We start from the raw sequence: 72089 nt of genomic DNA on the forward strand, positions 1-72089 counted from the left end.
AAGCTTGAATGCCCCCTCCTCAGAGGAGACTTCCTGGACCATCCAGTGGAGGTAGGGGGTCCATACTATTATCTACCTCAATACCTTGTGTTTGCCTTTCCCGGGTCTTAGAGTAATTTGTCATTTGCTTTGTTCTTCATTTACTATCCTTTGTCTCTTCATGAAGAATTCATGAGAGCAGGAATCATGTCCATCTTACGCACCCAGCACCGTACCTGCCCTAGCACATAGTAACCTCTCAGTAAATACTTAGCACATGAACAAATAAACTCATAAGGATATGGATATCTTGGGACACTCCAAGTTTCAGGCAGGCACAGTTGGATCAGTGGTGGGGACCTTCTCCGAGGACCACATTAGGTGAAAAATAATCACATTTTAGATGCAAGAGCTATGTGTCAGCCTTATCTTTATTTCTCCTTTCTTCTTTCATTACTTCCCTGAGATTTTTTTTCAGAAGGTCACAAGTTCAGAGCCAGTGGCCTGCAAACTCCCAGACAATGCATACAAGCAAACTGTCTTTCTCCAGAATCGTTTGCAGCAGTCACGTTTTGTTCCAATACCTTAAAAGTTGTCAGGACAATGAAAAGACCACCACATTTACCCAGATGTCCGAAATACTAAAAGGTCAAATTCAGCTGCATTTTTATTATTGAGGAGATTTTTAGATGACTAAAGCATAGATCTTCTGTATATATGGTTTTAATTAGTATTATTTCCTTTCACATTCTGGAGTACTTTCTGTTTGCAACCTCACATCCAATGAGTAATCTTTATCATCCTCCACAGAAGCCAAGGTTTAGAAAATTGTATAATCCCTGTATTCTAACTCAGGCGATTGAAGCAGAGAGAGATTACTTTTGCCAAGAGAGTGGTTTTATGGCTGAATCGGTTTCAGATTCAGAGCGTATTCCAAGCTTTCAACACTCTACTAATGAACTGTGTACGATTTTCATTTCTGTTTGCTTACGTGAGTATTTACCAAACCACCGGCATCATATAAGATCAGTATCCAAGCTACAAAGGCTTTTCAAATTGCTAACACCAGACATAGTTTAGACTTTAAGTACCAGGAAGCAACTGGGAACAGCTGCTTTTGAATCAGACATAAATCTAAGCAATGCTCCAATATAGCAAAAGGGGGAAAAAGACCTTGTCTCATTAAATAGCTAACAGGAGAGTGTATCTGATAGTAAAACCTTGGCAGAACATAAAATACCTGTTTACTGCCAAATTCTAGTCACACAACATTAAGGTTACCTATTTAAGCACGGAGCACTGGCTTCTCATCATATATAATTCTATCAAGGAGTCTCCCTTGTGAATCTTAGTTGCCTTTAGAGTAAGCAGAAATACTATTGCCAAGATAACCAGGACTCAACCTCACGGGGATTTGTAGATAAAAATTAATCCCTCGAATTGTGCCCAGAAGCAAATCAGTGACTAATGGAGACTAGCAAGCAAAGGCATAACTAACCTCTTGGCGCCTGTCGCAGCCAAAGCTTCGGAATAATTTTCCAGGGTAGCTCCTTAGTAGAGCACATAGACAAAATCCCATCTGAGCATTAGAAACAGGAACTATACAGGCATGGTCTACTTATTTTTCCTTTATCCGTTGTCGTGGCCATCCTCCAATTATTGTACTGGAGTGTCTCGAGATTGTCATGGGGTGACCAGCACATGCCCAGGGGAAAGGGTAATTTTTTTTTTTTTTACTTCTACGCCACCTAAAGGTAATTTTAAGAAAAATTCTGGGGGAAAATATCCCCATGGGGATATTTTTAATCAAGAAGCACAACATTTCCCATATAAATGTTGCATAGGGACAGCCATGAAAATAACCCATTAAGTAAAATATTCCAAAATCGAATCTAATAAAGCTGGATAGAAAAATCCATTCTTCTACTTTGGAATAGAATGTATAATAAAACTAGGGAAATGTTCACATGGCATTGAAGTCTACAGGGCCAGTGTATTCCAGAGCATTCACAGAAAAGCAGAGAGTTAAGAAATGGGAAAATAAAAGGGTGATAGCGTTCTAACATGGCCACAATGAATAGATCTACCTTCAAATAAAAGAACAAGAAAATCAATTCAGTTAGGGAGATGTCAGGACGGAACAATTATTCATGGCTAATTACTTTTTAAAAGATGATGACAATGGGTTAGTTTTCCCTGATATTGATGAAGGAAAACCTTTGGGGAAATCATTAGCAAAGGTGAGCAACGATATGAATTATTCTCTGGGATGTTGGAAGGCAAAGAAGAGGGAAGAATACGTAAAATACCGGTATAGTCTAGCGAAGGTCATCAAGACAAAGGAGCTGATACTACAAATTACCATTTCCTAAAATCCAAACCTGTCATCAATATGTCTCGCAGTGAATTATTTCCTTGAACAGATGATTTGTTATGAAATGTTCAGTAACTCACCAGACAAATGACTTTAAATAATTTTTGTCAGCAGTACATTCTGAAAAGCAAGATTATATGTAGTTGTTCTACCTATAAATTACGAATCCTTTTAAAACAATTAGTGTAGTACCATTTTTGATGTGTGCTCTTAGGTTTGGCCATAGACAGGTTGGTGCTGTGCTGTGGTTCCTGCTCACAGAACAGAGTTTACCCGGAAAAAAGAAAACAAACAACCTTGGTGGTGTTCACAGGCAGTCTCTGAACATAGGTTAATTATAGATTACAGCCTAGAGATGTGATCAAAGACCATGCACATTTGTGAGAAATGAACAGACTGTGACATGGGTGGTCTATTCATTTTCATCATCAAAAATGCCTGTAAATAATAGGAGCAGATATCTATCAAAGAAGACCCTTCCTCTGGCTATGGTGAGGCAAGGGCTGCTTACCATATGCAAGAATTTTCAGCAACCCCTATATAAACTCCCTGTCCAAAATACACACACACATATATACGTGAATCTGTGTATGTACAAGTATGTATCTAGGCTCATGTGTAGGGCCATGTGCTCACCCTATGAAAAGAGGTCGCTCTGCCTGGGTGGCTCAGTCGGTTAAGCGTCTGACTCCGGCTCAGGTCATGATCTCACAATTTGAGGGTTCGAGCCCCGCATTGGGCTCTGTGCTGATAGCTCAGAGCCAGGAGCCTGCTTTGGATTCTCTCTCTCTCTCTCTCTCTCTCTCTCTCTCTCTGCCCCTCCCCAGCTTCTGCTCACTCACTCTCTCTCAAAAATAAATAAATAAACATTAAAAAATAAATTTAAAAAAGACAAGATGTCCCTCTAACAACCATTAACATTGGCTGGTACGTAGACACCCTTTGAACAGATAATATGTGTTTATTTGCTCTCGTGAAAAGCACGGTGAACAAGGTAAAGACCATTAGCTAGCTGTCTAGTGACCCAGTCTGTGATACTAAAACTTGAATCAATTCCTGAAGCAACAGGGTTAATTCCCACTTGGACGGGAATTTATTTATCCTGACTTGCTGAAGTCACAGCTGAGAATCCTAGCTTGAATAACTTAAGTGAGTTGATCGGGCATTTCAGCACTGTCTGCTATCTGGTCCGCCTCTCCTCCGTTCATTCCCACAACTCCAGGTTGACAGACCTGTTCGCTGTGGTTCCACTCAATCCCGACACTCTGCCACGTTCTGCTGATGCATTTTGAATTCTGCCAGTCCCCCCACCTGCAGCCTGTCCCCTCTCCCTTCTCTTCGAAGTATCTATCTCTTACAGACCTGTACATACTTCTACCATAGCTTATTTAGACCTCATTCATCAAGCACAACTCAGGACGTCTTCCTCGAAGGCAGCAGCCCACCGTGAGCTCACCGTCCTCTGACAGTTCACACTGTCAGACTTGACATTCTCTTACTACCTCATGTGATTATGTGTCTTTAATAATTACGCTAGCTGTGAACTGCTTAAAAGCAGGCCAATGCGTAACATATCTTTGTGTCCTTAAAAATGATAGCATCATATCTTCTTTATAGCAGGTGCTTAAACAATGTTTTGATTCATGAATGGATTGAGTTTAAATGGCCCTAAGTGTTTCTTCAGATTTTATGTGGGAGAAATTAGCCTATAAGCAGATTGCATCCATATAAGCAAACTAGATGAATTTCTGTCAACCATAACATGTATGCCAGAATTCTGTACCATGATGTCGCTAGATAATAGAATCAATCTTAGTTAAGTAAACAATGTGAAAAACAAAATAAGAAAACAATTTTCCTTACCTTAGTTAAAGTATTTCCTTATTAAGAGAATTATTTTCAGTTTTGAAATTTGATCGTCAAGAAAATGGTAACTACTAGTGAATTTTCCCTTTGTTGTTGGTATTTAAGAATTTTCATTCATTGCTTTCTAGGAATGCTGTTAAGAAAGAGAAGTTGAAGACAGAAGCAGAATAAGGTCTTTCAATGAAAGATAATTGCTATGAGACCACTCTTGCCTTCCTTTTAAAAACACATCTGGAAATTGGAAGAAAAAACTGAAGAAATGGGAGAAGGAGGTATCAGACTCAAACATTCCCGAACGTGGATATAGAATATGATGAAACAGCTAACTCCAATTGCAAAGTCTCAGCAAACATTTCTGGAAACATCTACTAGACTCTTTTCTCCTTGAATATATGACTGTTCTGCCAGAGTGCTGCTGCATGGAAGGATGTCTTAAGTCAACAAAAAGAAAGTCCTCCTTTACTATCCTAACAGAATCGAGGCATCAATGGGATTAAATTGTCACAGTCTGGAGAGATTCCAAAAACTGGCACTCTGTTGTCAACTCCATAAGACAATGCATCATGCCTACTTATTAATGTGTATTATAAGAGCTTCCAAGGGGCGCCTGGGTGGCTCAGTTGGTTGAGCGACCGACTTCAGCTCAGGTCATGATCTCACGGTTTGTGAGTTTAAGCCCCGTGTCGGGCTCTGTGCTGACAGCTCAGAGCCTGGAGCCTGCTTCCGATTCTGTGTCTCTCCCTCTCTCTACCCCTCCCATGCTCATGCTCTGTCTCTCTCTGTCTCTCAATAATAAATAAACATTAAAAAAAAAAAAAAAACTTTCAATACCTTTAGTGAAAATTCCATATAACCAGCTAAGGGCATTGATTTTTCAGACATTTGGGAGTGTTGAGGAGACCTTGGGCAGCCTCTCTCCTGATCAAAGGAGTGATTACCCCAATTATTCTTCCTACAGAATATTTTAAGTTTATGCATGCATTGTAGCAGGTGTGTTTAAACTCAACTCAACTATTTATATGGGCATCTCGAGGGCTCTTAAAAATACAGTGCAACTTGACCTAAAATTCCATGAAAATTCAGAAGAAAGGAAAATTACCTATCCTCTTTGGAGGGTGTTTTTAGAGAGTTTGAAAAAGGACACTGATGGATTCCTCCAGATGAAGATTTAAGAAGTAATAGTATCTGAGCCAGGTGGGAAAGAAAAGACAAGAAGATGCTGAAGTGTTCCCAGCATATTCTGCTGATGTTTTAAGTTCTACCTGGTAGTAATTGGAATGGGATTTCGTTATAAGAAGTTTTTACCCACTCACACCAACTGCATCCTTACAAGAGTGATGGAGACTAAGTGTACCATTACCCTCATCGTCTCCAAGGAAGTTATCAAAGCTGTCAAAGTAGAGGAGGAAAGAATACAGTGCCAACAAGCTCAACACTCCAAAATAATTGAGGCTTTAAAATAAATAACAAACTCATACAATTCCACTTAACTAATCATGAGGGGGAATAAAAGCCTTACTTCCTTTTCTATTTCAAATATTTTAACACTAAACAAACAAACAAACAAACAAAAAAACCCAAAAAAACACAGCCGATGGCCCTTGCAAAAATATAATTCATATTTCTCATTGCTTAAACAATATAGAGCCTCAATAAGATTGTCAAGTACAGCGCATTTTAGGTGTAAGTAAAGTTTAGCCACGAACACAAATAATTCATCTATGATAAGGTCTTTAAATACAATAATTATTTATGCCTTTTTCATGGTTCGATTTTAGCTTTCAAAGGTATGTGGCTAAACCATACACAGACGAGACACTTTATAGTAATCCATTATATGTGTGTTGTGGCAAAATCCCATCCCCGATCCTTATGTGAGATGTACATTTCCCTCTTGTCCAGGGCTGTCTGAAATTCATGGGCTCTCATTGCGATGTGTTCGTAATTTAAAGGCAAAGGGTAAAAACTGATTCTAGCTGGTGGATTTTTTTCTTGTCTTCTTAGTCCTCAGTCTCACTTAATCTGAGAGAGGCCATCTCCTGCTTTATAGTCCCTGTTCAATGAGGAATGAGAGAGCTCTTTAAGTCGGTGCCATTCAGGTCAAGAGGATGTGTGGGGAAGCACAGCTGATTCTAGCCTACATTCTCCAGATCCAGCATTTCCCAACATCCACCATGTTGCCCTCAGGGCTTCGTGGAATCGGCCACGCCTAAGCAATTCCAGATCTAGTCGCAGTCGAGCACTTGCCCCTGTCAGGAAGTTTGTACCTCCTGACTTGACTTTCTAAGTTAGATAAGAAAATCAAGCTTAACAAATGCTAGCAGAGCCATAAGTCCATGGAGAGGAACAAAATGGGGGTTATGTTTAAATAACTCTAAGTCACAGGTGGTTCTGAGTATTTATTACATACCCTGTAAAAATTGAGATACGAGTCAATAGACTCCCATTCTCTGCCCAGCCCCCATCTAATCCAGGCAAGCGGCAGCTCTGGTCTTCCAGGAGGCACAGGAAAGGTGAAGATACTCTTGCCTCTGAGAAGATAGAGGGCAACCCCATCTAGGGGGGAAGAAGAGAAAAGGCAGCACAGATCTCCACGTCCCTGGAACTCTCAGAGCCCAGAGCGCATTCCTTCTCCATTTCTAGAGTATTCTTCCTCTTCAAATATCCACAGTCTCAGATGCTACCCTCAGCCCATTCTCTTCTCACTCCGTTAACTGTCCTTGGAACAAGTCCAGACCCTTGGCTCTAACCACCAGGGAAGATTCAGGTGTTGGGAGGGCAGACACTTACACAATGAAAGAAAAGGATACAAAATTGCAAATATAAGATAATACATGAGAGTCACTGTTCATTACCAATGAATTGACAAACATGGAAATAAGAAGCAGATATAATCCCATAAATACAGAGAACAATCTGATGGTTGCCAAGGGGAGGGGCTGGGGGGATAGGTGAGGGGGAATGAGAGATACAGGCTTCCGGTGTTGTCATGAATAAGTCACGGGGATGGAAGGTTCAGCATAGGAATGCCGTCCGTGGTATTGCAATAGGGTTGTATGGTGACAGATGGCAGCTACACTCAGCAGTGAGTACGATGGCGTGATGTCCAGAGGTGTGGAATCACTGCGTTGCACACCTGAAACTAATTCGTAAAAAAAAATTCTTGAAAAGAAACTGAATGTTTATTAAGAAGATGAAAAAAAACCAGAGCATACTAATAGGCAGGTCACAGCCAGTCCCAGGTGCTCCGGTCAGGTGCCTTCCACTGTCATAGCACGTAGACCGGCTGCCATCGCTGCTCACACACGGCGACTCCGGCCCTAACCCCACTTCTGCCAATTTCCATTTTCACACAACTGCCCTTTGGAAAACTACCTCTTTCACAAATCAGGTCCCTGGTTAGTTGAGAGACTTCACTGATGCTTATGAGTCTTTTGTGCAATATTTCATTAAGCTTTTGCACATTCTGGTTGATAACTAAAAGAAGAAGTGAACCCAGTTATATCTGGTATTACAATTGAAAAAAATTATGAAAAGAGTAAAAACCCTTTAGACAAGTCTTCAGTTTCTTTTTTTCCAAGGGTATTGATTTGTTCCATTTTACATATATTTCTTAACCATAACCATATGTAAAAAATGAATTTTATTTTCATAGCCCCACCACTGCTCTTTAAAATGCACATAGATCTGCAAGATAGACAAAATAGAGGCTACAAATTACTCTCAGTAGTTAAAATTCAATTGCATTGATGAAATTATGGAAAAGGGTTCATTTTCTGGTGCTGTCTTTGAGCTTTTTGAAATCCTGGTTGCTGGCTTACTCACTAATTTGGTAATTTGCAATAGGTTTCCCAGTCATTAGTGCAAATTAGTGAGGTTTAGCTATAATGTGAATATTAATATCTTCATTTAGAAGCATTCCACGTGCCCTCGACTGGTTTCTAAGGACAAGTCGGGTTTTTTTTAAACCTTGGAGAAAGGCTATATGAAATACATGAATATGATGTTTATGAAAAGGCATTTGATAACCAATGCATTATTTTTCACCTTCCATGAATAAAATGTCAGCGACTTTGGTAATACTGTACTTTAAAAGCCCCAAGGACTGGCAGGCAGCCCCATGCACATACTATGCTATATTAAAGGAATATTGGTTCTTGGCTAGAAAGGATTTTCTAGCCCAGTCTGAGCAATAACCACTTGATCACACATCTCGCCTGCATCTAAGCTCCCATCAGCCGAATATGTGCCTCTCATTTGCTGGCTCCAAGCCCTCCACTCAGCATCCTGCACACTCACTGGGGCCGTGGGCCTTCAGATACGTGACCTCTGGGGCACACTGGAGAAATGTTGCCTTCTGTCCATGACCCTTTCAAGACCCTTTAATGTCTTCTGAAGTTGTCACTATGGCACTGCCTGGCTTCCATAATTCTCCCTGACAACCACTCCTCCTGACGCCAGCTTTGACCGTGTGGCTCTAACTCAAGTGCCTGCTGGAAACCACCACTGTCAGTGTCTTGTTTTTTCCCCAGTAGAAGCAGAATGGGGACTTCGCCTGTGGACCCACCAAAATTACCAACGTAGTAACTCAGAATAACCCTCTCTGCCCTGGCACCTGGTCCGCCAACTCACCTGACTCAGGCCACAGAGAATTCCAAAGCTTTCTCCCCCTCTCTTTCCTAAACATGGCATTATTTAAATTTAACACTTGTCATCAATCAGCTTGGAGGCAAGAATGATCACATGACACAGTATCCTCATGAAAAAGAAAGATACATTCATCAGCTGAGACCTCAAAACGAGACAGCAAGATGGATAGTGGCATGAGAAATCAGGGTTCCTTATTTTTCTGAGTTATATCACCTCCCACTTATTGTTGTAATATTCCTGAAACAATCTTGGGTTTTGGATTTGAGTCTGTGAGTCTGTGACCCACCTCGGAGTCTTAGTTCCCCTATTTGTAAAATGAAGAGAATAAGATCGCATCACAAGGCTGTCATAAGGACTAAAATATAAAATATGTAACATACCCAGCACAGAGCCTGGCGCATAGTCGGGCTCAAATGGATAATGATGTTATTATCATAATTGAAATCATTATTAAAATGACAGGTGTGTGAACATGTAGGTCCTCACTGGGGCCCTGGGGTTAATTACCAGTGATTAGTCATTGACATGGTTTAGACTCCAAATCCAAAAGGGATGCTGACCAGAAGTAGCATGGTCTATGAAGAGCCAGAGGGACAAGCCACCTCTGGGTTCTTTCAGAAAAGACAAAGACTCAGACATTTGGAGGATTATCCAATACTAAATCCAAAGGGTCAGGTGCAGGAAATTTTAGGGTCAAGATTTCCGAGTTGAGAGACAGATGGGCTTGGAACAAGAGCCGGTAGCAGCCATCCTGAACCTCAAGACACAAGTGGGTGTTTCCAGCTCACCCCTCTGAGCCAGGGGTGTTTGGGAATGTGAAGTGGGCCTCAAGGGTCCGAAACAGAACACGGAGCACAGGAGGTAAGGGCTTGGAATGCCTTTAGCCCATTTGAGCCATTTTTAAAACGCTGCTTCAATACTATTCTAATATTATGACCTTTGAGAAACACCTGTGTTCAAAGCCCGTCTACCTGAAAGACCACGTTTTCCGAACAGCAGTTCTATTTCCTGAAAACCAGGCACCTGTTACCCGAAGTGACAGTCCCTGCTGTGCGGAGGCAGCCATCAGATCCAACAGCTGTGTCTGCTTGAACTATGCGACAGAACGACCCTGTGGGGACAGTGGGACTCTGTAGAACGCCTCTCTCGATCATCTTGGTGGCCCTCTCCAGCCGCAGTCTGTCAGCAGCCGCTATTAGGCATTTGTCCTCAGCACAGTAGGCAGTCCCATGAACCGACACGTGGCTCTTTCCAAGGGGGAACAAGACCTTATCCCCTATGCGCTAATGAGTACGAGTGCCCCGTCATGGAGTTCAAGACCCTTCTCCCCCACCCAATCGCTTTCTACTGCACTTCACAGCTTCCCTACAGCCACCACCCTGGTGCGTTTGTAAATTCTTAATACTTTGGCATAACATGACTTCTTTTTAGACCCCTCATGCCTGCTCTTGGAATTCATCGAACCCTTTCCCTTCAAGTTAACACACGCTTTCTGCCGGTCAATGTGCCCCCACTTCAAAACTTCACTTCCAGTGTAGCGTTTAACAGCCTAGTGTGGGGAAGAAGGAAAAAAGAGAGCGAGAGAGAAAAGCAAAAGTGTGAGCCTCATGAAAAGGGAAAATCAGAACAGATTGCAATAAAGCTAAACTGTCTATTCATTTGAATCAAATGCTATAAATTTCTAAGCATAATGTTTGACAGTAAACTGTCATCAAAGCAGCAGACTCATTATAAAAATGCTAAGGGTATATAAATCTCATTGACTGCTTATCATTAACTGCGCGGGGTGCTGATAGGAAATGCCTGGTTATAATTTATACTTCACTAATAAGGTCCATTTTGGAGTATAGCTGTCAAATCTATTACTCACCTTTCCCCAGTTTTATAGTTGTTCTGGACAGCACTGAAATTGAATGTTAAAAGTGTGGTTTCAAGCATTATCTTTTGCTCTAATATCTCATCCCTGCATATTGAAGCGTGCCTCACCTCTAATCAGAACTCAACAGCTAGATTGTTTTTCGGAAAGCAAACCAAAGGGAGTGAGAGAGACAGAGAAACATGCTTTTAAAAAGGCAAGACGTAACAGAGTGTTGTTTGCCCACTTTCAAAATTTAAAAGGAAAAATGCAATTAAAATATTGGCAGTCCAATTATGCCATTATTCTACCATGCCATCAGCATTGATGATGTTCTTTTTTTTTTTTTCTTGGCTGTGATGAAGAAACTTGCCAATAAGTTATCACGACGCAGTAGGTGCAAGATTAGACATTTCTACTTAGGTTGTCACATTTATGTTTAGGCTGGTATTCAAGGAGCTCAAATCGGTTTCTCCAACTATCGAGCCGTGTCCTCATGATCACACAGATCAGGAAAAAAGCTGTTGGTCCCTACAGAAGCTATGTAAGACAGGGAATGTGTCCAAGGAAAATATTAATACAGATACCCAAACATGGCAACATATGGTTTAACCTCCAGCTCACTTTAAAACCCCATCCTTGATATGCTAAACACTAAAAAAAATCCCAGTAAACTTTGAAAGAAAATGTTCTCAAATTTTTGGCATATGATAAATGGAGTGATCTCCATTTCTCCATCTCTAATATACCAGCTCTTACTCACTGAGGCTTCCAGGGTATCGAGGAAAAGCAAGGAGTTTCTAGAATGTGCCAAGCTAATGTGCTCAGCAAGGATACAAACTGAAGGCCCCGACGAGAGCCACGCTTCACCAAAACGTCAAAACCAATGAAGTTCATAGTCATCAAATCACAGACCTCCTCAGTCTGAACTGAAGAGTCCAAGTGTGAGAGATCAAAGAGAAAGCCCACCGGGTGATGAACTGCTATCCCCAGCCAGTTGGTTTTGACTGTGAAATGCTTCCCCTTTTGTGGACATAGGCTCTGTGTACTATTTTTTTAAGTTTATTTATTTTGAGAGAGAGAGTGTGTGCACATAAGCAGGGGAGGGGCAGAGAGAGAGAGAGAGAGAGAGAGAGAGAGAGAGAGAGACCCAAGCAGGCTCCACACTGCCAGCACAGAGCCTGATGCGGGACTCTAACCCATAAACCGTGAGATCATGACCTAAGCCAAAGTCAAGAGCCAGACGCTTAACCGACTGAGCCACCCAGGTGTCCCACCCTCTGTGTGCTTTAAAGAGGCATTACATACGAGCTATCCCTTCCCAAAGGATTGGGTTTACGTGGGTCAAATAGCAAAGCTGTAGCGCCACCACGCGGCAGCACGTTCTCCAAGTCGGCCGTCCACACTCCTTCTCGTGTTTCTAGTAACTAATGCCAACGTTTGAAGGGCAAGCTGGAACAGTGTTACATCAAATTCTGCTACAGCAGGACTGGGTTCCCGGTCCCCACTCCCCCCCAGCTAGATCATTCAGTTCAAAATCACGATGCTAGAGTATGGATAAATGAGTCCTTACTGTCATCAACGCATGGTGTCCATACCCTACCACCATGTCCTTCTGAAATGTGCCATAACTCTCCAGAAGCTTCCCTTTAGGTGACAGCTCTTTAACCAGAAACCTAAGGATGTCTACCAAATGCCCATCCGTTATTCTATCTCACCGTTTGAGGGCCCTTCTCGTCCATTCCATGCAATCGCTCAGCACTTAGCTTGTCACTCCCCCGTCTGCTATAAATCCTCACCTACCCCATCCCTCTTAGTCTCCTCTTCGGCTTTTTAACGAGATGAAAATCGCTCTGGTGCATTGAGTCAACCTCGATGAAATCCCGCCTCAGACTCCACTAGATCTGTAACCGGGGAGGAAGGCCCTTAACCTCATCTGTGAGCCCATGTCCTCCTCCATGGTAAGATGAACAGGTAAACCTCCTCCAGCATATCCCTTTTCAGGTACGGGCGATAGTCCGTAACTGCCGAGCAGGAATCTCCGCTCTTTCCCACTCACATCTGCCGTGTTCTCCAGGGAACACCCAGCTCTCAGAGCGACTCAGGAGAGGCCGCTGGAGGTGCAGAATCGCTGCACCCACTGCCATCTGTCACAGCCTCTGTCTTGCCTTAAAACCAAACAACACCAAAAGCAAACAAAACAGCTCTTGTACAGGATGAGTTCTTGTGCCTGCACTCAAGGTCCTTTGCGATCAGGCTGACCCGGGCTACCTGCGCCCCGCCCAGCCCACAGCCTCCTAACCACCCCTGCCTCCAGGCAAACACACCTGCATCCTGGCAGTAAGCACTGAACAATCAGACCAATCAGACTCTCTCTTGCTGCAGACTCTGGTACATTCCTCCCTTCCGGCTGGTGCTTTTATTTCATTATCCGCTTCAACTACTAATCATCCGGCAAGTCTCAAGTCAAGTTCTAGCCCATCACTCCCCTGACACCCCAGGCAAAGCATGGTTCTCCTACACCCATGCTCTCGCTACAGTTTGAACACCCAGTTATATCAGTTGTCACTGGGAAGCGTTTACCTGCAAGTCTGTTAGACTCCTTCAGGAGCCGTGTCCCTCGATCTCACCCCCAGGATGCGCACAGAACCGTGTGGCTGCTTCATAGAGGTTAGAAGAACAAATGTTACCAATCCTGTCTACAAAACCTCTCCAAAAACCTCATAAAGCATCAACTCTTGGGGTGCCTGGGTGACTCAGTCAGTTGAACATCCGACTCTTGGTTTTGGTTCAAGTCATGATCTCACGGTTCCTGAGTTCAAGTCCTGCGCTCGCAGCATGGGACCTGCTTGGGATTCTCTCTCCCTCCCTCTCTCTCTGCCCCTCTCCTACTTGCATGCATGCTCTCTCTCTCAAAATAAATTAATAAACTTTAACAAAAAAGAATCAACTCTCGAGGCACCTGGGGGGCTCAGCTGGTTAAGCACCTGACTTCAGCTCAGGTCACGATCTCTCTGTCCGTGATTCCAGCCCTCCGTCGGGCTCTGTGCTAACAGCTCAGAGCCTGGAGCCTGCTCCAGATTCTGTGTCTCCCTCTCTCTCTCTCTCTGCCCCTCCCTGCTCTCTCTCTCTCTCTCTCAAAAATGAATAAACGTTAAAATTTTTTTAAAAAAAGAACCAACTCTTGTTCAATCTTATGGCTACATATATATGGCATTAATGTCACACTCTCTTCTGGCGCTGTCTGTAATGAGAGCTGAATAACAATTTGCTTAAATCCTCCTACGCCAAGTGTAACTTCACTTGGAAACTTACTGAAATTGACCGTACATGTGAGGCCCACCTAACCCTTGTAGAGTCATAGAGAATGGAACTCAGCAACCATCTAATTCACATTCACTGGAGTAACTAACTCCTCAAGGAGGGAATAGAGGCAAAAAGATGAAAACAACATTTCAGAGGCACTCAGAGTCACTGAGCTTCACACAGGGTAAAACTCCGCTGCTTAATGTCTGGCCACATTCCTTATTTTAGCCAGATAATTTCACAAAGGTGAGAAAGCACATACCATAAATCCATGTCATGGTTGGGGGAAAAAATTCAATGCATATATATCATGGACGGAGGAGTAATGGTATGATTTTGCAAATAGAAGCACATACATATATAAATAAACTATACAACTAAATGCTTATAGGTGGTCTAATCTAGCCAACAGCATAGTCAGAATTAATAAGCACTGTTAACGTGACAAGCAGTGCAAGTAGCATAAACAACCTTCCTCCTAATTTAACTTCACGTCCATATTATCATAAACCGGTAATGCAGTGCAACCACGAACGCTGAGATGACAATAGCCCCACAAAGTGTCCCGAATCTCCAGACATACTCAGCAAAGAAAAGCAATTTTTATTTTTTGCTGATAAATGGTTTAATCAAACCTAACAGATGAGGCAATACATTTTGAGAACACTTTGCTGTTCGGATCATGGGGTCAGTAATTTTCTTTGTTGCAAACACATCACAGGATAACTGAGTGTGTGTTGGGGGATGAGGAGGAATGACATAAATTGTCTGCAAAAGGTGGTATATTATGTTCTGTCCAGAAAATATTTTATATTTCAAACATGCTGCCAGGGGAGGGAGGCATCAGAATTGATAGTTTTCCTGTGATTTTGCAGAAAGGGAATAAAATAGCAATGCAAAAATCATACCTCTCAAAAAAAAAAACCCTCTAAAAAAAACACACACACAAAAAAAAATCAAATCATCAAAATAATGAAAGCGTAGATGTTAAATTTCAATGCAGCATTCAAAATGCAACTTATCCTGTATGGGGTCTGAGGCCATCTTGCGCAAATGTCACTAAAAATAATGACCAGACGGTCAGGTTACCATTGTGTAATTTGTACAGTTCCTTTCTGTAAAAGAAATGATCCCAGACTACATTTTAGGAAGACGCCGCTTTCGGTGGCCAGTGAGCCCTGTCTCATAGCCAAGAGCTTCCAACATTTGAAGCTATGCATCAGGCAACTTGCGGATTCGCTTCTTGTTGCTGCGCAGGTCTTTTTAATATGCTTGAGAGCAGACACTTTTAAAACTAGACTGACTATAACTTTTAGTGGAAAAATTCAGCCTGTGCTCACATAATGCTGCTCTGGGATAACGGTAATCATTCACATTTGCAGAACACGCGTGGCTTTCCAATTGCCCTCACATACACTCTCCTTCTGAATCCCCAACAATCCTGAGATGCATCAAGGAAAGATATTCTCTCGTTTTACAGATGAAGACACTGAGGGTCAGAGAGATCAAACAGCTGGCCTGAGGCCACCGAGCTTTGGGAATTCTCGAACTCCATTCGAGGTCCCCCAACTCCCAACTGAGGAGTCCCGCTATTCCCCACCTATGTCAGAAGGATCTCTGCAGACAGACCCTCACTCTGTCACGGGTTTGAATTTTAGCTTCAGCCGTTGCCTCACAGGGCTACCGTGAGGGCATTGCTAAGCTCTCAACCCGCTCATCTTACAGAAAGCTGGCGATCTCATAGAGCCACAGCTCACATGGCCTTTTGTAAGTTTCCCATAGGGCTGCACCCCCCTAGAGGTGCTGGGCATGCTGTAACTCAGTAGGGGAGAAGTCTTAGGGAGACGACCTCCAAAGCCTGAGACTTCTAGGGTAAATAACTGTCCCAGTGTGCCTGGCTAGCACTGGCACTGAAGGGCTTCCCATCATGGGCGACTTTCAGGGCTAAAGCCAGAAATGAGGGCTCCCCCAAGAAGTGGGACTTTAGGCACAAAAATCAGGACAGTCCCAGGCAAACCAGGGCAGTTGGTCATCCCAGTTTTCAAAATTTTAATAAAGTGTCTTCAGAAAGAGTGACTTAGCTCATCAAAAATGTTTAAAATATTCAGCCCTTCTATTTCCAATGTGCCCATCAATAAACATTCACCAAGAATTTGAAATGAGTCCAGTTATGAAAGACCCAGTAGGGCCAAAAATTGGAACCGAACTGACCCTTCATTGAGCCTTTATCTTACTTTCAGTTATTTGTTTCTCTTAGTTGTTAAGTGTTCTTGGCTTAAGAAAAGCTAAGTATTAGAGAAAATGCATTGCAATGTAAGCATTTGCCACCAAAAAAACGAGAGAAAAAGAGAGAGCAGCATCTAAACCTTAGCATGAAAAGGACACAGGATGCCACGTGAAGGCGTGTGTTTGGCGAGAGGGAAGGAGGGAGTGGACACTCAGGAGAGGAATTTCGACATGCCTGTGCTGACAGAACTTAGCTAAGCATACAGAGAGAAGGCCGTGGGCCTGGGGCTGGAACACGACAGTCCCACCAAAGAACAAGCAGCACAAAGGCCAGAGGAAAGACGGAGTACGGAGCAATCACGGGACACAGAAATCAACAGAGAAGTATCAGACAGTGAACAAGAAGGATTTTGCATCCCATGCTAACGAATCAGGACTTTAGCCTGTATGTAACTGTGAGCCACTGAAAGGTCTTAAGCCGAAGACACAATCACATTCACTTTAGAAAGACATTGTAGCTTCAGTGCGGAGAACAGATTTGGGGAAGGAAGGAGCAAGACCGGCACAATTTCTATAAACTAAGTGAGAAACGATGGTGGCCTGTGTTGTGGTTAGCGGCGGTGAGGACAGAGAACTGGATTTTAAAGATATGAAGGTGGTGTACTAAACGGGATGTCAAGATTGATCGAATATAGTTTGTAAGGTAAAGGAAACAACCTAGGGTGCCACTAGACATATAGCACATCTGTGTACGTGTCTATGTATATCCATGTGGATTTGTATTTCTCACTCTGAAAGCAGTTGTGTGATAAATTTTAAATTTTGCCTAAGCCATAAATAGGACAGCTTGGGAATCTGTGGCTGTTCCCGGCTATTACCTCTTAAAAATAGCCAGGCAATATGTGGTGATATGTGTAGCTCAAAACCATGCCTAGTATAGCTCGGGTAACAGCCAAAATCATGTTATCCTCATCCATTCATCCATCAATGGACATTTATTGAGGCCTTCTCAGAACCAGTGAGTAGACACTGGGGGGGGAAAAATGATAAAATGATGAACGAAATAGCATCCTTGCCCTCAAGGAGTTCACAGCATAGTGGGGGAAAACAGACAATAAAAAAGACAATTACAGCACAACGTGATCAGTGATAGAATCCAGAGAAACGGAGAGTCATGTGGGAGGACATAAAGGGAGTAGCTTACCTAGCCTGTGGGAGAATGTTAATCCATGAGAGCTTCTGGAAGAGATGATGCCCATTGACTATAGGCCTCTCCTAAAGTGGGTTATGTATTTCCACCTCAACCCATCTCCCTCTTCCAGTGAGTTCTTTACAGAGAATGATTGTGTCTTATTTATCACAGAACCTTCCGCAGTAGGTGCTCGATAAGATGGATGGATAAATGGATGAATGGATGGATGGATGGACAGATAGATGGATGGATGGGTGGATACGTGGATAGACGGATGGCAGATGGTGGATGAAATGAGTGAAGGGAATAAATGGATATTGATCTAACCTCAAAGGATTAAGGAAGAATGGCCATCAATTCATGGAAATTACCAGGCAAATGGTGCTTTATGGCAAAAGGGGATTTATTGAGAAGGTACTGGATTAAATGGGCCATTGGTTCAATTTCGTTTTGTGGAGTTTGACCCTTATCAGTTGATTCTTGTTGTTTAGTATTTATTGAGCCAGATTTTTCTCTGTATGTAAGCTACTCCCCGGGAGAAGGTTAGACACTTCTGGAAAATGCATTAACTCTTTCAAGCCACTAGGGCACTGTTCCGTGAATTACTTTTTGGTAATTAAAGATGCTGCAACACAAGAACACAATGTGCTGGGACGTGGAGAGCTAATCTCTCTGCCTGCCTTCTCCAGCTGCCTATTTCTGATTACTGAAGAGATAGGGCACCAATATGTGGGGATTACACAATGACAGCCAGTCCTGATTTCATATAAGAACCGACAGAAGTCTCTTCCCGAAGCCCATGAATTCTTCACATTAGAGAACAAAGATTAGCAGGATCAAGTGACTAAAGCACTTAACGGCTCTAATCCTCACTCCCGCACAAATTCACTCTGTGGTTTTATACTTATCTCCTTCAAACTCTTTACCTTCTTCGCCCCTCTCTGTGCATCTGCACGATGATAAGAGCAGTTGTGGGCTCCGGACAACCGGCATCTATCATCTTTTCTCTTCTAATATAAAAAGAAAAAAAAAAAAAAACGGAGCTAGGTTTGAATGACTGCCTTTTTTCTTACCATGTATATGCCTGAAATCTACTCATTAGATAGAAATGGTCCGTCCCCCACCCCCACCTCACCCCTTTAAGGCCAGTGATATGCACTTTCGGTTTTCAAACATCCTGTGCTGCTGGTTTGCATCCCTAATTACCCACTGCACTGGTCTTGTTTTATATGACTTACAACACGCAGTTTTGCCCTTAGTTCATTTACGCAAAATCATCCCTGGTTTGAGCCAAGACATATTCAATATACAATTACCTGGTGGGTCAGGGCTCTGCTGTTTTGTCATTTTTACTGGCATTTTCTCCATTATTGCTAAGTACTGAGCAGTATAAGCTGTCAGAGCCACATGACTGGCCTGAAACTTAATTTTCCCAAATTGCACAATTCTTCAGAAACCGCTCCCACCCCCACCCCCACCGCAACCCAGTTGCCTTCAGGGGGAACTAGGGGCAAACAGGGTTAACTTCAAACTCAGTTACACAGAGCTTACCAAGAGCAACAGCAGGAGGAAGCAATTAAGCAGAAGTTGGGCGTGCAGGCTGCCTGAGACTTGTGGAGACAATGCAGAATTCTGTGTCAGAGTGGCTGCTCAAAAGTCTTTGAGTTGCAAGAATCCTTAGAACATGAAATTCTGGGGTAAAAGGCAACAGGCAAGACGAGAGAAAGCATGCTTCCCGAGGACCCATCATGCGGAAGACTGTGCACGAGACGCTGTCACGGCCAGTGGAGCATTAATTCTGATAATAACCCATGAAGATGGGTATTTTTATTCCCATTTTACAGATGAGAAAAGAGAGGTAGAAAGGATAGTAGAACTGGCCATGATACACAGCCAGGAAGTGGGGGGAGTCTCCTTCAAACCTAGTTCTCCTCAAATCAGACACAGTGTTTGTTGCAAAAAACCACACTAGAGAGGGTGGAAAGCAGTTTCCTTGTACCAGAAGAGTAGGAATCTAGTACGACAGTCTCTGACTAAAAGTCCTGAAAAGTAACAGAGGAACACAAAACGCCCAGAGCTTATGGTTCCTCCCCGTCTCCCGACTAGCCTCAGTGTTGCACATCTGCTTCCTACCTCGCCTCCAGGTGATCTGAGAGAGGCATCACCTGGGTCTCTTCCTATTCTGGGTAACTCTTAACTCCCTGCACCTACTTCTCATGAAGAGAAGCCCTTTGAAGTCCAGTATATCCCCCAGTCCCAATCACCTGGAGAGTTTGGAAAACCATGACTCAGCTCAGCCTGTCGCTTTGTATCAGCCTCAAAGAGAAACTGCCTGTTCCAGCTCCTAAGGAAGAGCAGAGCGAGAGGACTGTCTGTTCCCTTAATCAGGGTGTCTTGGCAAGTGCCAACCTCAGGGCGCATTAAAACACAAACGCTAATTAAATTTGGAGACAGACCGACAATTTTTGCACACCTCTCCTCTCTCTACTATAAGGGACTGAGAGTTTTGAGAGACAGGTTTTCTTTTCTTTTCTTTTCTTTTTTTTTTTTTTTTTTTGAGAGTCAGTTTTATTTTATTTTTTTTTTATTTTTGTTAACGTTTATTTATTTTTGAAGCAGAGACAGAGCATGAACGGGGGAGGGTCAGAGAGAGGGAGACACAGAATCTGAAACAGGCTCCAGGCTCTGAGCTGTCAGCACAGAGCCCGATGCGGGGCTCGAACTCACGGACCGCGAGATCATGACCTGAGCCGAAGTCGGCCGCTTAACCGACTGAGCCACCTAGGCACACCGAGAGTCAGTTTTAACAAAGATTATTAGTCTGACACACTTAAGTATTTCTGTTTTCAGTTGGATTGAGGGTAGAAACTTAGACTACGGACTTAGAGCCACTGGTGACGTATTTGAATATAAAAAATCAGGGCAAGTCCAGGGGTGCCTGGGTGGCTCAGTCAGCTAAGAATCTGACTCTTTTTTTTAATGTTTATTTATTTTTGAAAGAAGAGGGGAGGGGTAGACAGAGAGAGAAGGAGAGAGAGGATCTGAAGCAGGCTCCTCACTGACAGCACAGAGCCCAATGCTGGGCTCGAGCTCTTGAGCCGTGAGATCATGACCTGAGCCGAAGTTGTATACTTAACCTACTGAGCTACCCAGGTGCCCCTAAGCATCCAATTCTTGATTTCCACTCAGATCATAATCTCAGGGTTTGGGAGTTCAAGCCCCGCATCGGGCTCTGTGCTGACAGCATGGAGCCTATTTGGGATTCAGTCTCTCGCCCTCTCTCTCTGTTTCTCCCCTGCTCACATGCGCTCTCTCAAAATAAATAAATAAACTTAAAAAAAAAAAAAAAAAAGTAGGGCGAGTCCAGAGATGGAACAATCCTGATGACAGAAGGCTCCATAGCTTTCACTTCTACTCAGATGGCCTCCCCCAGCCAGGGTTTTGGTGGGCACAGTTCAACAGCTCCCCGTTCACGTGGTTTTGGGCCATGGCAGGTGAATCACAGCACCCATTCCCTTCCTCTGCACCACACACTTCCACAAGTCTACACACGCACATGATTTGGGTCAACTGCCGTGCCAAGCTGTGTAGTGAAGAAAGAACTCTTCCAAAGGAAGGTCTGACCTTTGTCCAGGCTCCTTACGAGGTAAGTTCTAAACCTTGGGAATCTCCTAGGTGACAGGCATGTCTTCGTTTTTGGTGATGGGCACCTCAGACCCCACTTAATAGTGTGTGTTAACGTAAGACTCATAGTGGGCACCTGACAGTTTATACTAAAGAGACGATGCTGGGTGGGGCCAGCCACTCAGACAGGCTTAGGCTGGGGGCTGACTCTTCCAGGAAGACATGGGGTTAGAAAACTAGGGCTTTGTGCCACATGAAAGCAACTGACCTTGGGGAGGGATGAACTAGAGACTGAGTTCAACCATGTGGTCAATAACTCATTTAACCATGCCTACATAATGAACTTCAATAAAAACTCCGGACACAAAGCCACTGTGAGCTTCCTGGGTTGACATTTCTTTGCATATCGCCACACATGCCAGGAAGACGCCGTGTCCCTGAGGATGCGGAAGCTTCACGTTCGGAACCTTCCAAGTCCCGGGTTCTGAATGGGCAACTATTCTTTTGACTGGTAATGATTTGTATCCTTTTGCGATAATAATACTACACTTATAAGCATAGCACTTCCCTGAATTCTGTGGGTTGTCCTCATGAATTAACAAACCTCGGGGATTCTGTGGGGACCCCCAAATTTGTAGCCAGCCGGTCTGAAGTGAGGGGTAGCCACGGGCCCCCCAACTTGAGGCTGGTGTCATAAATGCTCAGCAGGCTTGGCAGTAATTTTCCGTGCTGTATCTTTCACCTCGTTGGCTGACTCTGAACGTGACCACACTCTCTGAACCATAGATGTTCGTATCCAGCTCCCCTTGGCTTCTTCTCCTGGCCCTGGATCACGCCTCCTGTCTTTCTCACTTTCTAACGCCGCCTCATCGTAACACTCCACTCAGTGTCCTGAGATGTGTCTTTCCCAGGAGCACCCTAAAAGTCAAAGATAAACACCTTTTATTTATGATCATTACTCCCTCTGTCGAAAGACAATTGTTTTGATGCGTCAAATAGTGATTAACAGCTTTACTCACCCCATGCGCATCAATACGCGTCTGAAGACAAGGCTATCTCTGGGTGGAAAAGCAGCAGGATTGGAGTCTGACGGGGCGAGGGGAGGAACATGTGTCTCTGTGCCTTGCTCAGGCAGCAGTTGTCATCTTTAACACCTCTGAAACTCACAACTGGAGTGTGGCTCAGGATCACTGGTACGATCCCGTCCCGATAGCTGTCTGAATGGTGCTCTTCACAGATGTTTTCACAAGCTTTGCAATCATGGGTTAGTTAGGGTTTGGGGGGTAAGAAGGGTAGCAAGAAGGGGGAAAGTGAAAACGGAAAGGCGATAGGGTCAAAGGCAAGGTTAGACTGCAGCACCTCTATTGTGTCTGGTTCAGTCTTTTTAAACTTCCTACATATGGGCCCCCAACATCTAGACATTTACAAGCTGAGGTCACCCCTCCGGTATCCTGAGGTCCTGCCACCCCCCACCCCGCGATTTCCTTTGCGACTCCTGCTTCCTCAAAGCAGGCATATACTCACCGGCATTCCTGCACTGGGCTACATCTTCCCACCAAGAGACTGCAGCCCAAGTCCCCGTGGGTTGCTGTGGAGCGAAAGAGATGCATGGCTTGTCCTCTGGGATCTCCGAGGTGACACGAAATGCCTTGTTGACATTTTACTTGGAGCCTTAGAAATAAGTCTTGTTGACTGCCAGGTTCTCTGAGCTTTAGGGATGGTGATTCTGCATTTTTGTATTTTCTGAAAAAATAGACCTATCACTCACTCACTGCAACACTGCTCCTCCGACCATGCCCAGGCCTCTGAACACGGCTTCTTCTCGTCTCTTCCTCTCCCTTGCCAATCAGGACAAGCGCGGTTACTGAGCTGTTGGAAGCTTCAAGCACTAAGGACCCTTGAGTGTCCCTAAATACTTCAGCTACTTGCTTTCCTCTGTTTATTTTGCAGGAAACAGTCAATTCTCTGCACAAGATGTCAGATTAGCCTTCCATGTAAGAAATGGGAGAACTGGGAAAGTTAAAACACACACACACACACACACACACACACACACACACACACACACATTTGTAAAGCAAGGGAGAAAAATCTTAAAGGAAACTCTTGCTGTTATAAAATACAATATGGGATCTAACATTTCTACTGCCACTGCCCCTTTTCAAGCCCGATAGTGAGTTCAAAGCCCTGGAGCTCAGGTCCAGCCTCCCTTAAACAGCTGTGTGACTTCGAGCAGGTTGCATGACCTCTCCAGGCCTCAGTTTCCCCATCCATCAAACTTAAAAATGATCTTTGAGGTCCCTTTCAGCTCCTGGTTTTTATGAGAAAGAACAGGCAGGAGTGGGGACCCGCAGCGGAACATAAGCGCGAGCAAGGGAAGGCAGGCCCTTGACGCGTGGCTGGTGTGAAGAGGACCAGAGCCTCCTTCTTCTCATGACGGGCTACCTTGCCTGCACGATCCCCGTCCCCTCGGCTCTGAGGAATACATTAAATACCTGAGAACCTCTATTCTTCTAAGTGATGTAATGCAACCCTAGAGTAGACCTATTTATTTCATTTTATTTTTTTAGTGTTTATTTATTTTGGAGAGAGACAGAAGGCAAGTGGATGAGGGGCAGAGGGAGAGGGAGACACAGAATCCGAAGCAGGCTCCAGGCTCTGAGCTGTCAGCACAGATGCTGATGCGGGGCTCCAACCCACGAACCGAGCCAAAGCCAGAGTCTAACCCACCGAGCCACCCAGGCACCCCTGGAGTAGAATTTCCTTTGAAAGCAACTGGACTGGCTATGCTGCCCTTTATTTTATTTTTATTTTATTTTTATTTTATTTTATTTCATTCTATTTTATGTTAAGGGTGTTTATTGACTTTGAGAGACAGAGAGAATGCATGCACTCGAGAGGGCAAGTACCAGTAGGGGGAGTTGGCAGAGAGAGAAGGAGGAGAGAGAAAGAATCCCAGGCAGGCTCCACACTGTCAGCACAGAGCCCAGTGTGGGGCTCAAAGCCACGAACCTTGAGATCATGACCTGAGCCGAAAACCAAGAGTCTGATGCTTAACTGACTGAGCCACCCGGGCATCCCTGGCTACACTGTCCTTAATGGCGGGCTGTCAAGCAACGGCCTGAGTAGGCAGGATGGGCCCTGAGAAAGAGGAGACAGCTCTTACTTCACAGGGAAATAAACAGCTATAAACCTACAGAGGTCATTGTAATAGTGGGAGGAAGGGCAGTTGGAGAGGATTCTCTTAAAATCATCTTTCTTCATTGCCATTTCAAAGTGCAGTAGTCAGATACCAATATTTACATGAAATATACAATTTGATATGCCAGTTGCAAATATCACTCCTCTGTAGTGTCCTGGTTGTAGTTAAGGTCTGTTGACGTTTCATAGCCGATAAAGCCCCTCTGGATTCAATCCATACTTTTGAGCAGTCTAGAAAGCAAAGAGAACATCCAATCTTCGAACGAGAACAAAGCAAAATGAAAGCAATTAATACCTTATATCAAAGATGCCGCAAAGTTTTAAAGCTTGAAAGGATCACCGAGATCCATCCACCCTCCTCAATTACAGAAGGGAGGTCAGCAGTAGAAGGGTGTTTCCGCTGTGAAGGCATGCATCTCTTTCCTGTGAGGGTCTGAAGTCAAGTTTGGCTTTACTTTGCAAGGAAAATAAACACTATTTCTCAATTCCTTCCCACCTGAGCCTCATACAGACTCCATCCTAAGCCCCGCACTCACATTAGCCAATATTCCACATTTGAGCTTTTAATCAGATTTCGCCAGATCTTAATCCTCAGCCCCAAGGTATGTGTGGGGAATCGAGTATTTAAGAAAACTGCTTACTAAGTGCCAGACTTTATGCTAGACACTGGCAGGAATTCCCATCCTAGGCAGGGAGACAAACATGCAAACAAATTACAGAGGAATGTTGTTTGAAAGGGCAACAGGTGTATGAGACAGAAACGACCGAGTCTGCTTAAAGGAACTGAAAGCTTTTCCTACAGAAACTCTGTATTTAAAAAAAAAAAAAAATTAATGTTTATTCACCTTCGAGATAGAGAGACAGAGAGAGAGCACGCGCTCCAGGCGGGGGGCTGGGGGCACAGAGAGAGAGGGAGAGATAGAATCTGAAGCAGGCTCCAGGCTCTGAGCTGTCAGCACAGAGCCCAAAGAGGGCTCCAACTTGTGAACTGTGAGCTCATGACCTGAGCTGAAGTAGGACACTCAACCGACTTAGCCACCCAGGTGCCCCAAACTCTGTATTTATTTTAATTTATTTATTTAAATTCAAGTTACCTAACATACAGTGTAGTATTGGTTTCAGGAGTAGAACCCAGTGATTCAGAACCCAGTGCTCATCCCAACAAGTGCCCTCCTTAATGCCCATCTCCCATGAGCCCATCCCCCACCTCCCACCCCTCTAGCAACCCCTGTATTTTTATATGTACAGAATACTCTATGCATTCAATCCCTAAGCCCTACAGACAACTGTGGAAGGCCCTCTGCAAAGACGTGCCTATATGTACCACACAAAGTACTCATGACCTCTCAGAAGCTGAAACATTTGGAAAAACTCCCATTCTGAGAGGCAATCCACAGGCAAAAGATCATGAGGGCACAAGATGCGTTTTAGAAGGTCGCGTCTGATGCATTACAAGTACCTACCAATTTTCTGCCAATTAACATCTCACACAAACGCAAAACACACCAAGAGCCCCCATTTTGGAAGCACGCTTGCTTCTCCCCACCTCCCAGGGGTGCAACTTGCCAGGCATCAGAGGTCTCGTATGCCTCCTTTGGCTGTCTGTCCACAAATAGAAGCACAGCAGACCCAAAAGGAAGAAAACAAAGGGTGAGAATAAAACACAGTGTTTCTGTCAGCCAGACGGCACAGCTTCCCCTGAATCCACAGGACCGCTGAGAGGCAGTGGAGAACTCTGAAAATCAGGTTGACACTTGCTATTTAGGATTGCAATAGAAAGTCCATTATATTAGTTGTTAACATTCCGAAGAATACTTAAAAACAGTAATCTATTTATAATTTCTCTTCTAATATAGCACTATTATTTCTGGAAAGCTTGCAGCAAGACTAAAATGGCCTTATTCCAACCACCAAAATCAATTCTTCTGTACAAATTTGATATAGGCAGCCTTGTGTACCATTTGAAACAGCTCACTGACCTGTGAAGCCTGGCATTCGCACCATAAAATTTAGACCTTATTTGATGAAGTTATTGAACACTGTACTTACCTCATCTAAGGTTTAAAAGCCTCGTACATACTTTTGCCTTTTCTCTTCAGGAGGAAGTTTTTGGGTAAGCGGCAAATCAAGTTGTTTATCGGGATTTGGGTAAAGACACAGACAGTCCAGGCTGCACTTAATGAGAATTATAAGTTAATTTTGAGTGTGATGCTGGAGGTTCATTGCCAAGTAGTAATGACGGAGATTATTTTCAAAAGGCAATAGAAGTGGGGGGAAAATACATAATGTGATATCCGAAGAGAAGTCTATTTTCTTCACTGGGTTGCTAATTAAAAGTTTAGTTTCATACACTCTCAGCTTAAAATTTAGGGACAATGAATGGTGCACAAAATCTAGTTACCACGTTCAATGGGGCTAATAAAGAACAGGAATATTTACCCTTCTTAAGGTTTTGCTCTACAGTGATCTATACACGAAAGAATCCCTGGATTTTTCATTGCTAATTTGCAGCCAATCATGGACATTGACATTTAATAGTAAAACAAAGCAGGCTCCCAAACAGCTCTATCTACTTTATTCATAAAAAAGAGCACGTTCAGTAAGATCATAAAAATACTGTCTTGTAGGGGTGCCTGGGGGCTCAGTCTATTGAGCCTCCAACTTCAGCTCAGGTCGGGATCTCGCATTCCATGGGTTCGGGCCCCACGTCGGGCTCTGTGCTTGCCGCTCGGAGCCTGGAGCCTGCTTTGAATTCTGTGTCTCCCTCTCTCTCTGCTCCTCCCCCGCTCATGCTCGCTCTCTCTCTCTCAAAAAATGAATAAACATTAAAAAAATTAAAAATAAAAATAAACAGGTTGAACCATGGGAGAGAATTGTCATACACACCTCAAATCTCAACCATAGGTTCACATCACTGAAGATGACTCCTGAATATAAGATGATTATGGTCCCAAGTCCAGAAAACCCAAAACATTGGCCAGAGTGTGGCAAAAGAGTCAAAATTTTAGGATAATGCTGAGATTCCCTGTTTGATGGGCATGATTTTTTTTAAGTTTATTTATTTATTTTTTTGAGAGACAGAGACAGTGAGAGCAGGGGAGGAACAGAGAGAAACGGAGAGAAAGAATCCCAAGCAGGCTCCTGCGCAGAGCCCAATGTGGGGCTTAAACTCATGAAACCACCAGATCATGACCTGAGCCCAAACCAAAATTCAGATGCTTAACCGACTGAGCCACCCAGGTGCCCCAATGGTGGGCATGATTTTCTTTAAGCTTAATCTTTTTTTTTTTTTTTTTTTTTTTTTTTTAGAAATTTGACCAAATAAACTAAACTATAATAAAAATAAAATTAAATTTGACCAAAACAGAGAGTTGATAATTTGGATAAATCCTAGGGTTTCAATTCAATAGGCAACTGCAGGGGCACCTGGGTGGCTCAGTCGGTAAAGCGGGCGACTTCGGCTCAGGTCTGTGAGTTCGAGCCCCGCGTCAGGCTCTGTGCTGACAGCTCAGAGCCTGGAGCCTGCTTCAGATTCTGTGTCTCCCTCTCTCTGACCCTCCCCTGTTCATGCTCTGTCTCTCCCTGTCTCAAAAATAAATAAAAAACGTTAAAAAAAATTTAAAAAAAAATAGGCAACTGCAGAAATGTAATTGCATTCAATAAAACCCATAGATCATTTCTGAAACTGTGACTTTGTTTCTGCAAATCTTCAAGCTGGGCTATTCTTTTAAGTATAGGTTGCTTGCTATTAGGAGAATTCTCAGTCTTCACTATTATATTCACTTCGAGTCTGGATACATGCATATCTCACAGGAGGTATGTATATGGTAGGGCAACACTAAGATGACCTCTGAGATCATGGAAATAAAGCTGTCCTCTTAGATCTGCATTCTAAAAGTAGCAAATAAGAGAATCAGAACATAGGCTTACACATCACCATGAAGAGGCAGAATATCTCTCAGGACAGCAACCTTGCCCATAACCTACTGGAAGCTGTTTGCCAGCTACATCCATGAACATGACAGTGACTGTCTCTCCTTTCCGACTCCAAAGGTGCCAAAATAAATGCATCATGTGGTCATAGCCTAGTGCTAAGGAACATGCAGAGAGAAGTAACTCCTTCCAGTGCCAGGATTACGAAGCAGCTGCTGATAATTTGGTTTCCTATGTAGCTTGCCTACAAGGTGAGATAAGCTAATGAAGCAAATTTGAATATACAGTCCACTTGACATTGCATTTATCAATGTACATTATAACAGCTAACCATTATTTGTTGCCTACGGCATGCCATACACCATTCAAAGCACTTTACATCTATTCTCTCATTGAGTTCTCTAACAGAACTGAGAGCTTAGTCACTTACTCGAGGTCGCACAGCTAGTTAGTGGAGAAGCCAGGATCGGAACCTAAAGAACATACTTCTAGAACGTGTACTCTTCACGACAGTGCTCTTAATAATCTGAGTTTAATCATTAGTGTTTGTTGTGAGCTTTGATATCACTAACTACCATCTAAGACCCGTCACTTCTGAAGCACTGGTGAGGTCATGTTTCCAACACTGGAGAGATGAGACTAACCCCAAGACCATAAAGAATTCCCCAAGGAAACAGCACACTGTTGGGTGATCTGCCACCCCGTGGTCCCTAGGAAACGTCTCCACGCACTGCCATCCCTGTGCACTTTTGCTAGTATATTCCTTGCTTGAAGACAGTAACTAGGTTCTTGCTTTCTTTGTTGTAGTTTCAACTTCACTGTGTTCACACTGTCACTTGACTAAGGTAGCGTGATCCCTTATAGGAAATCCAACAAGTTGGATTTCTTGTGAGGATTAACTCAGAATGTCAGTGATCAGTCTCCTGTTTGTGTGAACCAAATCTCCAGACTCTGTTTTTGAGATTTTCCAAATATCACCGAAACTGTAAAAAAAAGACACGAGCACGAACGTGATCGGAAGTTCCAGGGTGAGTGGGAGCTCCCATGCACCCTGCATAGAGACTGGGTTTAGTGTCCTTCTATTTTTGACAAATAAACAATCAAAATCTTCCTTCCCCATCATTTGCATTTCTTATTCCCTATCTAAAATAAAATTAGTTCATCCTTACATGGACTGACTCCCTCAAATATGAAAGTGTGTGAACAGGTACGATTAGATTTCAAGTCCTAGTTAACTAACTAAAACATACATTTCCGAAAATGTAATGAAGCATCATGTTAGTGTGTGGTATTTGCCTACTGGCTCCATTTTTAATATGTTTTTGAGAACACCTTACTGTGTTTTTAAAAGTATAAAGTCCCCTACAGACAATGCTCATCATAAGACACTTTCCAAAATGTGTTCTGTAGAACATTAATTACATACAATATTAATAGAGGTAATCCAAAAGAAAAAAAAAAGGTTCTAAAGCCTAGTAAGCATTAGGAACACTGAGTTAAGTGGGTTTATTTACTGCAAGACTTCTAAGAGCCTTTAATTTATTATATATTATATATTATATATTGTGAATCTAAGGATAACAGAATATACCAGCGTTTCTCTAACTACCTGTGGTGAAGGATGGGTTTGGGTTCCTTTCCCAATTCAGAGAAGCATGACTTTTCTAAACTATAATAAAAATAATAAAATCAATATACTGGAAAACTGAAGTAAAGACAATAAATGCGATCCATTTTTATTATTAGACTTAACAGAAGTGGGATTACGTCAAATTTCTATTTAAGTCTCTAAATGTATATTCTCAGTTTTTGTTTGTATCACAGACAGGAAACAGGTCGTGGACTGGAATGAGTTCTGGACTATTCTTTGAGTAGCACTGGATACAGAATTCCCCCCACATATTTGGTCACAGACCTTTGACCTAGATACTATAATGAGTCCGGTATGCAAGGAAACGTGTTGAAAAATGCTCCTTTAATTTCAAAATCCGTTTCATTGCATATCCCGGTTGAACTGCCATAAGAGGAAAATCACCTGAATTAATCGCCAAAGAGGTAAGGTTCGATTTTGTTCTCTTAAGACTAAGAGGTAAACATGGTCAAGATGAATTAATGGTGGGGCTTGGCCTGTGAAGGTATTGAAGATGGGGGGCGGGGTAAGAAGGAATGAAAAGGCAGATGCCTGGTCACTGTTCTCTGACGATATCTGCAAGTCCCACCAAAGCAAAAACTAGTTAGAAGCAAAGAAAATGTGCACAGCACCTGCTCGCGTTAGAGTTTGTTTAAATAAATTTCCATGATAAGGAGACATTCTCCCAACCTAGAAGTAACAGCATTCTGTACAAACCCACAGGGGTCATGCAAATTTCAACTAACCTGCTTCTAGTTTCTCCTCTAATCATTTTGGGATCAATCAAGCACATTTTGAGTTGACTACTTTGTGCCTACTAATGCGTCAGATTCTACATCTTTCAGATTCTGAGCCTGCTTTGTAATATAAAAGTCAACTAAAAGGTTTCTTAAGAGCTGCTGGTGTTTTGCCTAAAGTTTTGTTCCTCGTCAGAAATGTTAAAATTATAAAATCACAAAACACAGTTTTAAGAAATGTGCCCTTGTTTAGGAAAAAAAGATTAATTGTGAAATTCAATTCGAAGTTAGAGCCAGTGCAAGAGGCCTAAAAAACAAGCAAATAAATTCTCTTGATGTTATGTTGTACTTTGACACTGTTGCTGAAACCCAAACCCAATTACCTAAATGTAGTTTCAGGTCAGAAGAATGAACGCTTCCTACAGCAAAATGCTTTAACCAGAACTTCAATCTATAGGAAAAGTGTTTGTGGTTGTCCCTTAGTCTTCAGGATGGTTTCTAAGGAAGATGGAATCTTGTGCTATGCATACCTGGAGAGGGCACTGGAGTAATGATAATTATAATTGAAATGTGTATCACAATAGATGAAATGGATTATCCAGCTTTAGAATCCTTTTAGAAAGAGAAAACATTCTTGAAACGTAAATGAACCAGTCTGAGACAGGGACAGCCCTGTCAATATTTGAGGTCAGAATTATCATTCATTATCCTTTTACCAAAGACTGCCTCAGTAGGCTGGAAATCCAGAGCCAATAATTGAGTCGGGGGAAGAAAAATAACTATTATTGCGACTATCTCCACTTACCTAGAAACCCAGGGAGCTCATAGGTAAAATGTTGTTGGTTTCAAGTGACCTTTTCTCTCCAGTACTCTTCTTACTTTTGCTAATGTCCCATTTTAACACCTGAAAAGGTCATTGTGTTACTGCAGTCAGACACTGGAGAATTGATAATGATGATGGAAATTTCGCCTTCCCCATAGAGTCAAACTGTGCCACAAGTTGCTTGACATTATGACGTAAGCAGGGTAAGCCCTGTAGGAAAAGGGTTTTATGCCCTGTCACTTGAGAAGTAGCAACATATCCATGTTGTCCTCCAAATTTCTCTCCCCCTGCAATTCTCAGCTTTAAAATTACTATTTAAGATATAAAGTCCTCATAATACCAGTCTCCTTCTTTAATACCTTCATGGGGATGGCATTTTTGAATATATAAGCCTGACTCACAGCAGGGTGCAAAGGGATGGGATACAGAAGTTATAAGCATGGCAAGGAAGGAGGTGAGAAGTCTTGCACCCATTGAGCATTGAGTGGGGAGAAAAGACACCAAGGCTCCAAGGGCATCATAAGGGAAAAGTTAGGGACCAAAGACAAGGTGCACCCATGTGTGGCTTTGCCTGGAGATGACTCATGTGAAGGGCCCAGCCCATGCTGGTACATAGCAGACGCTCCCTAAATAGTCTTCTCTCTCCCTTTCTTCTCCTAGGGAAGCCCTCGTCTAGGAGATTGGTTTCTATCATAAATAAACCTGAGCTGGACTTCCCTGTTTTGTCATTTCGGATTAACATGCACTTCACAAATACTATCTTCAAAGTCTTCAAAGTCTTACCATTGGAGGGACAAAAGGGAGACTTAAGATACTGTAATACATCCAGTTGTGTTTTTATTTTAATTTGTTTAATGTTTATTTATCTTTGAGAGAGAGAGAGCGAGCCAGAGTGCAAATGGGGGATGAACAGAGGGAGGGAAACACACACACAGAAACCGAAGCAGGCTCCAGGTTCTGAGCTGTTAGCACAGTCCTACGAGGGGCTCGAACTCGTGAACTACCAGATCATGACCTGAGCCGAAGTTGCACGCTTAACTGACTGAGCCACCCAGGTGCCCCTCAGTTGAATTTTTATTTCATCTGTTCCTTCCCACTTTCAAAAAGAGTGTGTTGACAGTGCTACCTTGAGCTTGTTTAATGTGTTGCTTACATGCACATTACCTCCCTTTGTCCTTTCCACATACTGCTAAAGTAGCAAAAGAGAGGTGGCATAATTCCATTCAAGATGTGAGGAAATCAGGAAACAGACGTTGGCAAAGATGTGAGAAGAGGGGAACACTTTTGCCTTGCTGGTGAGAATACAAACTGGTGCAGCCACTCTGGAAAAACAGTATGGATTTTTCTCAAAAAATTAAAAATAGAGCTACCCTACAACCCAGCAATTGCACTACTAGGTATTTATCCAAAGGATACAAAAATGCTGATTCAAAGGGGGCACATGCACCCCAATGTTTATAGCAGCACTATCAACAATTGCCAAAGTATGGAAAGAGCCCAAATGTCCATTGACTGATGAATGGATAAAGAAGACGTGGGGTATGTGTGTGTGTGTGTGTGTGTGTGTGTGTGTATATATATATGGTATATGTGTATATACATATATACACATATATGTATATATATATATATATATATGCACAATGTAATATTACTTAGTGATCAAAAAGAATGAAATCTTGCCATTTGCAACAACACAGATGGAACTATTATGCTAACCAAATAAGATAAATATCATGTGATTTCACTCATACATGGAATTTAAGAAACAAAACAGATAAACATAGGAGAAGAGAAAGAAATATAAGATAAAAACAGAGAGGGAGGCAAATCATAAGAGACTCTTAAATACAGAGAACAAACTGAGGGTTGCTGGAGGGGTGTTGGGTGGGGGGATGGGCTAAATGGGTGACAGGCGTTAAGAAGGGCACTTGTTGGGATGAGCACTGGGTGTTATATGCAAGTGATGAATCACTAAATTCTACTCCTGAAACCATTATTACACTATATGTTAACTAAACTAGATTTGAATAAAATTTAAAGAAAAAAGAGAAACAATTAAAGAAATTAAAAAAAAAAAAAAGATGTGAGGGAATCCAGGTACAGAATAGGTAAGAAAGATCAGGCTTTGGATTAAGAACGCTCGGTCTCCATCATCCCACCCAGTGTTCTATTAAACCACAATTTCAAGCCTTAAACATTGTGTGCAATGCATTAAAGGCATTCACGCAGCACTGGGTCAGAATCGCATGGTTTTGAAGCTCTCCAAAGGGCAAGAACTGGGTCTTGTCACTGCCGTATCACAGGAACCATCAATAAAATCTCACATGTATTAGATGCAGAACATTTGTTACATCTGTGAGTATGTAAGAAGAGAGGCAGCGGAGGAAGAGCTGGGGAAGAACATGAAAAGCAAGGGGCTTAGCAAGATATTTTAAAAATGTTATTGTCTGCTTGCTTCCCACATGCCAGCCATAATTAGTTTATTTGTATTAAGTCATTTAATCCTCACAAGAACACCTGTGAATTCGGCCCTGTCATTATCCCCACTTGCTTGGTGAGGAAGCAGAGTCAGGAAGAGGTGAAGGGGATTCGGTGCGACCAAGTGGCCCAGCTGGCGACTGAATTCCCAGGTTTTACACCTTACAGGGACCAATCCGATTTCCAATTAAGCACATGAAATTCAGAAGCTGTCCTGTACAGTGTTTTTCTCACAGCTGGAGCTGGGTTTCAGTAGAGTTTATCTATCTGGATTAATAATGAGTGAGCAGAAACCCAAGGGTCAATTATAGGAGTTTGAGTCTAAAAACACATCGTGTTGGGTCAGCGAATCCCAATGCCAGTGGTGGGTTTCACCGCATCATAAATATATAATGTACAGAAAATAGAAGAAAATGCAATGGCCGGTCGTTGATTGACATTATAAAGAACATATTTGGGATTTGGAGAATAAGTGGAGAAGAAAAGGTTGAAATATTTATAGATCTCAACTTCTCATTTACCAGTGAATGCAAGTGTGTGCGATTCAAACATCCTTAGTGGATACTGCAGTTGTGGAAGATACAAAAAGAGTAGGAAACATGCTTCCAAAATACGGGAGACATGCTTCCCAGTCCCTAGGAGTTTACAATTTTTAACAGAAAGTCCAGATGCATGCACAAATAACTTCAACATAAGGCAGGATGGGATAAATGCTCTGAGACTGTCCAAATGAAGCACCAGGGACCCTTGGAGGGCAGAATCAGGGAAGGCAGCACACAGAATATAGACTTTGAGGTGGGTCTTGAAGGTAGAGATGGGAAAGATGGGAACATTCCACAGAGAGAGGAGAACAGATGCCAAAATAAGGAAGTAAGAAATACCATCTTATAATTGAGAAAATGGTAAATAATTCAGATTGATTCAGTGTGGAATTATAGAGAGGAGTGAAAAAGAACATCCGTTCATTCATCCATTCAATATATTTTCATCCGATGCCACCTACACCTCAAACATTGTGTGAAGCGGTCATTGTGGACGAATCCACTAGAGGATGGCCTATTTGCAGTGCGAGTGGCAGACAATAAAGAACAGTGACTAAGCTACAATGAGACGGCAAAGATGAACTGGTTTTGCAGGGTGGAGATCTTGCAATGCCAGACAAAGACGTTTAGACTTCCTTCTATAGGCAACAAGGAATCACTTGAGGGCTTTGGGTCAGAAGGGTGAGGGTGGTGACAAAGTGGATTTTTCAGGACACTTGAACTCAGGATGGAATACAGGAGAAAAGATTGGAGCAAGGGAATTAATTAGGAGGCTACCTGTCTAGCCCAGGCAGGAGCTAATGAGGGGCTCAGGTAAGGCAGTGGATGTGAAAACTGAAGAGTGTGCATGGGCCGAGATGCAAAGGCCATGAACACGGGCCCTGGTGGACAATCAAATGTGTTAAATGAAGGTCAAGGAAGACCCACAGTTAGGATCTGTTCAGCCAAGGATAACATGGTGCCTCCAGAAGCCTGTGGAACCAGAAGAAGAGGACTTTGAGGTTAAAACTAATTTAAAATTCTGATAGAGCGTCTATTCGAAAATGTCCAATAGTCGCTCAAGAGCAGTACCTGAGTTCCTTATGTTCTGTTAGGCCCTGTTGTAGATGCTTCCGATAAGCAGATAAAAGGCCTGCGATTTGAGGAACAAATCCGAGCTGAAAAGAGAACCATATGAGAATTACTCATACAGACAGGACAGTTGAAGCTTTAAGAAAACACGATGATACGGAGACATATCTGACAGTACACATGTCATTGGGATCTCTTTTTGTTTTTCGATAGAATTCTTTTTCTAGGCCAGAGACAAAGGATAATGCTAGCTGCCTTCAGAAATATTTTCCATCTGGGCCACATGGCTTTTCATGTGACTCTCTATCTGCTTGCCTTAGGCTTCCGCTTGCAATGGGCTTGTATACGCCCGCCTCTTTCGTAGCCCCGCCTCCTGCATGCAGTACTAAAAACCCAGAGGAAAATGACAGTTTTACTGCCAGGGTCTGAGAAGCAACTTTTTTTAAAAAAAAAATTTTTTTTTAATGTTTGTTCATTTCTTGAGACAGAGAGACAGAGTGTGAGTGGGGGAGGGGGAGAGAGAGAGGGAGACACAGAATCCGAAGCAGGCTCCAACGTGTCAGCACAGAGCCCTACGCGGGGCTTGAACCCACGAACTCCGAGATCATGACCTGAGCCGAAGTCGGATACTTAACTGACTGAGCCACCCAGGAGCCCCTGAGAAGCAACTTTATGTATCTTTTTAAAGCTATTATATCCTACGTAACTGCTTTTGGTATTTAGAAATATTAATTAAATAACTTGCCCTTTAATTTAAAAAAATGAATTAGAATTGGGGAAAAAATCCATTCTCAGCTATCCAGGTGATTGCTTGTGTCTCTCGAGGTAGGCGGGAGCACCCAGGGCACCAGTGGCCATGTGCGGTCACTCACCTGATAGCAGAGGGGACTCAGAAGGGGCGAACAGAGCCTCTGAACTCTGGTTTGAAAATCTATTCCCGTATTGCCAGTTTTTATTCAGATGTGACGTGTAAGATTTGAAAGTAATTGCCCGTGGGGACTACAGTGGATAGAGGTGAGGAGGAAACAAGATTGCTCGTGAGGTATTTGTCGAAGCTGGGTAATGACCAAATGGGGGTTCATCATACTTCCTCCTTTTGTTTGTGAGCACATTTTCCACAATAAAAGAGTACATTTTCTTTTCATTTTAAATGTATTCCTAGAAGGAGATTCTGTCTACTTTGATGCTGCACCCCTCTGAAAGAATCGAGAGGAGACTGTGGAATAGCCAGTGTTTCCCAGAGCTGCATCCTGAGATGGTCATAAGTTGTATCTACTTCCCAGGAGACTGTGAGGGTAGACTGAGTGCACAGCCTTACCCCCCACATTCTCAAAACGAGTCGTAATGAAATAACGTGAGCACTGTACAAAAGGAAAATTGATCCACAGTGCATTGTGGGAGGCACCTGGGGGGCTCAGTTGGTCAAGCATCTGACTCTTGATTTCAATTCAGGTCATGATCTCACGGTTCAGTTCATGAGTTGGAGCCCCACGTCGGGCTCCCTGCTGACAGTGTGGATCCCGCAGGGGATTCTCTCTCTCCCTTTCTCTCTCCCTCCCCTGCTCACACTCTCTGGTCTCTCCCACAAAATACACAAAAGTGCATGGTGAACAGCAGGTCAATCTTTATTAGTCAGGGACACTGCTCAATTTCTGAAAGACAGAACAAACAGAAGCATACTGAGGGGAGGAAGTCTTATGGGAGGACCGTAGTGCAAGTAGGAGCCACTCTTCGTCACAGAAACTTGGGGAGGCCTGGATTGTGAAAGCATGAGGAGTAGACTATCAACCAGGATAGCTACACGCCTGTACGGCCCACGTGTCTCCCCATAACTCTGCGTGGAGATGCTGACGGTAGTGGTTTTGGCTCAAGAGGGAAGCAGGAAATCAGTTCTCGGGAAAACCTGACCAAGCCATTTGGGGAAGACTGAGGCTAACATACCTGGCCCCCAGACACTGAATCTATAGCCACCGCTCTGGAAGAACAGCCCTCTTGAGGAAGCAAACCCACACAACGCCAGGGCAAGTCCTTGCCGGATACTTAGTACTGAAGACATCAATATTAACAGTCAAGACAACGCCAGACATTGCAGAAAAGGACATGTAAACACACTGGAAAAGTGATCCCAGAGAAAACAGAGATAATTTAGGAAATAACAGATAACATTTTAAATGTAACTAATAACCTCAGAGAGGTCTGAAAAGATAATTCGGCCCTAAATCAGTAGGGGATACTATGAACAATGGGAATCTGAGAGGACTCAAGATGAACATTTTGATCATTAGAATGAAAAATTCAGAAGACATGGGAGGTGAAAGTGAGGCAACGTCCCAAAACACAGAGCGAAGTTGCAGAAAGATGAAAACTTCACTCTAAGATATCCAGTGTTCATATAACCAAAGTTCCAGAGAAGCCAGAAAAAAATAGAAGGGAAAGAAAAATTTTCAGAAAATAAAAATAAAATTTCCCAATGCTGAAAAAAAAGTCTTATTTGAAATAAAACTACTGACCTTTAAAAAAAAAACCTACACCGAAATACAGCCTCATAAGTGGAAATGTTATAACTATATAACGTAAAAATAATGGCCTAGCTGATAGAAGTTGGGAAAAGAAAAATATAAATCTTCTTTTATGTAATAAGGAGTCAAGAGACTATTGGTTTGAAACCTCCTTAGGAACTTCCCCGATGTAATCTGCACCACCCCCCCCCCCAGCCCCCGTCCCCACGTACAGAGGGCAGGGAGAGACTCAGGAAAGAGACTCAAGAAAGAGACAGAACACTCAGATTGGTTGGTGGCACACCGAATAAGCAAAGGGAACTTAACGAGACTTGTCTTGGGAGGCAGCAAGATAGCCGATCTCCTCCCAACCCTCCAGCCAGAATCTGGAAGTTTATAAAGAGGCTTTAATTGAATTCAGTCACGTTACCCAGTCCAGATGGTTTCAACAACATATTACTATCTCCAGACTGTATCCTTGGAGCAGCTTCTGGGAATGAGGTAGACAAGTGGAACACACATTCCAAGCACAGGGGAGGGGACAGGGAGCCTCCAACTGCTGGGGACCAACTAACTGGTCGATCGATGCTTACATCTTCTTGACGACCTCCTCTAACAGAGACATTGCATACATTTACTTGATACGTCAAAAAATAGACCTGAAATCATAAAGGTAGCCAGTAGGAGATCGAAAAATAATAAGTAACACACTGATAGGAGTAAAAGGAGAGAAACACAACAGGCTTGGGCGAGCGTGTCATATTCCCGATCTTTCCCAACAGGGTGGCCACAGCTACTGTCTGAAATCCGTAAATCAAGGAATTGAGGTATAAAAGCACAATAATCCAACGTATACGGATGGCCACCTGAAAACTAGAAAGAGCCAGAAGAATTATTAATAGAAATCGAAACAGCGGGCACGTCAGCCTCAGGCCTCCCCAATGGCTCGTTCCACTTCTTTGAATTGCTGCTCAACCCTTTCTCCCGGGGGCCAACATCAGGCCTGTTAGTAGCTCTACACAGAGTTGTGGGGAAGTGGTTGGAGGTGGTCACCTCTGGGGGATAAACCTGGGGATGGGGGGTTTGGGAATGGGGGGGGGGGGCGGGGGGAACACAAAAAGATACTACTTTATAACCAGATTTTATGTACCTGAACCACAGTATATGTGTCTAATTTAAATGGAAAAGCTCTCACCACTGGGATCAAAACTCTCTGAGCTTATGAATCTTTTCCAAATATCTGAACCTATCACTGATACAGTCTGCACCAAGCATTGGCAGAATGTCACCACGATTAAAGAAAATCCTGACCCCGTGGCAGCAATGACTACGAGAAAGTCATCATAGGCAAGAATCCTTACAATGGACACTACCATTGCCAAAAGTTTGGGGCAAGTATCGTAGGTAGTTCAGCTGAATATTTGCTAGTGTTTTTTGGCTGTTTGTTTCATGAATAATTTTTGTTTTATATTTGCAATGCATAAAAATAAATTACATTTAGAAAAGAAAATGTGTACGTCTTAACTAATAGCAAACATCACCATAAAATATACAAATATATAAAAATACGGTGGCAGCCTATTAATGAGCAGAGAAAAATATACATATGCAAACAGAAACAGATTAATACATTAACATACACTGACCTCCTATTACTGAGAAGAAATAATATATGCGGATGCAAACAAACACAGACTTTAATGAAATTATACAACATATGCAGGAGACAACAATTAGCAGCTTATAAAGTACCAATGCTGAATTACTAAGACACATCCGAATTTAGATTGCGAACCTTGAACAATCAATGCTTTAAAGGCACAATCTAAAATGTTAGTGAGAAGAGGAAAACAATAGTAATATTAATGTCAACATATTTGATTTTCCAACACTGGAGCTATTGATTATTTCCTGCGGCACATTGGTTGGAAACAACCATTTGTCTGATATAATTTTATTTCAGTTATTATTCCCAACAGCTACTTTTTCAAATAGCAAATGCAAAATAAAACCATATGTGAGAAGTTTGGATGTTTGTTTCCAGTGGGTTGTAGTAGACGAAACCTCAGAATTTCTATTCTGAAGATCAATTTGGTCAAGCGAGGCCACTGATTTCAGAAAATCACACCCTAAATTCGGATCAGTATTTATTTAAACATCTGTGAGTCCCTCCCAAATTGGCAACCCAAAGTCCACGGAAACAGCCCATGCCGACCATAAAAGGGTTGCACGCAGAGAATTATGACGAGCCCCTGAGAAGGCATTCTATTTTTCTAGGTCCACTAGGTTTCACTGGAGCCCAAGCAGTCTTTTGAAAGATAAATGCCTTATTTGAGATAGGGAGGCTGGCTGATGGAGGCTGATAGAGATGAGAGATCTGGACCAGCTATCATTCCAGCGTTAGAAAGCATCAAAGCCTCACTAATCCTGACAGCTTTGAGCTACCCGGTTTCAGCCTCTCTCCCTCCCTCAACGGAGTGGTGTTTCTAGCAGCCAATAGCCTATCATAGAAATTAGCACGATCGGTCTTCTCAGTTCTGGGTTCTCTCTCACGTTTCAAGAGGTAGAGAGCCCAACTTACCATATGCACATTCCCGAGAACGTGTGATTTTCACGTGTTTGCTATCTAAAGGTTAATTTTCTTTCACCTATTAAACAGAATGCTGGTCTCAGTAAGGCAGGCTTGCAGCCAGGCAGCCCACACTGCTTATTTGCTGCCTGTTTTAATAACTGAATCATGCCACAATGAAACCTTTTTAACGTATGGTAATTTAATTGCAGAAGCCCTGTCTGTTTCAACAAAAGCCTCCTATAAGTAGCTTTAAAGATTAAGTTATGGGAGGCGACTCTCACGCTACCTCCCCGCAGACGTGTCTTACATCGCATTACATCTCTGCCATTCTACACGGGCACAATGGCGGTCTCCGATCTCCTTAACTCAAGCTCTGAAATTAAAACTTGGGTTTATAAACCAATGAATCATTCTGCACAGTTGAGGGAGTTAGCCTTCAACGAACATCAGAACTTAATATTCTAACTGTGTCGAGAATCACAGGAGGGGGAATAGGAAGGATCTTCCAACAGATATAATGATATATAATAATTATGTAATAACAATAGCCAAAGTGCATTCAGCTCCAAGGGTGTGTCATAAATTGCACTAAGTGAATTCATCCATCAAAATAACTCAGGGGAACGTTTTTATTGTCCCAGTTTTACAGGTTTGGTATGGGTACGTGTATAGTAGTTGTCCCCCTCCCCCTCCCCCACTTATCAGCAGTTTTACCTCCCATGGTTTCTGTTACTCCAAGTCAACCACAGCCAGGAAGCGGATGATCCTGTTTCCGACAACATGTTGTCAGCAGGTCAGCAGTGGCCTACTGCTGTGTCACCAGCCTGTGCCATTGACCTCATCTCGTCTCATCACATAGGCATCCTAACATCTCACATCATCACCAGAAGAAGGGTTAAGTACAGTACAGCAAGATATTTTGAAAGAGAGAGACTGCACTCACGTCACTTTTACTACAGATTATTGTCATAACGATCCTATGTTATTATTGATTATTGTTGTCAATCTGCTAATGGACCTAACTAATAAAGTTTATCACAAGTTTGCATAGGAAAAAAAAAAACACAATTAATATAGAGTTTGGTCCTATGTGCTATTTCAGGCATCCACTGGGTGTCTGGGAGTGCGTCCTCTGCAGATAAACTACTGTGTTACTTTGCTGTGACTGTGGTGCCAAAGGACCACAAGTTGGGTGGCTTAGACAACAGAAACGTGATGCCTCGGTTCTGGAAGCTAAAAGTCTGAGATCAAGCTGTCAGCAGGGTCGGTTCCTTCTGTAAGGAAGAAGCTGTTCCGTGCTGCTCCCTGAGCTTCTGGCGGTTCACTGGCAGTCCTTGATGTCCCTTGGACTGTAAAAGCATCACCTCAATCTCTGCATTTATCTTCACGTGGCATTCTCCCTGGGTGCACGCCCGTGTCGAAACGTCCCTTTTTAAAAGCGCGTCCGTCAGTCATATTGGACTAGGGCCAGCGCCACTACGTCATCTTAACTAATTACATCTGCAAGGACTCTATCTCCAAATTTGTAGGTACTGGGGTGGGGGTAGGACTTCAACATATGCGTTTGCAGAAGATACAATTCAACCCTTGGACAAGCTCTGTTCTGGCGATGGGGCGGCCATTCCCAGTCCTCACCCTTGCTTTTATACGCTTTCCCTAGGGCTTGCCCTTGCTGATGTTTTGAAGTTCACTCTAGAAGCACGCTGTCTCCTATCCATACTTAAGACTTAACCGATGCCAAGTGAAAGGGTCCTTATGGCTCTGAATGCGCCAGCCTAACTCAACAGGAGACTATGATCTTCTTGGAGTAGCCACAATGCATCCATTCTCTAGAAATTCTGGTCAAAGCATGTGGCTGGTCAAAGCTTCTGGGAGTCTCAGCTCACTTGGAGCAGGTATCAATGGCCTCCTGCCTTCTCCCTAGCATGGGGTATGAGCTGGCAATCTAGATCATTCATGGGAGTTCTGGTTATGAATAGAGTGTGTCCCAGGGGTTCCTTGTGGTTGACAGCATGCCCTGAGAGCTCCTTAAGATCCAACATGAGCTACATGAGGGGAACCGCAGAGAGGAGACTGGGGTTTGAAACAAAGGTAGGTCAGCAGGGGAAGTAGGAGAGACAAAATAATATGTAAAGAAGGAAGTAACCAATAAGGAATGAGAAACAAAGTATATGTTGCCTCTCCTCCGTAAGGTAATCATGTAACAATATATTCTCCTTACAAACAGAGATGCCCTCACTTTTCTTTCCTTCCCAGAGATCTAAAATGGAATCAGCCTCTGAAGGCATGAATGTTTGGAAAGGCGCCTTTCAGGAGGGCAAGCGGCCTCTGGAGCACATTTTGTGGTTTATTAACATCATTACCGAATCTCAACACAGAAATGTTCAAATGAAACCACAACTGTTATGGCCTCTTTTTCTTGGGCTGAGGGATAGTCACCGGATGTTTTAAGGAAACAGAAAGTTCTCACGTTGCTCTTATCCACAATGCATCAGTGAGAGGGGCTTCTGTCCTTCTCGGAAAAAACAATACTTGTACAGGGATGCCTTATGCTACCTCTCCAAATCACCAGGGCTTGTTAGGGAAAATATTTTAAGGCCATAGCTCCTTTCTCTATAACTGGCGGTCACTATTCTGTTCAACATATCATGGCATGAGTCTTTCCCAACATCACCAAAAAAAAAAAAAAAGTTGGCATTTAATAGGACTATTTAGTAATGGTGAGATTAATTTTTCCTGATTTAACGTGCCTAAATGATTTGCCTAAAATTGCCCAAAACACCATGATCCTTGGAAAGGCTCAGAGTCATGAACTCCCAGACCACTGCTGGACACATGAGCCCATATGCCCCATCACCCCCACAGGACTCAGCGCACTCGCCTTGGGACCTGCCGCACTCACTGAGTTCAGTTCTCCTTGCTATTGTTTAAGAATGGATTGTTTAAACGGTTGATGCCTTATGATTATAATTCGGCAGGGGCACTGGTACCTTATTAATTAGGTGAGCACTGTGTAATTTATTAGTGCAGGAGCACGGGGTGTTTTCTTTACTTATAATTGCTCTGAGAATACCCAGGGAATCTAAAATTGGAGGGGCCGGGGAATTGCTAGCCCTGCCTGAGGGGAGAGAATGTAATAATCCCTTCTTGCTTATTCAAACCAATCCTCTAGGTAGAACAGGGGACTGGAGAAGGACGGAAGCTGGAACCGGCATCTGGTCCTACCTGACCGCCCCCACTCCTCCCCCGCCCTAGCAGACTCAAGGAACTCAAAGAAGCAGCGCTGTTGAAGAAGTAATTGCCTTTGGTGGTATTAATTGACTTTTGTGCAGCCCGTGAGATTGAGGGAAAATGAGGTGCCTTGCAACCTTCACAATTTATCTCACTTGGGGAGAAGGGCTAAGTGGATTCAGATCCTGAAAAATCAAGCAAGCGTTATGTACACGTTGACCTTTTATACTGAAGGGGAGACTGCTGATCGCAAAGCCTCTTCTCTGGAGAGAGAACACTTGCCTTCCCTGCGTGGCCGTGGGCTTGCTGTCAAAGTGGATGAGACAAGTGCAGGGGAGACGAGACGCAGGCAGAAAACGAGCCAGGGCTCCTGAAGGACCTGGGAGAGCAGAGAGGTGAGCACAGCTGCAACGTGCTGGCCTGTGCCTGCAGACTCAAGGTGGCTCATCGAGCCTAGAGATTCCTCTTTTTTTTTTTTTAAGTTTATTTATTTATGAGAGAGAGCAAGCAGGGGAGAGGCAGAGAGAGAGGGAGAGAGGGAGAGAGAGAGAGAATCCCAAGCTGACCGTGCAGACCGCAACGTGGGGCTCAAACCCACAAACCCTGAGATCATGACCTGAGCTGAAGCCAAGAGTCCCCGGCTTAACTGACTGAGCCACCCAGGCGCCCCCTGGAGATTCTTTAACTTGACTGACTTCAAATTCATTTCCTACACCGACAACTTTGTATCTCTAGGTACAGGGGAGAATGTCTGCTCTTAGCCCTAGGAAATGAATTCAGGCCACAGCAACATCTGCTCGAGTTAAAACGTCTTCCTGGCTTCCATATTTGTAGCTGTTCTCCAGAAGGCTGGTGAAACTCTAGTTTGAAGGCACTAGGTGTGTGGACCAGTCTTATTTGCGTCATAAGAAATAGTCCCCTTAATGTTTTTGAGTACCTGCAATGAGCCAAATTCTGTACTCTTGTTTATAGCTACCAAAAAAAAAAAAAAAAAAAAAAAAAAAGTCTGTATAGGAGACAGGCTAACTGCTTGGGTTTTGTAATCAGATGGACCAGATCACTATGAGCCAGTAGAATTGGGATCCTAATGACTTCTAGTTCCTGGAATTGGGGGAGGATTAAGCAAATTAGGAAAGCAGATAGCACAGTGCCTGACACATGTCAGAAGCCAAAGGGCAGATGGAAAAAATTCAGGACAGATTGGAGGTCCAGAAACCCTACGCCTGGAGAGCTGAGCTTGTCTGTAAACCAGCTTCTCTGCCCCACCCTCACTTCCCCATCACAAACCTGAACATGTAAATGAGCCCCAGGAATAAAAATGACGCAATGCATCCACCCCCAAATAATCACTGGGCCACTGGTGAGGGGTGGGAGGGGTGAGTCCATCTCCTGTGAATATTCCCCAGCCTATTTCTGAAGATCTCTGTCCCTCTCAGCCTGGCTCCCAGGTGATAGCACTGACCTTTCTCAATGTTTCCAGGTGGGCCTTATTCTAATTGCTCTCCCAACATGCACTGCTTTGAAGTGCGTTACCCTATCACCTCACCCACCCGTCACCCCGTGCCCCAGAACCACATTATCTCCTACTTCAAAGCCCGAGGGCAGAGAATTTTACCCCTGGTGCTTCCAGCCACTCTAGGCTGACTCACATCTGATTACTGCCTCTCTCCTTAAGAGCCTGGCACACATTTCTAAAGAGCCAGAATCAGACACAATTCGAGGGTGCTCCCCTGTTGTATCAAAATCAACCACTCAGGGGCGCCTGGGTGGCTCAGTCAGTTAAGCGTCCGACTTCGGCTCAGGTCATGATCTCGCGGTCTGTGAGTTCAAGCCCCGCGTCGGGCTCTGTGCTGACTGCTCAGAGCCTGGAGCCTGTTTCAGATTCTGTGTCTCCCTCTCTCTCTGACCCTCCCCCGTTCATGCTCTGTCTCTCTCTGTCTCAAAAATAAATAAACGTTAAAAAAAAAAATTAAAAAAAAAAAAAAAACCACTCATAGTCCCCAGACCAGTCAATCTCATGGCCCCAATTCTCTGTCCATTCAATGTGAATTCCTTCTTCCTCAGACACTCCACTGGGGACGTTGCACCGTGACACTTGTTCCCCAAATGGTTAGAAATCTAGCCATATGCCCTCCAGAAGCTGTCTTCATTCATCTGTTTCTTTTTGCTTTTTTTTTTTTTTTTTTATTGCTGCTGTTGTCAAGATGCTTTGTTTTCCTAAGCTCCTTACTAAGGCATCTTTGGGGATGTTCTAATTTAAAATCAAAGAGGGGTGCCTGGGTGCCTCAGTTGAGTGTCCGACTTCAACTCAGATCATGATCTCACAGTTTGTGAGTTTGAGCCCCACGTCGGGCTTTGTGCTGACAACTTGGAGCCTGGAGCCTACTTCGGATTCTGTGTCTCCCTCTGTCTCTGCCCTCCCCTACTCTTGCACACACACACGCGTGCGCTCTCTCTCTCTCTAAAAAAAAAAAAAAAAAATTAAAAATTAAATGTAACAAAAAAATAAAAAATAAATAAAATCAAAGACATTCAACTTGGAGGATCAACATGGACAAAGTCTGCATGATGGGAGCTATCCTTCCTCCAGATTCTATAACAACCAAAGAGGAATGAAAGAAGACAACTAGGGCTCAAGGAACATGAGAGTAACAGAAGCTGTGGAATCTCTTCCCACCAGGGTTTCCCTCCCAACCTTGCCCTGATATATTTGTCAGAAATCATTTGGAAGACTTATCCAAGAGGAGTCCCCTGTTTGAAATTATGCACGGTGTTTTCCAGTGTTCATCAGAGACTCCTCTCTCCAAAGCCATTACAGAATGTACGCATTTGGGGCTGATTGGATGGTTTCTAAATTAATAATAGCTCATACGATGCTACGACTTCTCAGATCTTTCCCCGTGGCTTCATTGTGTCGCCGTCTCCCCTGCTCCTGACCCACTCTGCCTTCTGCTGCATCAATGTACTCTCAGTGATAGAGTTACAGAGTGCAGAGCGGGATCAGAGATTAAGAAAGCAAGAGAGAAGCAATGAGATTTCAGATGAGATTGGAAACTCGATGGAGAGCTGATGCGAGAAAGTTGATGAAGGGAAGCCGAGGGCCAATAAAGGAGGTCCAGCGAGGAGGAGACCAGTCAGGAAAGACAAAAGGCCTGTTTTAGCAGTGGCAGGGGCAAGCAGTAAAAAAGCAAAAGCTACTTGGCCTCATCTCTTAAACTGCCTTCCAACTTTATGATTTTCAGAGCAAGTTAATATGCAAACCCCCATGTCCTTTCATGTATTCAATAAGTTGATATTGCATGCCTGCCATGCGCCAGTCCCAGTACTCCGTGCTGGTAACCTAGCCGGAAATAACATAGATAAAATCTCATCCTCGTGGAACGGAAATTCTAGAGGGGAGGCAGACAATGATAAATAAACATAAAAGATCAGTGACGATAAGCACTGTGATGAAAAACAAAGCAAGGTACGAGGTCACCAAATGCTAAACAGTGATAGTTTAAGTAGGATGGTCAAGGAAGTCCTTTTGGGGAAACTGACAACTAAGCGGAGACCTGGAAGAAGAAAACAGTGGGAGGAAGAGCATTTCAGGCAGAAGGAACAGAAAATGCAAGAGCCCTGAGGCTGAAACTCCATTGCAAGTTCCAGTCACACCCTGGAGGCATTGGGATGACAAATCAAGCAAGAGGGAGAGGGGCTGACAGGATCAGAGGTAACCAGAAGCACATCACACAGGACCTGTAAGCTATGGGAAAGACTTTGGATTTTAGTCACGCTTGTTGAAAACAAGTGAGACAGGCAGAGTAGTTTTATAGCTGAGGAAAACAGAAATTCCGCTTGAATTCAGGGCTCTGTTACTACAAGTTGGGAGAGTTGGTAGACAAGACAAGAGGGGATGGTTGGAAATGCTACCAAGTGAACTTGAAGAGATGTGTAAACTTGAGGAAGGTACTGTAATTTGGGAGGGAAACATTGGAATCATTTCTATCTTCCCCACTGCCACCATTATGCATGAAATTCCGCCATTAGTGATTTATGCCTTTGAGTGTTGCAAGGTTTTCCACATATGTGGTATCCAATATTGGTTAGCAACACACGGAGTAAGCCCACCACTAAAGTGGAACACAAAACAGCCAAATGTCAGGAAGGAGTAGGAGAGTGTGAACAACGAAATTGACAAGACGTAAACACCTCCTGACAGAATATTCTGGGAATTCGTTGTCGTAGGTCACAGGATTGCTTAGGCAATAATTACCCCGTCGGTTCTTCATCCCTCTTCATAGAAGAGTATGTCTGTCTATAGTGATGATTATACTGCTGTCACTACTACTACCAAAGGCTAAGACATATATGATGCCAACTACGAGCCAATATTATGTTGACGCCCATTTAATCCCCTTAAGGACTCATGATTTATCTCTGTTTTACAGATGAGAAAACTGAGACACAGAGAAGTGACTAGCAAATTGACTTGTCATCCGGCTAGTAAGTAGTAATGTCACCATTTCAAAGCCAGGCTAAATATCTGGTTCTATAACCCCCGCTATAAACAATCCTGCTATGCTGTCGGTATACCTATTGAATTGCACTGATAAGTAAATGTACTTTTTTTTCCCCCCGTTGGAAAGAAAAAAAGTTATGTTGAGTTTGACTAACGGCTGATGTAAAACCAGGGATCAGTATACTTTTTTTTTATTATTTATTTTTATTTTTGAGAGGCAGAGAGAGATCGAGTACAAGTGGGGGGTGGGACAGGGAGAGAGGGAGACACAGAATCTGAAGCAGGCTCCAGGCTCTGAGCTGTCAGCACAGAGCCTGACGCGGGGCGTGAACCCACGAACCATGAGATCACGACCTGAGCTGAAATCAGATGCTTATCTGACTGAGCCACCCAGGCGCCCCTCAGTATACTTTTTTTTTTTTTTTAAATAAAGGTTCATACGATAAATATTTTAAGCTTGCAGGGCCACACCATCTTTGTCACAACTACTCAACTCTGCCACAGTAGCATGAAAATAGCCCCAGGCAATAGAAACATGAATAACTATGGCTGATGACCAATAAAACTTTATTTACAAAGCAGGCAGGGGCCCATTTAACCCAGGGGTCTTAGTTTGCTGAGCGTTGGACATAAACACTTCCAAAGGGAAATACACAGCTCACAAACATATTACAATTATAGACATATTGTCCCTAAATAGGAAAGTTCGGAAATGATACCCAGAGATATCTGTGCCTTGAAAATTTCAGATCACGCCGGACTCTGCCACACCTTCCCGTTTCAACTTCCGTTCAGCATCCTAGAGAAATCTTATCCGACAGCTCAGTAGGAAAGCAGAAGCATGCGAATCACAAACGTGTGAGAGAAAAGATTCATTTTTAAAAATAAACAGGAAGTATTGCCCAACAAAAGAGCAAACTTGTAGTCTCTCCGTAGCTTCACTGGGTTTTCCCAAGGTGACCTGCACTTCCCCGAAAGGAATCCCATCTTCCGAAGCCCTTGTCTCAGCTCCACGCACCACCCCAGTCCATGGTCTGGCTGTGCCATGCTCTCTTAGGACAAGGATCTTTTCCTGACATGAAAGGAAATCTCCCTGGACACCTGTTAAGAACGGCCAGTCCACTCAGGACGATGAATAGGGGTCAAGACTCTTGCAATAGGCGAGATTAAACTCAACTCTACTGAAACAGAAGGAGGGAAGGTTTTTAAACACTGGGGTGAGCTAGTGGAGAAGTACAAGACATTAGGGGGTTGGTGGCAACTGTCCCTTACCAAAGTTAGACTCCGATCCTCACATAGAGACTGGCAGAGAGGGGCCCTATCTTTCTGGATTATTACATTTAAAAGGAATAGCTACCATGTCCCTGAGGAAAACATTCCTGCTTGGTAGAAAATTTACGTCTCAAAGGGGCAAAGAAATAATTTACAATTATAGGTTTGCTGAAGTATATGCTCCCAGATTTCAAAATACACTACAAAGCTGTAGTAATCAAAACAGTACGGTACTGACACAAAAATAGACATCTAGATTCATAGAATATAGAGGCCAGAAATAAACTCATGCTTATATGGCCAATTAATCTCCAACAAAGGAGGCAAAAATATACAATGGGGAGAAGACAGGCTCTTCAGCAAATGGTGTTGGAAAAACTGGACAGGTACATGCAAAAGAATGAAACTGGACCAATTTCTTACACCCTACACAAAAATAAGCCCCAAATGGATTAAAGACCTAAATGTGAGACCTGAAACCATAAAACTCATAAAAGAAAACATAGGCAATAATCTCTCAGACATTGGCCTTAGCAATATTTTTCTAGATATGTCTCTTCAGGCATGGGAAACAGAAGCAAAATTAAACAAATTGGGACTACACCAAAGTAAAAAGCTTTTGCACAGTGAAGGAAATCATTGATGAAACAAAAAAGCAATCTACTGAATGAAGAAGATATTTGCAAATGACATATACCATAAGGGATTAATACCCAAGAGATATAAAAAACTTACGCAACTCAACAATAAAAAAGAAAAAAGAAAAAAAAGACACCAATAAATAATCTGATTAAAAATGGGTAGAGGACCTGAATAGACCTTTCCCCAAGGAAGACATACAATTGGCCAAAAATCACATGAAAATATACTCAACATCACTAATCATCAGAGAAATGCAAATCAAAACCACAGTGAGATATCACCTTATACCTACCAGAATGGCTAATATCAAAAAGACAAAAAAATAACAAATGTTGGCAAGGATGCGGAGAAAAGAGAACTCTTGTACACTGTTGATGGGAATGCAAACTGGTGCGGCTACTGTGGAAAACAGTATGGAGGTTCCTCAAAAATTAGAAATATCATATGATCCAATAATTCCACAACTGGGTATTTATCCAAAGTAAACAAACAAACAAAACTAATTCAAAAAGAGATACATGCACTCCTATGTTCACTGCAGCATTATTTACAAAGCCAAGATATGGAAGCAATCTATATATGAAAAAATATATATGGGATATTACACAGCCATGGAAAAGAATGAGATCTTGCCATTTGTAACAACACAGACGGACCTGGAGTGCCCAGTACTAAGTGAAATAAGTTAGAGAAAGACAAATGTCATAGCAACTCAATGGTTCATACCTCAAAAGTAGGGGAAAAAGTAAACCAGCTTCAGAAACAGTGCCCAAGTGTAGATGAAGAATTGAATTCTGATAAACAATAGATGAGTATTTTCTTAAATTTGAGATGTGAGTCAAACTAATTTGGCCTATCAGTAGCAAGACTTGCTCTGTCTCCTTGGTGGAGGGGCTATATAAATGCATCATGTACATGGTCAATTTCTATATAACTTAACTTTTCTGTCCTAATTTTGGATTTACTGTCCTGCTCTAAAGCTCTCTAAAAATTACCATATCAAACAATCAGCTGAGGTACAACACTCTTTCTTACAATGAAAATTGAAGAGCTCTTCACCAATATGTCAGATTGCTCATGTTTTAATGACATTGGATGTTCAGCATTATCAAGAGTTCATATCAACAACCAAAAACCAAAAACATCTATGTCACTTCTGGCTCTTTTCCATGAAGCTAAAATGCTCTTAACATTTTCCGGGTTGGTGCTAAAATAGTATGTATTTCTCAGTGCCAATCTTTATGAGGCATAGACCCCCCATCCATGAACGAGAACACGAGTCTCTGGCTGGAATCCCAAAGATTCTGAAGATAAGCTATCAGTATTATGACTTACAAACTAAAGATAACAGCCTTTGTTTATACCAGAAGAAATTCCAATTTAAGGAACATTAGCAACTCTGAAGTTAATGAATTTGAGAATCAAAGACCAAGGCCAAATGGTATGATTTAGCTGGCAGTAGTCCACTATACACAGGTAATGCTGAATTGCTTCTTTCCTGGAGTATAATTCAAGCATTTGCTACAATCTCAAAATAGGATGTTATATCTAAAACATGTATTTGCCTATGGCCAGAGCCTGGCAAACTTTTACCAAGTGCCTTTCCTTTCCTTTCCCATCATTTCTGATTACCTAGACACATATGGGTGTAGAGAGGGGCATTCTTACTTGTAATTATCTTGCTCCGTCTGCTTAATTCAGTTGGATGCATCATTTCAAATTTTGTGACATCACAATTTCAACAGAATGAAAGGAAATGTCATATCCCTAGCTGTGGGTTGTAACATCAGTGAATGAATCAGACAGCAGAGGAAGGCGTAATTTTAAAAAGGAATTTTTATTTATACCAAAAAAAAAAAAAAAAACCCTGTGTTATCAAATGGAAAAGAAAAGACATAGGCCATTCTGAAAGAATTTTTGGATTGGCACAAAGTCTAACCATTGTTTACTTGAACAATCTGGAACTTCATACAGTTTTGCCAGGAGCCATTTTATATTTCCATTTCGAGAATTACAAGCGAATAAAATCATAGACCCAGAACATTTCTTAGAGGTCATCCAATGTAGTCTCTGATCTTATGCATGAGAAAGTGGAGGTCTAGAGAAGCTAAGTGGCTTTGCCAGAGGCCCACAGAGCCAGACCAAAGCGCAGGGTTCCTACTTATCCATTCGAGGAGTATTTGCAAACTGCCACTTTACCTGAATGTGCAGATTCCTTGAATGAGAATCCAGAACCCCCTTGTGCCAGAGATTCTGGGCCACATAGGTGCTTAACCAAATGGCTAATAAAATCCACACTAAGTAAAAAACAAATTGTTGTTGTTGTATTCTTTAAAGTAAAAATGTTTTTCCTACATGTTTTGTCCACGTGTTCTATATTAAATCTCAGTTGTTATAAATTTGCATTTCTGTGTGATAGTCCTCCATATAAAACCCTAACATGTCTAAGAGTGACTTGGGAAATTTTCTCAAAAGGATGATTTGCCCAACTTACCCTACATTTCCCAGAATTACTGCTCCACTGTTGAGCTGGGTTTTGATGAGCATACTCTAATGTTCAAGTCATAGCTTCCAATGACTGCAGTGGTATTCTCTGCAAAATGAATGTCTTCAAATGCAAAGGGCAAGCTCTCATGGTAGTTCCTTAAGACTTCATGTTTTTCATGGAAGAGTGGACAGAACTACAAAATTGAATAATACTATATATACTGTGATAGATCTCTTTTTCCTCTACACAGATGAACCAAATTCTCTTGGCACGCTTATTGTTATGCTCCTAATATGTGCAAGTGTCAGCAACTTTGATTTGAAGACATAAACCCCAGATTAATCTTCAACTCCTGTCTGTCCTTTACTTTCACAGGGAATCAGCAGCCAATTCTGCTTGATTTCAAAATAAAGCATCCCTTTCATTAGCTCTTTCTACAGCCTTCGTCACTGATCAACAGAAGAGACAGTCTTCTAGGTGGAATGTTCAGGATCCAAGAACACTACAATCCCAAACGTCTCTTCTCCTCTGCTGCCCCATGCAGATATCATGGTCTAAAGTCTACCCATACATATGTAGAAGCTCCATGGGGCCAGAGGGCTCTAAAGGTTAAACGTCCAATCATTTAGCTGCCACAAGACTTCCAATTTGAGGCATATACCATGTATCCCTCCAACTTTGGTTGTCTTCTTCAAACATAGCTTTGAAAAGCCCCAAGAATAAGGCTTTTCATGTAGGGTCCAAACTTTTTGTCCTGGTTCCTGCTCATTCCTCCTTTTCTTCTAGCTCAGTCAAGCCTTCTCCCAACCAGTTTTGTGAGAAAGCAAATCATTTTTATCCATCAATCTGACAGTCTACCTTCTACCTGAATAGCTAGTAAAACCTTGTCTCCACTCATACCTCATTGGTCCATTTAACATTTCAACTCCTTGTGCCTATGCCCTATAAATGTGACTCATGTTACAGTTTGGCATTGTAGCCTACCAGAGCAGAAGTTCCCAAATACTAGTTCACAAAAGTTATCAGGAAGGCAAAGAAAACAATAAGGGCAATATTGAGTTTTTCACAAAACTATATGTATCTGAAGAACTCGTGTTTGGTCTGAGATTAGATGCTTCCAACATTTTACAAATTCTCATAATTTTACAGTTCCTGAATTTTCTTATATAAAACGATGGTGGTAAGCAACCCTATGTAAACCACTCCCCTCCCCCATTAAAAGAAGTGTCTCCCCGTGAAGTCTAGAAGTTTGTGAACTAATGCTCCAGTTGGGAGACATAGAATAAATCTATAATTCTCTTTTGGCTATCCCCAGAACAGTGCTACTTATGAATATTCAGAAATAAAATTGGATAATTTAAGAAAGCATTGGTAGTCATTAGTGCTGCTCAACAAATGTTGGCTATCCGCTTAGACATGTAGAATTACATCTTCTTACCCTTCAAATTTATATGTGCCCATGTGGCATCCTTTGGCTAATAAAATGCTAGCAGAAGGGATGTATCTCACTTCTGAGTGGAAGCTCTAAGAGCTGAGCATAACTTTACCGCTTCCTCTTTCCCTTTTCCACAGGAACTGCCCACATGGAGGGTGGCCCTGAGCGAGGGTGACAGAGATCAGATATCCCAGCCAATCCATGTAGCATCAGCAAGAAACAAACCTTCTTGGTTTAAGCTACTTAGATCCTGACAAGTATACATGCACTTTGAATGAGTGAGGAAAAGCATATCAATGAAAGATATTATGATCATTTTCCTTAAAACTGAATGCTAGGAAATAGACTCAAAAGGAAATTAGAAGGAAGTAAGGAGTTCCATCTTAAGTGAGAGCCTTTATTTCACATATTTCCCCAAGTGGGAGATCTGACTGACTATTGGCAGATCAATTAGCACTACAACAGGGGTGAACACGGTGGAGGGGGTGGGATGGAATTACACCATACATATCAGAGCTGTTTGATCTATTCAAAATGAGATGTTATCTGAACCTCCGTCTTTCTGTGAGTCGAAGAAAACCAGATCAGGAGAAAAATAGTGTTATTTGCTCTAATGGCTAAGGTTTAAGTGATATACAACACAGAATCATTGGCACAGAGCTTTGCATTGCCCTTGGTTTCCATCTAAGCAGAGAAATCCCAAATTTATTTCCTTATCTGCTGGCCCTTGTGCCAAAACATATTCCCCTAACTTGATAGCAGAATGAAAACATTTTCATGGAGTTGCAGTTCCCTTTATGCCCCAGGCTTAAAGTAGAGCCAGAGACAGTAGTTGTGGGTAGGAAAGGGTAAAGAAGACCAAAGGGAAATCTCTCCAGCCCTTGTCTCCTACAGGGACCACATTCCCCATAATTGTGTGGTCAAAAATACTGCCTCCATGATGGCAGTTTGCTGGGTGACAGGATGCTTCTCTTTCAGAGCCACAAAGCTTCAAAGACTGCTCTAACCAATCTACTGCTCGAGGGATTCTCCAAATACATAAATCTGTGAATGCAAGAGGCCATTGGCCAGGGCCCAGCATTTGTTTCTGCTCTGAAATCTCAGACACTAGTGTTTTTCAGTATTCATGAATATGTAACGCCAACTTTGTTGAAACTTTAACCACGATTTCCTTGTTATGAACTGCTCAAAAATCCTCATGCACTTTTCACCAGAATGAGCTTAGCACAATTATGAGATGAGTGGATTGCCAAAGCCCAACAATACAGAGTTAATGAAATTGTCATCAGGGTGAGCAGTGAATGGCAGCTCCATCTTGCGCTGCGTGGTTAGCATGTGAAGAGCAAAAGCCAGGAGAGTCTGTTGTGTTTTAAGGGCTGAGCAATGGTATGTCCAGCCCGAGCAGGCACATCAATCCAGACTCCCAGGGAGATAAATGGAATTCACACAAGTATAAATCATCACGAGAGAGCACAACCTAGAAATATGAGTGGTGCAGGAGGCCTGTGTCCCAGGCGCAGCTCTGTTACTGAGCAGCTGTGTGACCTTGAGAAGGTCATGTGATTTCTGGGTCTGCTTCCTTCTCAGGAAAATAAGGAGATTGCACTAGATGATTCCCAAGGCTGCTTCCTTTTCTAACATTCTACGATTCTCTTTGAAATAGTTATTGGATCAAGCAGTATGAAGAAGCATTATAATGGCTACTCCGCGGGATTAACTGAAAGTCCCAACCTAATGGGATGAGCGCCTTCACATAAACAGAGTCTTCACTCACATCCCCTAAGAAGATTGGGGTTTGGAGGGAGGGTGGTGTTAGAATCAAGAACTAATGACATCACCCAAATGTCATTTGGCTTGGCCAGATCTCTTGGCTTCAGGCATTATTTTTGGTCTAAAAAAAATTACCCACGGTCGCCTCAATCCTTCTCAGGGTCGGGATCCACCATTCTCCATCTCTGGATCCATGGCATTACCAGCCCTTCCCCTATGCTTAAATTTTTACTGGTCTTAAGATGATCTAGAATCATTACCATGCTGCTCAACAGCTCTGCAAACTCCGGCTTTGCTCTCCCATAGCCTTGTCATCACAGCCAGCTCTGTCTGCACCTTTGAGTGGTCCCAGCTCTCTTGACCCCAAGTAATAAATTCTCTCCCTCAGAGCATGACAGCTCTTTGTAGGTCCCAGAGCCCACTGTCCAATAATTCTGTCTGGTGGCCAGCAAAGATTCGTCTGTGGTTCCAACATGGCTGCAGACTAGATCTGGATCTAGAACCAGCTCTCAGGAGCTGGCCTGAAATGTCCCAAGGAAACAGTACGGTTAGCGGTGCTACCCTTTCTTTTCTGTAGGCTCTAACCCTAACCATGTCCTGAAGTGGAGTTTACGTCCTTAGTTCTCCACTATATTTATTTTTCACCCAGCGTTCATTCTCGACCACTCCAGAGAACCTTCCCCAGAGATTTGAGAGGCAGCATTTCTCCTCTGTCTGTGGTGCAAGATATTTCAACCCCAAATCCAGATCATTTAGACCTCAAGCAAGTATAATTTCTGACGCCCGAGGTGACATCTCAGACTTCCTGGGCCTATGAGTCAATCATACATCACCAGCACCTTCAGTTAAAAGTATAGACAGACAGAGGTGCCTGGGTGGCTCAGCTGGTTAAGCATCCTACTTCAGTTCAGGTCACGATCTCACAGTTCATGCGTTCAAGCCCCACGTGGGGCTCTGTGCTGACAGCTCAGAGCCTGGAGCCTGCTTCAGATTCTCCCTCTCTCCCTGCACTGCCCCCACTCATGCCCTGTGTCTCTCTCTCTCAAGAATAATATAAACAGTAAAAACTTTAAAAACAAAAACATAGACAACAATGCAATTTAATCAATACAAAGAGCCAGATGTCTGACATACATTATAAACATCATCAATATTTTTTCAGATTGGAAATAACTCAAAAGCTAAAGCCAAGCTAAAGCTAAAGCTATGTTATCCTCCCAACTAGATTATTGAAGGGAAAGTAAGAAAACACGTGTATTACATTTCTAGAATATTCCAAGAATTGTGCTAATTTTTGTCTCATTTAATTCTTACAGTACTACCATGAGGCATCGTTGTTGTAATTACAGATAAGGACATAAAGGCCGAAAATGTAAATATCTTTACCTAAGTCACTTGGCTCATAAGTAGCAGGGTAAGTCGTTAAACAGAAGGTCTTTCTGACTAATGAAGATATGTCCACTCTACTAGTATCTTTCAAGGCCTGAGTCATGGACTTCCTGAATCAGATTCTCCTGGTTTACTTCCTAAAATGTAGATTCTAGGGCCTCTTCCTAGACCTGGAGCATCAGAATCTCCAGGCATGGCTCCTATTTGACAATCTCTGCAGGAGACTCGTATATACTAAAGTTTATTTACCAGCATTCTATAGCATGCTGGCACCCTCTAAAGTCAAAGGCTGCGTCTCATAAATCTTCTATATCCCTGGCAACATCAACCACAGAATTGGGCACCTGGTAGGTACCTAATTAAGTTCATGTACCAACAAATTTGTTCAGGTGCAGCCTTTTTCTTCAACTGAGCAACAGTGTCTGTGTACAGGTTAAGGTGACAACAGCCTTGCTTACACAAACACAGTGCTACAAAACCAAATACAAAATGACACACATGAAAGGAAAATAGTCAAAGACAGTTCCAGGGCATCTCCTTTGGGTTCCCTCCTCTGCTCCCATGCTAGTCCCCCAGTGGGGAGGGCGGTAGGGAGGGGGTACTTCCTGAGCCCCTGTAGGTAAACAGCCTCTCTCTTTAGCTCCCATGCTAAAGGAAAACTCCTGAAGGTTGCTCAAAATCAAGCAATCACTTGATCAAATACTACATAAAGACACAAAGAAAGTATTCCCAGAAAATGCAAAGAAAATAAAAACAGACTCATACCTAGAATACATATGTCACAAGGCCGTTGGCCTTGAGATCTCACAAAACAGAGAGTGACGGTGAAGGGCTTACTGAGCCCAAATCCCCCTCTGGAAAGTAACTACATCTGTGCCTCAAGGGACTAGTATAACCTCAAGGAGCCCTCCTTCTGCTCTCGGTTCTTTGTTTCTACATGAATTTAAAGTTAAGGAATTTTTTTCCCAGAGTAAATTCTTATTCCCTCATGTAGAAAAGAGAAAGGTAGGAACGTGGTTTGTTTAACAGGTGCCTCCTATGCCAACAAGAAAACAGACAATCTGAGCTCAGCTATGGAAGGAATGCAAAGCCAGGCTTTGCCCCATCTCCCGAAACCAGAGTGCCCACAAGAGGGAAAGCACTGATGTTTCTCACACGAGTAGTGTTTAAATTTACATGTCAGCATGGCCTAAGTAATATATTCAATTAAAATGCGGTCTGATTATTTATTGATTTTTCATCCTCCTGCCCTGCTACTGTCCAGGCAATTTTTGAAACCACTCTCCAAGTACCTCTCATGCTTCCTGGGAAAAGGCTGATACAACCAAGAATTCCCAAACAAGAGCTGAAGTATAAAGCTAATTATTTCAAGCATGCCTCTGCTGCTGGAGTAAGTCTTTATGGGTTCAAGAGGTGTCTTAGGTCTGCTACAAAGGCCAGATTTCAATTTGGGTAATTAGACTTTGCCCTACCCTTGAGAGTTCCCCTGACACAGTTTCCTTCCTTTCCTTCGTGAGTCTCTACACATCTGTGGTGGGGTTTTTTTGTTTTTTTTAATCTTGGTTCCTCACACCCTTCTAGTCTTTTTTTGAGTAGTTGCCTCTGACTGCATATTCCTGGGTTTTTCCTGTCAGCAGGATGGGAGACAACTGTTTCCAAATCCTCAGGACTGGTGTTAATGTTGCCTGCCCCAAAAAGCCTTCCCAGTGCACTTTTCAGCAGAACTGATCATACCTTTTTTCTCCTCATCCTTTTATATCGTTCCCTTATTAACACATTTGCTGTGTTCAATCCCATACGATAGTCGGTTATGTGCAGTCTTTCTTCCCCACTGGAAAGTAAACCTTTTAAGACCACAAACCCATCTGACTTCTCAATGTCCCCCACCGCCGCGAAGTAGAGGAAGGGGGGAAAAGCTAACATTTATTAATGTTTTTCATGTACTTGGCAATAAATAATATCATCTCACTAAGTCTTCAAAACAACAACTTGATCCTAATTTTATAGAAGAAATAAAAATGGATACTAAAAAGGTGCCATAGTCTACTCAAGATGGCAGTGTGGGAGGTGCTGGAAAGGGGCCAGATTTCCAGGACTGTTGGACCTCTGGCCCAACATCACTTGCCTAACCTTACCCAGAGGCTAACTACCAGGGGCTCTCCAAGTTGTTAATGAATAGGAGAACAAGAGCTTCTAACATGTTTGTGTATCTAATACCTTTCTGCACCTGTGTTTGTGCTGATGACCAAGTCCACCAAGCTGTCTGTGGGGTTTGAGGGGCCCTCCTTGTAGGCTCCCTGCCCCCACCCCGTCTATTAAGGCTTTGATAGAATCCTATCAATCTCACCCACAGTTATTTGAAAGATCTCTAGACAATGATATAATACTCTTCTTACCCCCCCCCTCCCTCCCTACTGCTCCATGATTGGTTCTGATATAAAGTATCAACCTCTCCCATTTCTGGATCATGTCAGTCGACCTTTCCCCCTACTTTGGGGGTTTCTAAACAAAACCACAATCTCAGAATAAACAGCAGGGGATTATCACATGTAAAAGAACAGATTGTCTTACATCAGGAGTGGCCTATGTATCTACCTAGCTATGATTATGAATGAACCTCACAAACCCACCTTCTTCCACCACCGCTGCACCCCAGGCCTCTGAAGTACAGCCAAAGGTGTGAATCAGAGGCCCAAGTTTACTGATCAGGTGCTTGGTTCTCAGACCTGGCAACTCTGAAGATGGCCTCGGCTCCCACAGAGCTTCCCTTCCCTGCCAGACCGGTGAATGTTAAAGCAGCTGCCCTCCCTCCTCTTTGACCATCTAGCAAGTGAGGAGTTGATACAGGCGCTACATGCCATGCTAAAAAGCACAATATGCAACCGAGTTTTTGCCACTTGCCTTCTCCACACGAAAGCTATAAGAAATGGTATAGCAAATAAATACCAAGGGGGCAGGAACAAGGGGGAAACCATGGCCCTCTTTGGGCAAGATTCTTCTCCAAAGCCATTAATTCATCTAGTTGATGAGAAAGTCATCCAGAGGTTTTATATCAAGTTTTACAAAGACTAGAGACATCATTAAAATTCCTTATTTTTTTTTTTTGAATTCAGATCCCTTATTATCTGAATTCCACATTGAATATTATCTTTATTGATAATATTTCAGGTATTATCCCTGGAATCTTTTCCCTACCAACCATGGAATCTACTCCCTTATTGGGTGAAAAATCAAGGTGAAAAGTCAAGGATTAACTCACAAAAAGAGAGTGTCTCTTAGCCTATCCCAGGTGCTGGAGTTTATTTTGGATTTCCCACCGTCATTGCATGAGAGAGCATCCCCCTGGTGGCCAGAAAAGGAGACTCAATTCCAGCCCACTTTTAGGAGGGAAAAACTGTGATTCCAAGAAAACAAAAAAAAAAATTTACAGTTACTGGGTACTATGAAGCAGACATGTCAGAGATTCCAACAGAAGTCCTGGACTTGGGTTGCCATATGGTCCTCTTCACATATGACTATGGTTGAAGATATATTTTGCCACCCAGACTTTTTAGTATTTTTGTTTCTAAAAACATAGCCAGTAGACCGTTTGTTGGGTTGTATTATTTGGAAGTATTTAAACCAATAACCCAAATCCAGCAGCTCTGAAATTCCTTTTCATGATTCCTTTTTTGACTGCTCCTATGAGGTATGAGATTTTGAAGTCCTTTGTTGGACATCATCACCAGTGAAAGAGAGATATGTTGGAGAAGCAAATATATGTTGGCAGGAGGAGTTATAGAATGACTCCCCTACCAGATGAGACAAAGAGAACAAAAGAGGCAGGAAACAATAAGAAGTTTGATGACAGGTCAGAGAGCAGAAGGGCGGTCCCCAAAATAGAGAGCCAGTCCTTACCTTGTCTGGAAGAGCCTATGCTTTTCCATCTTTGGGGTTGGTTCTGCATACAAGTCTCTGGTTAAAGGGACTTAGAAACTCTCTGAGTGTTTTTCAGCCCATGGTAAGCATTCAGAAAAGGGGAAAGACCTTCACTTGATTAATTACAGCTGCATCTACCAATGTAAATTAAGAGACTTAGACTCTGCCCTTATATGGAAAGACTGGCATTGGTGAGCAGCATATTAATAATGGCACAAATGCTGTTATAAATAGATGGCAGAGACCATAATAATGGTCTGGACAAAGTGAGGACTATGTTTCAAATTAATTGTTCTATGAATTGCTTATGTCTGTGTTTATTTCATAATAAATCTCAAACGAGTTGACTAATTTTGACAAAATTTGGTTCATTTATCAAGGGAATAAATGTACATCAAATGGGACCTATGAGTCAATGCATCAAATGACAGCCAATAAAAGCTTTCAAAGAGCTCTATTTTCTATAATTTGTAATGACTTTCAGAGTCACCATTCTCTTACCCTCTTTAACCACACTGCAGAACATCACAAGATAAATTTCCCAATTTTAGCTAATTTCACATTTTCTACATGTCACTCTCATGCTTAAAAACCTAGCCCATAAAGCCTAAATTCTTCTACCTGGCTTTTGATTGACTGATTAATAGGTACTTATGTAGAGTAAGACCTATGATTCACACAATCACAAATATCCAGGCATTTTTCACAGTGCAGAGGGCAGGAAAGGTTATAAAATGTATGTTTGGAAAGTTACAGAAGGGATCGCCTCTATCCAGTTAGACGAGGAAACTCTATAGAGGTTTTCAGAATTCTGGAGAAGTGTCTGAAAGGTAGAGAGTGAAAGGCATCCCAGGCATTTGTTTGGGACAAAATGCAGTCAAGAAAGCTGTAGAGAGAGACGTCATGAAAAGGAGGAATCTGACCAGCTGTGTGTGCTACAGACAGTCATCTTTAAACTCTAATGTGCGTTTGGATCCCTGGGGACCTTGCTGAATGCGAATTCTGATCCAGTAGCCTGGGGCGGGGCCGAGTTTCTACATTTCAAACTAGCTACTGGTGAGGCCCTTGGTGCTGGTCCATGGACCACACTTTGAGTAGCTGGCTCTGAGCTGAAAGGAGTAGCTTTGTGTTTTGCTAACAATCAGAGCTGTTGAAATGGGGGGGGGAAATCTGTCAATGGAGGTAAGTTTCTCATGAAATGCTATATATGGCATATGGACAAAGTAAGATCTTTAGTTCTATCCCAACTCTATCATTTAGTGACTCCGTTTCTTCATTTAATTTACCCCTTTAGACTCGGTTTCCTCATCTTTAAAATAGGGATAATAAAAATCAACTTGTAGGCAGGGTGATAAAAATTAAATGAGCCGGGGCCATCAAGCACCTCTCACTGACTCTGGGCAAAACAGACTGTTCAATATCATACGTCTCCTCCTCCTCACCTCAATTACCCCCTTCATCACTGGAGATGTTCAAGCAGAATTTCAATCGACCCCTGTGAAGGAAGTTACAAAGAGCACGCTCACCTCAAGGTTGAGGGCATCGACGACCCTGAGATTCTACAACACCCAGCACTGATTGATGGAATTTTAAGGCAGTGATTTCCAGGATGTGAGCCCCAGATGCATCAGTCTTATTCAGGTCTGTTATTGTTGTGAACACATCTATTATGCTCATATGATAGATCAACAGTCTGGAATCAGAAGCTAATGGCAGCTAATAACTGAATAAACAGTTCAATAATGAAGTGCATGTGTGCATAAAGATGTTTCCATCAATATTCTTTAGAGAGGGCCTTTTATACTAATACCTTCCACTTATACAGTCTTTGGAGAGCTTTCAGGTCTGTTATCTCCCCTGAGCCTTAAAAGAACCTTAGGAATGAGACTTCCAATCCCCATTTTACAAACACGGAACCCGTTTCTTGATTTCTCCACGGTGCCCCCACCAGTGAGGCCCAGGACCAACCCCAGAACCTGGTGCCGCGTGCTCCCCACTGCGTTCTGCTGTCTCTCTGAACGGTTGTCAACTCTGTGGAATCCAGCAAATATTTAAGTGACCTTTGTTGGCCAACCCTGGAGAAGTTAAAAAAAAAAAAAAAAGGCACAGTTAGAGACTTTAGAACACACAGGGGCATCCGCTCACATCTGTTGCAGCGCCTTCCTTTTATAGATCAGGTCACTAAGGTTCAAGGAAACGCCGCAACTTACCTAAGGTCACCAGTGAGCTCTTGCCCCAAAAGAGAGCAACATTGTAAACATTCCATTAATCCTGATTGGGCGGCTTTCACTGTTCCGCCCTCTAGGACACCCAGGGTTATCGTTTTTGTTCCAGATTCTTTCTGACCTGCTATCATTACCAATTAATCTGCGGCTATAATGTACTTGTTTTAACAAACATGTAAAACCTTTGGACTACGATCTGGTTATCTTTGCCCTCTCTAAGTCAAATATTCTTAGGTGATTTGGCGTTAATGTTTAAGGGGAAGATATATAACTAACATGCCAAAGCCAACCAGGGCTGGCGTTGAAAACTTCCAGCTCTCAACCCGTGCAAGAGCCACACACATCCACCGGCCTCCGAACAATGAATTCACCAAGGACTGGCCATTCGCCATTCCGTTTCTGCTATTTCTTTAATCAAAGCTGAACAGAATGAATTGCAAATAAAAAGGGAAAAAAAGAAAACATTAAATATGAAAGGCCAACTTGCTCGCCTATATTTTTAGTTCAAGTGACAGTTTTAAAATTACAAAGGTAAAAACCCTTTGCTAAATCGGGTTTTAAATGTGCCATTTGTCAAGCCAGTACATTTTTACGATTTTTAAAACTACTGTTTTATCATGAAAGGTAAAAATACAAAGTGGTGGTATTATTCTTCATCTCTACCACCACTACCCCGTTTGCATTTGGGGGCGGTTTGTTTTTCCAAGCAGGAAACCGGGCTGTTCTCTGCAGATCTCTGAGACACATTTTCATTCATGTCGCAATGCTGTTAGATCATTTTCCAATCTCAGAGCTGTTATTGTTTCACAGAAATAGGGAAAATTATCCTTGCAGCGATCACAGAACTCTGTAGCTGAAAGAGACCCGAGAGGTCACCGTGAACAGCGTCCTCCTTCACAGATGAGCAGACTGAGGCCAGAAAGGTGAACCGACCCACCTGCCTGCGATGCTCCAGCCCGTCAGCAGCAGAGCCCGGCCTAGATTCTAACTCTCTTCACGCCCGATGAGTGATTTGGCATCATGTCACAATGCCCTTCCTGACACTGTCCCCCCAAATGGTCAGTGCTTTCTGGCTGTGCCCCCAGGTCACTTCTCTTCCAGCCAGTTAGTAGTTTGACTTATAGAATGACCCTAACCTGAAGACCTGTAGAGTCTTTGTAGAGATAGCCAAGAGAAAAATACCTTTCCTGCAAGGTCAAGATAAGGACCGAATCATTGTTCCATTGTAAAAGGGATGTGGGGATCTGGGAATGAGAGGTGAGGACGTAACATTACCTCTAAGAGGAAAGAGGAAACTATAAAGGGCACAATAGAACCTCTCTTATCCCCTAGACAAGTCTGCCTTTTCTCCATCATGATTATCCTCAACCACAACTTCGTAAATATTCCCTAAGAGAAAGGGAGAAGAAACTCTGATTTCTGAGGCACTTTCTGTACAGCTGTGGAATCTGTGCCTCTGAATATAAATAGCCATGGCTGATAGGAAATGGGCTGAAACCATCATCAAGCAGAGAAAACAGCATCCAGGAGGGTTCTCCGACCAGGTTCTGCTTCGGATCTTATATGGATCTCTGACCAAAGCCCCCAGCTCTCTGCAATCTCCCATGACTACTTCTAAAGTGGAGCCCCGGTAAATACATTTGTAGATCGTCTTCTTTAATCCCATCCACAGCAGCCCAATCAAGTATCCCTTTCTACCATGTCCCATAAGGACAGCCGTCCTGAGAGTCAGGCCAGACTCGGTCTCAGTCTGGGCACGAGGAGACACCAGGGGACGAACAAGCATTTCTAAATATAAAGTGGTACATAATGCAATCGCAGCTCTCAGTCCAAAACTGCAATTTTTATTTTGCTAAAAATGGGTTATCACCATATGATTCATTATTAATGAAAGAAAAAGCATGTATTCACATTTGCTAATTATTTTTTACTCACTTATGGCAAAAAAAAAAAAAAGTGCTTTAAACCCTATAATTTGGTCACCAATTAGTCTTTGATTTACCCTGATGTACGCAGAGGGTTTTTTTTTTTTTTAATTAAAAAAGGATTGCAGCTGAAAATTTACATTTAAAAAGTAATTAATGCCAATTCAATGAAGAAATCCTCAGTTTCCTATAGAATTAGAGTGAACCTCAAGCCCCTTTTAAGGATGGGAAGAACCAATCAACAGTAAGAGGTGCTTCATTAGTGCAACCCTAGGCAAAATTCAAAGGCGCCTTTCTCCGGGTAAACTGGTAACAGACCCCTCCCCACTTTTCCACTTTGTCGTCTTCACTCTTCATACCTATGGGTGTCATTACTCAGAAGAGAGCCTTTGACTAACAATCCCCCCCCACCAGCTCCATTTCTCCTTGTTCCAGCTGAGTGTTTCTAAGGCCCAGCCCAGGAACAAGGAAGACTTGGGCAGAGGGCTCCCCTCTCCTGTCGGCTGGCTGTCGCCCTCCCTCCCTTCTCCCTTCCCAGCTTTGCCGAGACCTCACATCCATATGTATCTCCCCAGTGTGAACTTGCCGTCTCATTCTTCCCCGGGAACAAGAGCCTCTCTTGGGCACAGGATGGAGTGGTGACCAAAAGCGGCTGTTACCCAGGAAGCCATGGTCTAGCTTGCAATAATCATTCTGCTGTTGTAAGAACCATAATCGTTAGTAAATGAACCTCTGCAAGGTTTTCTAGATAAAAGAGGATATCTGAACATCTTGTTTCACTCTTGGACCAAGAAGTTCCATCTTATTTTTGGATCTCCTTCCGGCTCTTGTGTTGGCATAAATTTGAGCAAAATGCAATTCGATGAATTTTTCCCTTAGAAAGAAAACAAAGGGGACATAGTATCTCTGGGTGTTCCCAGCACGCGCGGCGCGTATCGTGATTCTCACCCTGTCATTCTATCGCCGTACCCACGAGATGTAAACACTCTGCTATCGCCTACAGGTCTCTGCATACCCAGGGTCCCAGCTGGAGGTGAGGGGACAGGATGAGGGGCAGAAATCACGAGCATCTACAGTCTGTATCATATTCCAAGATAGATGCCAGACCTATAATGGAGAGTTTCCACGTGGTTTTTGATCAGCCGCAAAAGGCCAAAGTGAATAAAATCATTTGATCATCGGTTCTGACAGCCTCAGTTCACTACAAGTTTGGTCTCCTGCTCCATGCGCCAGCTTCCAGAGGGATGTACATGCCACTTCCAGTTATGAAGCAGCAACTCTGGGCCAGGCTTTTTGTATACGTTATCTCCAACTTGCCCAAGAATTTGCAAGGACAACCTCGTTGTTCCCATTTTCTTGATGAGGACTCTGAGAGTCAAAGAAATCATTGCCCCGTGGCATTTAGCTGGTGAGTGGCAAAGCTACAGTTCAAACCGGTTCTTTCAAACCCCAGATGCTATGCTGCATAAAGACTGGAGAATAAGAATTATTCAGAGTTACAAAGTTTACATCTGGAATTGGAACATATGGCCGGTAACCCCTGTATGAAGTGCTTCTGTTTGAATGCCTAGGCTGTGATACGTTATCTAAAGACATCGACAATGTAAAGGATTCAGATGTTGCTTTTGGCGTCTTAGTTGGCCAGCTGCTTGCTGGGTGCCTAAATGGGTGTGAAGGCCTTCGCCAGTGGAAGGGGTGGGCTTTACGGGACATAGAAAGACTGGGCAGCACTCCTCTCTCTGCCCATCTTTGTCTTCTCCGACTCACAGCAGCTTCAGTTTCTGGGGAGGTCTGTCCCTGGCCCAGATCCCTCTGCTCTTATGCCTACACAGGCTAGAGGGTATCAGAGCAGCGACCTCCATTCTGTCAACTCTCAGCGGCCTCCAATGCAAATGGGTTCCAGACCTGAGATCTGAGGAGACTTCATAATTGCCAGGTTCCCACATCATCCTTCCAACAAATTTCTTTCAAGCCCAGCAGTCTTGGGATGTGGAGCGTCCACAGTGAGCCCTGGGTGTCCAGGTAACTCCATGTTATACTCCTATTAGCTTCTCCTGTGTTGGTACATCCGTAAAACAAAGCTGTCCCTCGATTCCCTCTGTCAAATAGAGTTTGCACCAACTTCTAAGCATAGTCCTGGAGACCTGCTCTAAAGTCTGGCATGATAGGGCCCCAGTAGCCCCCTTGCTTTGCCAGCCCCTCTTCCGCAGAGGCTGGGACTTTTCCCTTGTACTCAGGGTAGCTGGCACCCCGCCATGCATGAACAGACCTTCTGGCCCCCACTGCCTTCCACCTGGCTCATACCTGTCCGACCCACCACTGGACGTCAGGGCCCTACCTCCATGAACAGACCAACCCAGCTCCACTGATTATTATGTGAGGTCAGATGCCGTCCTTGGATAATCCAGCAGCTCTCATTAGATGACTCTTGGCCAAGCCCTCATTGCCAGACCTAATGAAAGATTCTCTCCCGCGGCCAGTCCACTTCCCCCCCTCAGCCCCTGAATTGCTGCCTAAGCTGCCCCCCCAACTCTTGGCTTCAGAGCTCCCCCAATTTATAACAGTTCCCATCTGGATAGGCTTTAGCACCCCCACCACCCCATGAGTTGCCTTTCCCCTCACTGCCACTATGACATTGAAGGGAAATGACTGTTTACCTCTTTCTTCAGGCGGTCTGTAATGAATCAAATAGCCCATTATTAATTGGAGCCATTCAAAGTGACCCTACAGGAACACAGTCAGCTTCACCCGGTCTCACTAATTAAACATCAGATGGGACTCAAATCCAGGTATTTGGGGACACGCTTGGAAATATATTCAAGTAATGGCCAATTTCTTAATGGTTTAATTTCAGCAATTGCCTCCACATAAATCCAGTGAGGGTCCCAGCCAAGAGCACACAAAAGCAGGGGTCCAGCGCGTCATCAGGCCACTGGACCCTGTACCTTGGGTCAACGCAGAAGGATCTGGGTAGCATCCAACCGGCCTCTGCCAGTATGCGCAGAGAGCGACAGCACAGCCCTTCAACTCTAAAGAAAACATGAACGGTGGAAATAACATTCTTTCTCTGGCAATTTCATCCTCTGCTAGAATGAAAACCAGCACAGCACCGCACAGCACCGAAAGCAGATTTTTCAACCTCTGTAAGCCTCAAAGACAGGAACCTGATTGCTTACAAGATTCACTTGGGCTCACTTGCACATCCACGGTGGCACTTGAGTCTAACAGCCTCCTTCCCGAGTCGAAGGCTGCCTCCCACGCAGCCAACCTAATGAGTGATATAAGAGTACTGTTAACTATATCACTTCGTTAATTGCTCAATCTAAATTAATCAGATATTCGGAAATTTCTCTTGTTTTTCCAAAGGCTCTTGTTAGAACAGACTTAAAAGAACCAGGGTCTCTCTTAATGAGAGCAATAACAATATTCTGTTTTTATGTACTGCTCTAACGCCTACTAACTCAAAAGCTTACGGTGTCCGCACAGGCAAAGGGAAGTCCAGGGCCAAGCAATTGCCTGTAAATATAATTGCTATAGAGATTTAACCTAGTTCAACCAAGCCGAAGGAATATTTTTCCACAAATAGCAATTTAAAATCTGAATTATATTCATAATGACCTTGGCTCTCAGTGCGTTCCTTGTTTCATTATATCTCAGCACCCCAGAATGATAATGCCAAAGAACCATAATGCTTCTTTTTAAAAGTCCCTTTGCTGCCTCTGTGCCGGCCAAAATCGTATCTCCAGGAAAATTTTTTCTCCTGAAGAGGTGCCAAAAGGAACAGTCTGAAGTCAGGAATAGTCTTCCAGATTTAGGCAATGATTGGGACTGGATTTAAGACCAGGCCAAACAAGCTGACCGTTCATCCTATGTGATGTGAAGGAGACCAGATGAGAGCCCCCGACCAAAAAATTGCTTCCCTTAACTTCATTTGATCCTGAAATTATATAATTACTCGAAGGTGATGTACTTTTTGCGCCATAGAATGTTAGAGGAAAAGCCTGGGTGAAGAATCAAAAGACCTGGGTTCAAGTCCCGTCTCTGTCACTTACTGGCTGTGTGACATTGGCAAGCTGCTTCACCATGCTGAGCCTTAATTTCTCATATGTAAACAGCAATCGTACTAACTTCATGCTAACACCGTGTCAAGCATCAAACGAAATGGCACTTACATAGCCCTCAGCTAAGTTCACGAAACGTTGGCAACAACCCACAAATGTTAACTCTTTTGTCTTTGATGGTGATGGCATCGATGTCATTATTACAAATAAATGGAGGCAGAGTAAGAGGTTAATCCTTGCCTGCGGACTCACAGGTGAGATTAAGAATAAGGAAAAAGACCAGTGATAGATTACAGGCCTAGTGCCCTGGACAGCTGCCTTAATAGGCAGATGGGTCCGCTCACAAGAATGAAGAGTACTATCTGCAACTATCTCCCGCCGTGAAGGGTTTCCCAATGGCCGAACTTTCAGTACCATTTCATAGACAGAGATGAACTATTTCTCCCGCAAGTTGCTCTCACTGTCCCCTCCGATTTTCCCGTGTCCTACTCCAAACCAACAAGGACACACTCAGCAGAGGGGAGGCCCTAGTGGACACAGGATCAGAGATCAGGAGGCAGCGGGGAAAGTTGTCATCCAGAGGAGCGGTAGACTGACACAAGAGCTTCCGAGGAGCTTGTAGTGGCCCCCACAGCAGAGCTAAAGGCAGAAAGTCACAGGCATGACCCATCTCCCATCTGGCTCTGGGTCAATGATGCACATCTTGGCTTCCACCCCTCTCCCACCAACACACCCTCATTTTGGCCAATTTAGAGAAAAGAAGCAAAGGGGGGGGCAGGGTGAGGGGAGGCAGAACATAGGAGAAAAAAATCCAGATTCCATATTCATTAAGTACTCTTCTCTATCACTCCTGTTTTGTTTTGTTTTTTTTTTTAATATGGCATTTATGATTACTTATGCACTGCAACCAAATGATAAAGATACAAGAAAATGTCATGTAGAGAGATATACCAGAAAAGGCAATTACAATAAAATATTTAAATGCTGATAAAGATGGCACAGGTGCTTGGGCATAAAGAAGGAGCAGTCAAAAAGTCAAGGAAGAAAGGGGCACCTGGTGGCTCAGTCGGTTGAGCATCCGACTTCAGCTCAGGTCACGATCTCACGGTTCATGAGCTTGAGCCCCATGTTGGGCTCTGTGCTGACAGCTCAGAGCCTGGAGCCTGCTTCAGATTCTGTGTCCCCCTCTCTCTCCATCCCACCCCTGCTTGTGCTCTCTCTCTGTCTTTCAAAAATGAATAGACATAAAAAAAATTTTTTTTAAATAATAAAAAAAGTCAAGGAAGATGTCTCTGTAAGAGTGATGTATCATCCGGGATCTAAATGATAGGAGGGAGATAGCAAGAGAAGCTGGAGGGTAAGAGTGCTCCAGGAAGATAGAACGTATATGCCCAGGACCAATAAAGTTCTTAACAGAAGGACAAAGAGAATTTCATTAGTCAAAGGCAGAGAAATAAGAAATAAGAAAGACCACGTAATGTAGAACCTTGTAAAGTAGAAACATGTCGTTGTGGGGCACCTGGGTGGCTCAGTCAGATAAGCATCTGACTCTTGATTTCGGCTCAGGTCATGATCTCACAGTTTGTGGGTTTCAGCCCCACATTGGGTTCTGTGCTGATGACAGTGTGTAGCCTGCTTGGGATTCTCTCTCCCTCTCTCTCTGCCCCTCCAGCCCCCCCAGAGAAATAAACTTAAAAAAGGAAACATATCATTGCCTTCTGAGCCTATAGAAAACAAATCACAATAAAATTCCCACGTATCAATCAGAAGAGTCTAGTTTTTGCAGTGGTAAAAAAGAATCCCAAGATCTCAGTAGCTTGGTACGCAAAAGTTTATTTCTTACTTCTACGAAATGCCCCAACATGGAGTTAAATACACAACACAAGGTGGGAAGGGGGCTTTGCTCAGCATGATCCCTTTAGGCACTCAGGCTGATGAAAGTTCCATCTCTAAAAATTCTTCAGAGTGACTTAGGTAAGGGGAGCAGAAAATAGCCTTTCAGACCACGCTCTTAAAGCAACAACCTAAAAGTGACACCCGTGTTTCTTGAGCCAAAGGAAATCATATAGCCATATCTGACTTGCAAGAGGCGGGGGTGGGCACCCTACCCTGAGCTGACAGAGAAAAGAACAAGAAATACAAGGTGAACTGCCCTAATGGCATTTATGCCCCCTTTCTCCTTCCCCGTGGTTAATTGCAAACTGATACCTCCTGACATTGGGGATAGCAAATAATTCTCATCGAGATGCTCTCACAAATGTCCTTGACCCATGCAGTGACCCCTGTGAGAGACGGCAAGCATTATCATGCCCATCTGATCAGTAAAGAAAGTGAAGAGCAAAGACTTTGAGGAGCCCTTGCCAATCCCATTCAGAGGTAGAAGGGAGCCAAATTCCTTGGCCCCTACCTGTTGATTCATCCACTTTGCAACCACCTTGAAGAGCAAGTAAACAGAACCAAATAAAGCAAATTCCTGCAGGGACCAGAGATGCCCTTTTCCCTGCTCCAGCAATGAGAAAGACACCTGGGGCACGCACCCTGGTGTCTACGCCTGTACATGGGCAAACAAGCATTAGGTCCCTGGCTCTGAAGCATGCTAATAAGATGAAGTTCTACAGTGCCACTGGGAAAGTTCTAGGTCCTCCGGGAACGAAAGCAGTTAGAAAAGCTGA

This window comes from Panthera onca, chromosome A1 (genome assembly GCF_046562875.1).
Source record: "Panthera onca isolate mPanOnc1 chromosome A1, mPanOnc1 haplotype 2, whole genome shotgun sequence".
NCBI classification, from domain to species: Eukaryota; Metazoa; Chordata; class Mammalia; order Carnivora; family Felidae; genus Panthera; species Panthera onca.